At 42.8% G+C, this 63,397-nt stretch overlaps 2 protein-coding genes across 2 annotated transcripts in view; both read right to left on the reverse strand.

The window, feature by feature from the left end:
* LOC125372100 (sodium- and chloride-dependent glycine transporter 1-like) overlaps positions 1 to 12,668 on the reverse strand; it is a 19,977-nt gene extending 7,309 nt beyond the window's left edge. Inside the window, exons 1-6 of the mRNA XM_048381100.1 lie at positions 12,569 to 12,668; positions 3,157 to 3,274; positions 2,195 to 2,326; positions 1,861 to 2,082; positions 999 to 1,167; positions 112 to 250 (exon numbers count right to left, since the gene is read on the reverse strand). Of these exons, the coding sequence (XP_048237057.1) occupies positions 112 to 250; positions 999 to 1,167; positions 1,861 to 2,082; positions 2,195 to 2,326; positions 3,157 to 3,274; positions 12,569 to 12,580 (792 nt within the window). The 5' untranslated portion in view covers positions 12,581 to 12,668. The remainder of the gene's footprint in view (positions 1 to 111; positions 251 to 998; positions 1,168 to 1,860; positions 2,083 to 2,194; positions 2,327 to 3,156; positions 3,275 to 12,568) is intronic.
* A 23,086-nt stretch (positions 12,669 to 35,754) lies between these two features.
* LOC124134386 (sodium- and chloride-dependent glycine transporter 2-like) lies at positions 35,755 to 60,334 on the reverse strand. Its single transcript, XM_048381025.1, has 15 exons — positions 60,178 to 60,334; positions 55,575 to 55,695; positions 51,046 to 51,177; positions 49,462 to 49,683; positions 48,649 to 48,814; positions 45,606 to 45,744; positions 44,651 to 44,785; positions 43,876 to 43,979; positions 42,800 to 42,924; positions 41,605 to 41,717; positions 41,153 to 41,284; positions 40,741 to 40,840; positions 39,328 to 39,428; positions 38,046 to 38,201; positions 35,755 to 37,005 (listed from the first exon to the last, which is right to left on the reverse strand). The coding sequence occupies exons 1-15, from the start codon at positions 60,187 to 60,189 to the stop codon at positions 36,838 to 36,840; spliced, it is 1,926 nt and encodes a 641-aa protein (XP_048236982.1). The 5' UTR covers positions 60,190 to 60,334; the 3' UTR covers positions 35,755 to 36,837.
* Between the last annotated feature and the right edge of the window lie 3,063 nt (positions 60,335 to 63,397).

Consider the following 63,397-nt stretch of genomic DNA (forward strand, 5'->3'; position numbering starts at 1 on the left):
TTTGATTATTTGAGATAATAGAGGACATAAACTTTGTTAATTATAATGAGGTTGCACCAGGCTCCTTAGACTCAAGTCCAACCATCGCATTGTCCGCCAAGGAAGGTTTACCTTGCCGGAAGACTTAATTCCCTTCATGAGACAGAAGAAGATGAGGAGCCAGGCTAAGAAGAGACAGACACCGTTCTTCAAGCTGAAGCCTCCTAGGTCATCAAGCCCAGTAGATTCATGTAGACGAAGTACGTAGCGCCTGCAATGTAAGTTTAACAGTTAATATCCTATACTGTTGGGGTGATGGGTTCCCTGTGGTTAAAACGTTGACAGTCACGGATAAGACTCCCCATATGAGTATATGTTTGAACCCAATTCTTAGTATCCCCCGCGGTGATATTGCTGGAATATTGCAAAAACCAGAGTGAAAACCCAATATCAGAATTGAGAATGTTCACTGTTTTAATGGTGGTGATAAAATAATAAAGGGTAGTGTCTGACTACACCAACCGTTGCTTCCCTTTCTCCAGGGTAAATACGACCATAGAAATGGAGAGAACCATATCAGTAGAACCATTTATAACAATGTCTTACAGTGTTGTAAAATGTTGTTGAATAATTGAGTATGGTTTGTGCACCATCGTTCCTAAGATCTAAGATTGGCCATCACTACAAGGATGATATTCATGCCTATTTGGGGTATCGAATCCGAGGCTATTAAGCTATTAAAGCCCTGGGCCCTGTTCCACAAAGCGTTCTTAGTGCTACGTTGATCGTAAGCCTATGGTAAAGAATGGGAGTTACGACCAACTTAGCACTAAGGTCGCTTTGTGGAACAGGGCCCTGAATCTTAAGGCCACTTCTCAGATGTGTGACAAACAAGCTTTATTGATCATATTCTCTGATGTGTAAAAGAATACACTTTCAAAATGAAGCATGGATGGCTCTGATTGATATGAAATTATCCGCTAAACTGAGCACCGGATCATATACTATGAGATACCTACTCCCAATACTCCTCGCTGGCTGTTGTATAGGTGATCTTGCAGTCCTTGGTAATGTCCTTGTTCTGTATCATGGTTGAGTTAAGTTCGTCGACGGTGGTGAAGCTGTAGTTGTAGGCGTTAGAGATGTTGACGAGGAGGTCGTTCACGCACGGTTTGTTGTACAGCTCCTCTGCAAGACGGAGATTACAGAATAAACCAAACTGGCGTATACTGGATGGGGAATTAAACGTTTTTTTGCAGATAACATATTGAACGTTTTTCAATGCGTGGGTTGGGTAAAACGAGGTTTTAAACAGTATTCATGTTATATTACGTCTTACGTGATGCACGTCTGACGTTTTACCATTGAGGCTAAACCGACAAGAACGGACATGACGCTGACAAACCTAGGAAAATAGGTCAGGGCGAATTTGGAATTCATAATGAACCTTAAACGAATATACATACATGTTCTAAGCATTGGTCTTTTGCCTTTATCCTGTGTTTAACTTAATATTCTGATCTTGTCAATATGGAATTTCACACTTACTGAACAGCGGGCACGGGTGGCCCAGTCGCCTAAGGCCCCGCGATTCTCTATGCAGAGTAGCCTCCCTTAGGCACGCCAGAAACCTATCATTGTGGGTTCGAATACCGATTCGCCCCGATTATGTTTCTAGGTTTGAATCCCGGTTCTCCCCGATTATGTTTCTAGATTTGTCAGCACCATACCCGTGATTGTGGGTTTCACCGAAGTGGTAAACGTCTGAGACCTGCATCACTTCGGGGTTTCCACCAACATTTAGCTGACACGCCGTGATATAACTGGAATATTGTTAATAGCGGCGTTAAACTCAACTCACTCACTCACTCACTCACTTACTGAACAACGTCATGGTTCTGTTTCCCTCCGTCATGCCATCCAGGTAGGGGTAGGGCTCCGTCCTGCAGGAGTTGGTGTTCCAGGGATTACCACAGTTCTCCCAGGGAACTGAGCCATCCAGGTTGACGAAGCTGGCAAACATGTAGTACATGGCGTACATGATGATGACGTTGTAGTAGATGGACACCATGCCGCTGATGGTCACCATGGCAAACCCAATACCTGGAATAGTCGAGCGTTTTGTTGAACGTTTTCATCGCCAGGGCTGTTTAGATTAACTTACACATACGTTTATACATTGACCAATAGTGACTGACAATTGTTCTCCACCTACCATGGAACGCCGGGCTGACCTTCCACACTGTGATCGGCCCCTCGGAGGCGAACTGGCCCACCGCCAGCTCCAGGAAGAATAACGGCAGACCAGCCACCACCAACATGATGACGTACGGGATAAGGAACGTGGCTGTAAACAAGAAGAACTTGGTTAGAATGAACAGTACTGCAAAACCAACAGGGGAAATTGACCCGTTTGCAATAAACGCATGTAGCAATAGATATATACCTCGAGTTGCCCTCAATCTGAACCACTATCATCACACTACGATGTGCAATATAAAGGGCATACGCTTCTGTTGTGAAAGAAGTCTTTGATAAGCATTAAGAAGTTGAATGTGAGGTGAGACGAGGTGAAATGGGGTTGAATGTCGCGTCCGAGATTATTGCACTTATATAGCAACATGCAAGCACGTGTGTGTGTGTGTGTGTGTGTGTGTGTGTGTGTGTGTGTGTGTGTGTGTGTGTGTGTGTGTGTGTTTGACATGACACAGTATACTGACTCCGAACCGACCAGTCCTTTTTTCAGTCCATTAATGCCGAGCGCCTGACAGGGTAACAACAAGTACCATCGTTTAACGTCTTTTGGTATGACGCGGCCGGGGTTCGAACCCCGGACCTTCCTCTCTCAGGGAGGACGCTCTACCACTAGACCACGGAGGCGGTCTTAGAAGTTGAAAGAACATGAAGACATGATACGTATTAACGCTTACTCAATCACCATCTGATGAAGGGGCAAGAAGCCCCGAAAACGTCTTAAACAAACAAAAAGTCGTTATCCATACAAGTTTCATTTTTCAGGTTAGAGAACAATTTAATGGACATTTCTTTGCATTCTTCCCACCTGCTTAAGTCATTACAGCGCTTTACAAACAACTAAAATGAGGTATTTGTGAAGAGGTGAGATTAGCTTACTATTCGTTGAATAACTCAGTGTCAAATTTCAATCTGGATACTTACCTCCTCCATTCCTATAGCACAGGAAGGGGAACCTCCAAACGTTTCCCAGACCCACAGCGTAGCCTATACAGGACAGCAGGAACTCAAACTTGCCTCCCCATGACCCTCGCTCCTCCACCTGTGTAACATAGACAAGTAGGTATACTGATAAAGCTGCAGGTAATGGATGCAACGTGTGTCATTAGTATGTCTCTTTACGTCAGTTCTCAATAACACGTCTATAATTGTTGAAGGCCCTGACCTGGAATAAATGTAAGAGAAACCACTTCTCCCTACAATCTCAAGTAAGGGGTGATTAGTGAGTGAGTGAGTATGGTTTTACGCCGCTTTTAGCAATATTCAGGAAATATCACGGCGGGGGACACCAGAAATGGGCTTCACACAATGTACCCATGTCGGGAATCGAACCCGGGTCTCCAGCGTGACGAGCGAACGCTTTAACCACTAGGCTACCCCACCGCCCCCAGGAGGTGATGAAGAAGCACATGTAGACACAATGGCCATCAACCATGACTCAGCGTTACCAGTAAATAAATGATAACAATTAGTATAAGGTTAAATGGACTGTTTGATCTTCCAACTGACCACAAAGTCACTCTTCAGCAAAAGGAAAGTTACGGATCATTTCCTTCCCTGTCCTATTGTGAAGACGATTGAAAGCATTTATGTTTGTGTGAATTCACATTTGGCAAATTTATTATCCATAAATACGTCATGAACTTTGTCTACGGTCCAACTTATCAACAGTTTGTGTTAACAATGGAGTATTATAGGTGTTCTAAAAATCACAATATAATTGCTGAACACATGCAACTACATCTATTTAGCTGGTATATATACACACGTTGTAATCCTGATGTGAGGATTGTGTGATGTACCAAATGTTGCAGTGATATCTCTGCTTATTAAACTACAGTTTTTTATACATCTGTTCAACCAAGCCTCGTCGACAACAGTACGCCATTTTGGTTTTTCTGTAGTATGGGAACATATGTACCGATGAAACAGGATCAATTAGTTTCACTAGTTCATGTGACTATTCCATCCCATAACGCAATCTGGCTGTAGTCATGACCATAATATAAATGTTGCTCGATATGAAATTGTGCACCTCATCTCTGGGGACAATATGAACAAAGCTGTTAATTTATATGATGGTATATTTTGCTAAGTGATATTATACAATCGGTCCCTGATTCCTCCCAGAGGTAGTATGTAGGTGATGAAATATGTCGAGTGTACACCAATTAGTCCTCCATCAGGTCAGGATAACCTGTGCTGAGTTAGTTGTGATCCCATCTACCCGACGAAGACTGGCGACACCGACAACGAGGTCAACAGGGGCCTGTCACGTCAGGGTATTGTCCTTCACAAGGCCGTGTCCGAGCAATCAGAACACACATCAAGACACCGTCATTCAAATACAATGAGGAACCTGTTGGACTCGGGTTTTCAATGCCCCTGATAACATATTCGATGGGGCGTGAAGATCACAGGGTCAAGCGGTCAGATTCCTCCGTAATTTAATCTTCATATGTTAATTTCTTCCATTTCTTCTCAAACAGGTTCTTGGCAGTGATGACGGCACGAGAACAACTGGAATCCGGGAACGTACTTGTGAATAGTCTCAGTTGGGTGTGATTTCGTTTGATGTTCGATGTAATTGGCAGCGACAGGGCTAGCCTTGGTGTGGTTTAAAATGATGAAGGAGACGCTGTTCAGCGGGGTCGGGTTGAGTTGAACTGATGGAGTGACATTCAAAATCTCGATTTAGTTCATGTTAAACAATCCAAGTAACCATATGCGTGATCCTGATTATTCGCTTATTAATTTTCTGGAGAGGTGGAGGACGTTTTCAAATTTGACGCATCAGTGACAAAAATGCTGTCCAAAGCAATGTCCTGTTTGGACTTGTACCATATGTTTTTCTTGGGAACAATTGACTTGTCATTGCATGTGTTTGTGATAAGTGCCACCGGACATTTCCCGAACATTAGAATCATCACTATTTGATAGTGATTCATAAACACATGCTCGTGACATTGCACAATCGACTCTGCTTTTAGACATTTAGGGGGCGGTCGGGTAGCCTAGTGGTTAAAGCGTTCGCTCGTCACACCGAAGACCCGGGTTCGGTTCCCAACATAGGTACAATGTGTGAAGCCCATTTCTGGTGTCCCCCGCCGTGATATTGCTGGAATATTGCTAAAAGCGGCGTAAAACCATACTCACTCATTCCCTTTTGGACATTTCGTTGAATACGGAAAGGGGGGTGTCGCTTTTATTGTATATCCACAGTAATATGAAGGTGTATTTTCTCATGACATGCTATATCTGTCTCAAAATTGGAAACCTGAAATACAGGTTCGCCATCACGCCAACATCAACTCGGGCGACTGGATGAGATAAACTGGTCATTTGCCAAAGAAAACAGCCAAACATCGTCTATGCGTATAGAATGTTATTGTTGAAATGCCAGCGCGGTGAATTTTATATTCACGGAGTAAACAAGTCCAAAAATGATGAAACCAATACAATGATTCTAATCTCATACTGCTAATTCTCCAAACCGTTGACCCTATCGCCAAAATTGTGTTGTGTTGAGCGTCATTAAATGCACAGACTGTAATGACATATCCCTTCTAATACCTGTTTATGTATTCGTTCTTTTGTAGCAGAACGCATTCACCACTTGCGTCATGTGTGCTGCACAACCTCATTGTAAAATCTTACAACAGCAAGTTTTGTAAAGGCTGGATAGGACTTTTTATAACGTGTAAAATATTCAACGTGTCTGGTGTCTGATTTGCAGTAGTCTACATGGTTTTCCTGTACCGTCACTGGTGTCACCTTTGCAGGGGTGGTTTTAGGGTATTACCATGACAACCCGATGTCAACAGAGCTGGGATGGTGTTTGGGAATGTTCGTTACTTGTATTAAGCATTTGGATTGAGGCCGAAACAGAATTTAAATACCTTTCTTTGCAATGACTATTCAATTTCGTTTGTATTAAAATATATCTGCTTTCAGCAGAATTTTCTTATGAATATGGAACGCTTTTTTGTTCCTTTTATTTATGTTATCGTGGGTGCGGCGGTTTCGTGTGAATAACCATTCACGTGGCATTCAGATAGCATCGAGTTAACCTCGTATTTCCAATCAATGCATGGGCTCAAGCATATATTTCAAAATGAATCATGAATTGAAATGTATACCAAGTATGAATACACCAGTCTGGCAAACTGTGAATACAAACACAGTGAAAGGCAAGATGGGCCTTAGCAAAAACTCGTTATTACAAGTAACGCACTTTAAGTTCAACGTGTTATTTTCAAGGACATTGCCATGCTCCAGCAGTTTCAGAATCTGATGTTGTGATATGCGTCATCCCTTCATACACGGTCCCACGAAGGACCATGTGACTGAAACATTAAACGGTCATCTAGAATAGAATTTAGGAAACTACAAAAGTAACAGAAGCTTGGGTTCTTGGTAGACCCGTTATCTCACGTTGTTAACTGAACTTGGGCGTCATTGGAAGCTACTTAAGACCCTAGTTTCTTTAGGCTTTGTTGAGGGTTTGTCAAGCAAAACCTGTTTGTGACCGGTGCTTGACCTCACCACCCCCTTTGCCCAGCTCGGGAGAGAAACGATCGCTCTAACGTCAAATGTGGTCTTCAGAAAGCAATTGTATTGCAACGATTGTGACGGATTAATGCACCTCAAACAGGTTTAGACGTCCGCGTCGCCACGCCCTCCTACATGGTCATATTGCTCTATGATGTGTGTGTGGGGTGGGGTCGGATGGGGGGGGGGGGGGGGGGGATTGAAGTGATGCCCTCCCACGGACATGTTGTAATAGGATAGGCTGTGGTAGGTGGACTGTGAGAGGGTAAGCCATGGTAGGCGCTGACTATGAGAGGGTAGGCTATGGTAGGTGGACTGTGATAGGGTAGGCTGTGGTAGGTGGACTGTGAGAGAGTAAGCCATGGTAGGTGGACTGTGAGAAGGTAGGCTGTGGTTGGTGGACTGTGAGAAGGTAGGCTGTGGTTGGTGGACTGTGAGAAGGTAGGCTGTGGTTGGTGGACTGTGATAGGGTAGGCTATGGTATATGGACTGTGAGAGGGTAAGCCATGGTAGGTGGACTATGAGAAGGTAAGCTATGGTAGGTGGACTGTAAGAGGGTAAGCCATGGTAGTTGGACTGTGAGAGGGTAAGCCATGGTAGGTGGACTGTGAGAGGGTAAGCCATGGTAGGTGGACTGTGAGATGGTGAACCATGGTAAGTCAACTGTGAGATGGTAAGCTATAGTTTGGTAGAATGTTAAGGTGTAAGTTGTGGTAGGTGGACCGTGAGAGGGTAAACTAGGACATTTGGACTGTGATCGGGTAAGCTATGGTAGTGCAGCTGTGATAGGGTAAGCTGTGCTTGTGCAGCTGTGATAGGGTGTGAGCATCAGAACAAACACCCTATCAACAAACAGCTTGAATAGCTCATCAGCCTCTGGTATCAATTGCATATTATAGGGGTGAATCAGTGGCGCGAATCTCGTCTACTGGGTGTGAGTTGGCATTATCAACAGTCATGACACTTGTGTAATCGCACACGATACAAATCTGGGAACCTGTGTGAGGAAACGGTGATACTTTCAAGGGAGCTGGGGACAATGGGCGCTTGTTTCAGCTACCATGTGATCGTGTAATCGTATCTCCTTTTGGCAGAGACGTCTTATGTATAACGAAAGGATTTTGTTTCTGGTATCTACATTGTTAAATAGAAACTGTACACTATTAGCGTGTGTGCCGCATGACCACGTCATGCACGTCTTGTGAAAAGGGGCCAAGGCTGGGCAAAGAGTCTGTCCCACCAAGTTTGTTTGTTGTTTAACGCCGCTCACAGCAATATTCAGGTACAGATATCGACAATCGCGTCTGTATTAATATGACATAAGATGAGAATATACCAGTGTATTCCAGATCCACCTATCTGTTCCCTGCTTTTTAAAAGCCCAGTGTACCTGTTTGTAATACTACGCTGTCGATATTATCATGATCGTGTGTAAGTGTTTTCGCGAACACGTGTCATCAGTGATTGTCAGTGGTCCATTCATGTAATTTTCACCCCTAATTTGCCTTCAATGCAACGTGTCTGTTTCGGGATCGAGATAGTTTCTCTGTTCTCTGTTTCCATGTACATGATACACTCACGCGTTGGAGGACGAAGGCGTATGGACGTCAAGTTTGCTGACATGCGTTGCTAATGTTAGAACAAATGTCGGAAATAACATTGATTTAATGCAGATAGAGCTTCTCATCTGAAGAAATGAAAATTTGATTATGGGGTAGAAGATATAGACAGGACTCTAAAGGAGACACGCACCAGTAAATATCAGAGATCTGTATATACGGTTACAGTCGCAACGTAAAGTATTTGACGTTAACAGTGATAACGTTAAGTCTGTATTTGATGTTAACAGTGATAACGTTAAGTTTGTATTTGATGTTAACAGTGATAACGTTAAGTTTGTATTTAATGTTAAAAGTGATAACGTTAAGTTTGTATTTGACGTTAACAGTGATAACGTTAAGTCTGTATTTGATGTTAACAGTGATAACGTTAAGTCTGTATTTAATGTTAACAGTGATAACGTTAAGTCTGTATTTGATGTTAACAGTGATATCGTTAGGTCTGTATTTGATGTTAACAGTGATAACGTTAACTCTGTATTTGATGTTAACAGTGATAACGTTCAGTTTGTATTTGATGTTAACAGTGATAACGTTAAGTTTGTATTTGCTGTTAACAGTGATATCGTTAGGTCTGTATTTGATGTTAACAGTGATAACGTTAAGTCTGTATTTGATGTTAACAGTGATAACGTTAAGTTTGTATTTGATGTTAACAGTGATAACGTTAAGTCTGTATTTGATGTTAACAGTGATAACGTTAAGTCTGTATTTGATGTTAACAGTGATAACGTTAAGTTTGTATTTGATGTTAACAGTGATAACGTTAAGTTTGTATTTAATGTTAACAGTGATAACGTTAACTCTGTATTTGATGTTAACAGTGATAACGTTAAGTTTGTATTTGATGTTAACAGTGATAACGTTAAGTCTGTATTTAATGTTACATCATCACCACTATTATCACAATAATCATTATCAGTAGTAGTAGTAGTAGTAGTAGTAGTAGTAGTAGTAGTATAGTTGTGGTCATTATCATTGACATGTCTATGCCCCTAAGACAGTATGTATCGCATAGATAACGAACTCAGTTTCACCGTCGTGACGTCGTAAATGTTTTTAAATGTCGGTGCCCTTTGTGTGTAAAGGTTGCACCGAGACACCCCTCTCTGCACTTGGTGTGTGGTACAAAACCGACACACTGTGGTGACATAACAGGCGTTATGTGGCGTCGTCCCTGGCAACCATGTCGTCACACGTTACCCACAGGCCTGCACAAACAAAGCTTCTGACGAATGGATTGCGTCGCCAATGACCCCGGCGATTTGTCTTCCTTGTATACATCCCCATAATGTTACACAGATGTTCATTCATTGAAAGAATGTTGGTTAACGAGAAATGTTGTGCTGAAATGATCCAACCTCCCCCAGACTTCAACAAAGCCTTGTTGCTATCCACACTTCTTGGTCCGTTAATCCCTACTCCCGTCTCCAAACATGGCGTATGGGACAAACACATACTGTTATACTGATTGGGTGTTGTCATTCTAACTTAAGCTTTTTGTTCATGTTGCAAGTCGACCGGTATATCCCGAATGTCCATATGTCCCATTAAAGTTAGTTGTCCTGCATCTACTTGCCAACGTGTGTGTCACGTGATGGTCAGCATCGTCAGAAACAACGTCAGTAAGTTGATTGTGTCCAGGGCCCACTTGCACAAAGCGATCTTAGCGCTAAGATGATCGTAACTCCCATACTTTAACATAGGCTTACGATAATCGTAGCGCTAAGATAGCTTTGTGCAAGTGGGCCCTGGATGTGCTTCGCTACCACTGTGACGGATCTACACGCCGACATCTATCACTCTGACGGATCTACACGCCGACATCTACCACTGTGACGGATCTACACGTCTACATCTACAACTCTAACGGATCTACACGCCTACATCTACCACTGTGACGGATCTACACGCCGACATCTACCACTCTGACGGATCTACACGTCTACATCTACAACTCTAACGGATCTACACGCCTACATCTACCACTGTGACGGATGCAACGCCTACATCTACCACTCTGACGTATGCAGCGCCCACATCTACCACTCTGACGGATGCAACGCCTACATCTACCTATCACTCTGACGGAAAATATCATTCAACACAACACACCCTGTGTCTTCCCCTGTTCTCGGTGCTCGTAAATGATAACCTGGTACAGAGGGCTCCTGTCAAGCGCCATGTTGATTTATAGAGGACTTGGGGCCATACCAGGCAGCGGGAAGCCGAACTTGGAAATTGTGACCTGCGGCCATTGTGACAACTACTATTGTGACTAGTCCTATTGTGACTACTCGTAGCGCCCGCTGTGACAGCCTCTAATGTCATGTTGACTACTCGTAGCCTTCATTGTGACAACTCGTAGCGCCCGCTGTGACAAGCTCTAATGTCATGTTGACTACTCGTAGCCTTCATTGTGACAACTCGTAGCGCCCGCTGTGACAAGCTCTAATGTCATGTTGACTCCTCGTAGCCTTCATTGTGACAAGTAGCGCCCGCTGTGACAAGCTCTAATGTCATGTTGACTACTCGTAGCCTTCATTGTGACTACTCGTAGCGCCCACTGTGACAAGCTCTAATGTCATGTTGACTACTCGTAGCCTTCATTGTGACAACTCGTAGCGCCCGCTGTGACAAGCTCTAATGTCATGTTGACTACTCGTAGCCTTCATTGTGACAACTCGTAGCGCCCGCTGTGACAAGCTCTAATGTCATGTTGACTACTCGTAGCCTTCATTGTGACAACTCGTAGCGCCCGCTGTGACAAGCTCTAATGTCATGTTGACTACTCGTAGCCTTCATTGTGACAACTCGTAGCGCCCGCTGTGACAAGCTCTAATGTCATGTTGACTTCTCGTAGCCTTCATTGTGACAACTCGTAGCGCCCGCTGTGACAAGCTCTAATGTCATGTTGACTACTCGTAGCCTTCATTGTGACAACTCGTAGCGCCCGCTGTGACAAGCTCTAATGTCATGTTGACTACTCGTAGCCTTCATTGTCACAACTCGTAGCGTCCGTTACACCAACAATGTGACTATTGTTTGTGTGAGTTTGGCAATTCCAAGTGTCCTAATTTATTATTACTGTCCCCTTTGTGTGTACCGTTTATTATGCCGAAAGTATTCTTATTTTCAAATTGGATATTACAACAAAGGCAATGCAAGACAAGTTGTATCCACGATCCCATCAAAAGGCTACAAAAAGTTCATAATTTAAAAAGTAATTGTTGCCATGATTTTGAAGAGTTTACATCATGTAAATTTGGTGCTATGTTACAAGGGGATTACATTAAATCAATCAGAAGTAATAATCAAGTCACAAGTATTCCCATTCTTGATACTTGGAGAATACAAGTGGCCATCGGAGAGCATTACAGGGTGGATACATGTACAATTATCAAAGCCAGTTGTCTGTCCTGTGCTGAATGTCGTCCCGAAATAGATGGGTGTATGATGTAGCACGGACATGCAAAAGACCTCCTGATTTATTACTTTGAAAAATCTTTTCAACAATAATAATAATGATAATAAAAAAAGTAATGATGATGATGATGACGATGAAGAAGACGATAATAATTATGATAATAAGAATAATAACTTCATCCCGGTAAAAGCATGCGGCTGCACCCTTCATGCCCTTCTCCGTCGCCGAGTTGCGAGACGCAGTATCCCCACACCTCCTTCCCTGAACCGGTTTGGAGATCCCTCTCCTCCCAGGTAACTGGCAGGGGGGGGGGGGTGCAGCATGAGTATAGACTGATGCATAAAACTCCTCTAACATAGAACCGCATTATGACAAAATGCACTATTAACCAGGTATAAAATGTCTATCGCATGGACATATATAGCGTGGACAGACCTGTTGTGCGAGGCTACTTTTCGTGGTTCACATTCAGATTGCCGTACTGATTCCACATGCGGAATATTTACAAAGGAATTGTATTATTGTTTTGGCCTGGTATACATTTCTATGGAAGGGCACACTTTGTCAATATCTAATAATATTGACTTTAACAATTACATATTTTTATATACAAATAATATAAAATACGATCAGTTTCCTATATCGAGTGCTATGTAGTAGTTTGTTTAGAGAACACATTCTAAAAATATAGTCTTTCTTCCAATGATAAAAGTTAGTTACGAAAGATATGTCAACTCACCTCGCCTGCCATTGCTCGTTACACTGAGAAAGTTTCCAGTTAAGAATTCCGAAATAACCCGATTCACTTGACGCTCTCCTCCGAAATAAACTAAATTAGGAAAGTCACGGAAATTACAATGACCTCCAACCAATCAAAAGCATCGATATGTGTCACGTGACACACATATACGAATAGGACCTTTCAATAACAAGGTCTGGGTCACGGTACGATGAGCACGGGCAGTCTTGCATCTGATGTCGCTGGACATATTGTGCAAAGGTGGTATCTGCGTCGAGGAGGATTGGTTTTATGAACGACTGAAAGACATGCATAACATTTTGATGCACATGTGAGAACAACAAAAGACAAAGGTAGAAGCCAACAGATAATTGGAGCTGATAGGTGGTTGGCAATAGAAAATGGAAGCCAACTCGTAACAGTAACTAGTGCTGATTTACAAATGTCTCGTTTACCTGAACGCCACACAACGTTGCCCGTGTATATATTTGTGCATAAACTACGTTGTTGTTGTGCTAAATGATAACACGAATCCAGTAAACATACAAATCTATTCAATGACAGTATTAATAGTAAAAGATCAACACCTATTGATAGTATTCATGTGTGAAGCTGTGAAAAGAGGAAGTTTTGTGAAATGGTTCCGCATAAAAATATACCTAATATATCTCAATTTGTATGTATATAATCTGATTCACAATAGCATTCCACGCGTGATAAGCGCGCTCATCGATCATTGTTAAAAGCTGGCGACAGTGTAGGTATATCTCGGAGACGCTCTCGGTGAGGTGACACTCGCTATGCATTTAAGGTGGGTATGGAGTTTAGTATGTACATACGGAGCTGTGATGTTTATTTCTTGTGTGTATCACTCGACCTGGAACCAGCAGAATTTCTGCATTTGTGCACTGAGGACGAAATAGCAAGAATACTGCTGTGCTGGAATTAGGCAACAAACGAACACTAACTTTTGCATACAAATTGTGTGTATGGTCGGTGATATCGGTAGAGCAGGCCACGCATACTCTTGGCGAAAACCTAGGGTCATCATTGATTCTTATTGATCCATTCATATAATTTTCATAACTATTTTGTTTTTTTACGCCCAATAGAATCTGTTTCGGCTGGTACTCGAGATAGATATTCCCTTGCGTTCATATCATCTTCAAGAAAATACAACCGACGGTATCAAAGACGTGTCTCCATAAACATCGAACACCAATGCAATGTGTTGTGATGGTAGACACAGGCAGGGTGGATTTGTCCTGCGGGCAGGCTGTTTTCTTGTAGGATTATAGCTAATGGGTCGGGTATCGTCCTCGTAGGCATGTACAAGTGTCATCGTGTCTACAGACACACAGAGAGTGTGTGTATATCGTGGCATACATGTAGCTGAACTTGATAATCCGACTGTGCTCACATGTCGCGCATTTCTAACCATTAAGGTTTAGGTATGCGTACAGTTTATGGGAACACCACGAATAACTGCGTTGAGGTACTGCAGTGTTGAGTCGACAACCGACACTCCACACGCAAGACACAACGATCAGTGAAGTGGGAAGACATTTTATAGCTAAGTTTAACAACATGGCGTGCAGTGACATTTTAAGCCTCCCATTCGTCATCGTAAAGACTGAAATGTAAGCTACACTGCCAACCACAAAAACTACATGTGCATGCTGTCCTCACACCCCCAGAAGGGCAGGGGCGCAACTAGGCTAATTTTAAGAGTAAGCAAAAGTTTACGAGTGCCCGCAGGGAGGGTTAAAAAAAAAGATGCTCTTAAACGCTATTCCCTGCATTTCTGGACCGTTTATGTTAGATTTTATGTGTAACAAATATTATTATAACTTTATAAGGAATATATATATATATATATATATATATATATATACGTGTTTCACCAACGCTTTTTCGACGTATATTCAAGGAACATCTCTAATGAAAAATGGAATTTGAACATTAAACCAAATCGATAATATTACTTTGATGTTTTTTTACGTGTTGATTCGTAGTATGTGATGGTTATTTATATTTTCATACTTATAACGCGAGCCTGCCTTTCATTATAATGAAAAGAAATGTGTCAGTGTGGTTTCCGGTGTGTGTGTGTGTGTGTGTGTGTGTGTGTGTGTGTGTGTGTGTGTGTGTGTGTGTGTGTGTGTGTGTGTGTGTGTGTGTGTCTAAAATTAAATAAGACTTATATTGTACATATTTTTCAATTGGATCAAATGCTGACCAAATATCATGTGTGAATGTGTTGTCGTGTGTGTGTGTCAGCATGGGGCATGATCTAACGCTTTCAGCCTGTCTCCATTGTATTGCAGGTACATCTACAATGCGTATACTTCTGTGGCTGTCGCCAGCTACACGTCCCTTCATAATCAGAGCGGTAACTGCCAACATTCGGGTTTAGCCACCTCTGAGCCGCTCCATCCGGAGGAATAAGAGATAACACAGACCACTTTATAAATACGTCTGCAGTCAAAATAGAAGCATTCGTAAAGTTTAATAAGACCCAAGTTATCGTTGATATGAACCTGATTACGTTTATCATCTAATATCTATTTGATAGTATTTAACTGGCACCTATCGAACTATAGTTGCGCTGGGAATGGGATAAGTTGAGATATGCATGCAGACATCGGACTTTCCGTCGTATGACGACCACACCCTGTTCTAATAGAATTCGGATATAAATTGGGAAATAAAATTGTTCCTCGCTTTCTTCTTTAATTAGAGTTCATATCAGGTTACTGTTCAAGAGTTTATCGCTCATCATTGCCATACGGGGTTCAGGGGTAGCAAAGACCGCCTCCGTGGTCTAGTGGTAGAGCGTCCGCCCGGAGAGCGGAAGGTCCAGGGTTCGATCCCCGGCCGTGTCATACCAAAAGACGTTAAAAGATGGTACTTGTTGTTACCCTGTCTGGCGCTCGGCATTATGGGGCTAAAACAAGGACTGGTCGGCTCGGAGTCAGTATACTGTGTCTGAGTGGGGTATTCATGTTAACTGCGGCATGGTATCTCAGTGTGCTAGCACTATAAATCGGCATCAATACAAGCAGCCACACACACACATACACGTACATGCACGTCGCTATATAAGTGCAATAATCTTGGACGCGACGTTAAACCCCATTTCACCTCACCTCAGGGTTAGCAAGCTGGTACGCGTTGGTATGATGGACCATCTACCACCTGATAAATGTGTTATGGTGGACAATATTCTAGTGTCCCTATGATGGACCACCTACCAGCTGATAAATGTGTTATGGTAAACAATATTCTAGTGTGGCTATGATGGACACCTGCCAGCTGATAAATGTGTTATGGTAAACAATATTCTAGTATGGCTATGATGGACACCTACCAGCTGATAAATGTGTTATGGTGGACAATATTCTAGTGTGGCTATGATGGACACCTGCCAGCTGATAAATGTGTTATGGTAAACAATATTCTAGTGTCCCTATGATGGACCATCTACCACCTGATAAATGTGTTATAGTGGACAATATTCTAGTGTGGCTATGATGGACACCTGCCAGCTGATAAATGTGTTATGGTAAACAATATTCTAGTGTCGCTATGATGGACCATCTACCACCTGATAAATGTGTTATGGTGGACAATATTCTAGTGTCGCTATGATGGACCATCTACCACCTGATAAATGTGTTATAGTGGACAATATTCTAGTGTGGCTATGGTGGACACCTACCAGCTGATAAATGTGTTATGGTGGACAATATTCTAGTGTCGCTATGATGGACACTTACCAGCTGATAAATGTGTTATGGTGGACAATATTCTAGTGTGGCTATGATGGACACCTACCAGCTGATAAATGTGTTATAGTGGACAATATTCTAGTGTGGCTATGATGGACACCTACCAGCTGATAAATGTGTTATAGTGGACAATATTCTAGTGTGGCTATGATTGACCATCTACCACCTGATAAATGTGTTATAGTGGACAATATTCTAGTGTGGCTATGATGGACACCTACCAGCTGATAAATGTGTTATAGTGGACAATATTCTAGTGTGGCTATGATGGACACCTACCAGCTGATAAATGTGTTATAGTGGACAATATTCTAGTGTGGCTATGATTGACCATCTACCACCTGATAAATGTGTTATAGTGGACAATATTCTAGTGTGGCTATGATGGACACCTACCAGCTGATAAATGTGTTATAGTGGACAATATTCTAGTGTGGCTATGATGGACACCTACCAGCTGATAAATGTGTTATAGTGGACAATATTCTAGTATGGCTATGATGGACACCTACCAGCTGATAAATGTGTTATGGTGGACAATATTCTAGTGTGGCTATGATGGACACCTACCAGCTGATAAATGTGTTATGGTGGACACCCTTCTAGTATCGCTATGATGGACACCTACCAGCTGATAAATGTGTTATGGTGGACACCCTTCTAGTATGGCTATGATGGACACCTACCAGCTGATAAATGTGTTATGGTGGACAATATTCTAGTGTGGCTATGATGGACCATCTACCAGCTGATAAATGTGTTATGGTGGACAATATTCTAGTGTCGCTATGATGGACCATCTACCACCTGATAAATGTGTTATGGTGGACAATATTCTAGTTTCGTTATGATGGACCATCTACCAGCTGATAAATGTGTTATGGTGGACAATATTCTAGTGTCGCTATGATGGACACCTACCAGCTGATAAATGTGTTATGGTTGACACCCTTCTAGTATCGCTATGATGGACACCTACCAGCTGATAAATGTGTCATGGTGGACACCCTTCTAGTGTCGCTATGATGGACACCTACCAGCTGATAAATGTGTTATGGTGGACACCCTTCTAGTATCGCTATGATGGACACCTTCCAGCTGATAAATGTTTCATGGGAAATCTTCCAGGAGATAATAAAACTCTGGTGGCGGTGGGGTAGCCTGGTGGTTAAAGCGTTCGCTCTTCACGCCGAAGAACCGGGTTTGATTCCCCACATGGGCACAATGTGTACCCATTTCCAATGTCCCCCGTCGTGATATTGTTGGAATATTGCTAAAAGAGGCGTAAGACCCAACTCACTCACTCACTGTCATACAAAAAATATATCAGCTTCTCACCAGTTGACATATCAATGTTGCATGGTTCAAGTGAACAACGTTGTATATATTTTGATTGTATCTCGTAACCATGAAGTGCTTCTCATATTTCACATTCTTTGAAGAAAGAAGAGATTTAAAAGCAGGTACAGGATAAACTTTCTTCTTAGGTCACAATAATAAGGACAGACAACAGTAAAATGAATTTCATTTTCAAAAGCTGAATGACATAACGGGCACAGCCTCTTCGACTTTTCAGTGGACATTTTTCTTCCTTCATTTATCATGAGATCTAACAATCCGAGCCTAAATTGAATAAATGGACGTCGAAGAGCTCTTGATGTTAATGTAGATAAGTATTTGTCTGGTTGAATAAGACTCTTAAACCTTCTGTACAAGTCATACCTTGAACTGTTTTCTAGAGTGGAATGTCATTCCTGATAAAACATATTTATAGTTTAGGTGCCTCACTCTGGCAAGTATGGGTTCGAATCCCGGACGGGACTGAACCCAAAATTAGTACGAGAATCTGTACTTTACTAAGAAAGTGTTATCCCAAATATAACATTTGTTATATTTATATTTACAAAAGGTTTCTAATATGTGATGCCCATGTCGTCTAAATGTACAAGCATATTATGAGCAAGTTTGGGGATTCGGCGTTCATGCATTCCAAGAATATTAAACCAGTATTTCAAGTAAGTCAGAATGTATGTGAATCATACGAGTTACTCTAGAGTCTCGATGCCTAATTCTCTAATTCTCTAATTCGAAACAACTAACCTCTTCCAGTACTTCTCAATAACGTAATCCCTTACAAGCGAAATTCTATACATGACCTCGTAAGCATCTTTATGAGCGTTCTTAACATACTGATTGCGAACTAGCATTTCAATACACGTGGATCACGAAGCCTTTGTCTGCCACCGCGTTTGTATTGTCTGTGAAAGAGTTTCACTGGGTGTTCATACGAAGGAAACCCGACCGAAGGACTGCTATTGTCTAAACTTGTATTGTTGTAGGTAATAAACGTGTTAATTGTGACATCAGCGTTGGACAATTAACAATAGCCGGGTGTTACAACCGCTCTGCAGGAACGCGGCTCCTGCCAGGGGAAGTCTCAAAACAGGTGTCAGACTTCAGCTAATTTACGTATTGATGCGATGGCTTAGCAAGCAACTATAACAAGTATCGTTAATCCCACCTGTACAGGCGTATTCCTAATCAAAACAGACCTAATTAAGCGCATCTAAAAACTAATTAATCTACCAATCCAAAATCCAATAAACATACAAACACCCACCTCACCCGGTTCCCTTAGTTCCCTCCTCCACCCACCTCGGCATTTATTCCAAATTTAAAAATTCCAAAAATTCAATATAATTAAGCAACCCCTAAAAGCCCCCTATTGGGTTGCACACACCACTTTCACCCTTTTCGGAATACACTAAATGGTCTGGCCAGGCCCGTGTGCGAAATACGCTCCAGTCCGAAAGCGCACGTTAAATCTTCTATATCAGTCAGTCAGTCCACCTGTACAAATATTGCACGACTATGTAATTTTGTAAATCCTAATAAAGAACTGTAGTAAATATACAATATTTGCAATATAATACAGGGTTGGTATAACTATTGCTGCAATCAACCAGCAAAGGTCGTGGTACAACTGGATTTTCACTTGGATTAACACACCTGTAACCCAATGATGACCTGAAACGCGCCGAGTGTATGTTAGAGATGCGTTTGCCATGTATTGCCCTTTCAGCGTGTCAGAACATGTGTCATATTTTTCATGGGTTCTCAAAATACAAGTATACTCTATCTGAATAACAAAGGCCCCAGTGGCAGTAAACTGTAATTGATGACATGACATAAATATGCTAATCGACCAGGTTTTATACCTTAAAAATAGTTCTTTCAAGTTTAGACCAATCGTCCCTAGGCATGGGAGTTAACTGATTTAAAAAGTCTACTTTTCCATCCTTGCGAACAAGGCTGCAATTATTGAGTTATATTTTGCTGGACTGACGAGTCTATGCAAAGTCCAATCAATATTCCGTAACGTCTTTTCATGGTTTTAATGAAGGTGCTCAAGTGATTTCATGAACTTCGGGAGGTGAAACCCGTTTTATTACCATAAAGATCTTTATTATCGATGAGATCGTCTTAACAGGACGCATCCATTTTGTTTGAAACAATACAAGTTATATGAGGGTTGGAATCTGATCAGAAGAGATGACATAGAGGGGACATAACTCGTACTAGCCACTGGTGGCGCTACAATCGAGCCCAGACATGCCAGCCTTTAAAGTTAGTTAACTCCCTTGACTCGGGAAGATGGTATAGAGCAAAAGTGACCACAGCTCACAGAAACCGCACATGGTTGGACCTGTGAAGGTCTAGCGATGTGTCAAGAGTGAGTGAGTGAATATTTCGCCGCTTTTTGCAGCCATTTAACCACAGGAACAGGATATTGGCTTAACACATGTACTCTACCATATGGGTAATCGAACCCTGGTTCTGGACTGGACGAACCAATGCTTTACTCGCTTTGGTTGCCAGGTGATATGTCCACCTGACTTACACGCGTATGTGAAATGAAGTATACGTTGTAACAGTTTCTTCACACATCATATCTCACTGCCAAACGGGTGGCTAAGTCGTCTACGGAGCAATAATTCGCAATACATAGTTGTTTCCCTTAGTGGCGAAAGGATTCGCTGATCGCGGTTTCAAATCCCAGATTCGAAACCCCACAACGCCCAACCGACCACACCATGCATACATGTTTACCCACCCCACCCCACCACACCTCCAGTGATCCCACCCCACACAACCCGTTTGTTTCGCCCTCGTGAGATGTCACGCTTCACCGAAGCAGGTATTCCAAAGGCCCTGTGTGTGTACCTCGACGTGTGTACCTTGTGATGCACACACGCATATTTATATCATATATGTTAAACCTCATCCATACTTAATATTCGCTTCAACCTATATCTCGGGACGATCAAATGAGACTGGAAATGTCTTTTCAGATATATCCATGTAACCTATATGCAAATGAATAACACGAGTAGCAGCCAAGGAGAACCATATACACGTATATCAATGTCAAGCATTACCTTCTCGTATGTAATCGCCAACAAGGCATAACTATATTTCGCTTGTCACAACAAAAGATCCACCGTGTTCCAAAGCCGACATTGAAATTGTATTCAAGTGAACATGAGACGTCACACCTGGTAGTTTTCCATCAGAAGGTACGCACGTTGTGTTGAAATGCCATCGTGTGTCATCAGTTGCAACGTATGAGACCTCGGGAACCTTAGTTAGTGATAAACATGATTTATAGTGTAGTCTGCGCACCAGTGAGATCGTTATCAGGACAGTCAAATCATAATACATATATCAGCTAGTAGGTGTTCAGTCATTGGGGTAGTATCTGCAAGAAGGCAGTCCATCATAATACATATATCAGCTGGTAGGTGTTCAGTCATTGGGATACTGTCTGCTAAAAGGCAGTCCATCATAATACATATATCAGCTGGTAGGTGTTCAGTCATTGGGATACTGTCTGCTAAAAGGCAGTCCATCATAATACATATAACAGCTAGTAGGTGTTCAGTCATTGGGATACTCTCTGCTAGAAGGCAGTCCATCATAATACATATATCAGCTGGTACGTGGTCAGTCATTGGGATACTCTCTGCTAGAAGGCAGTCCATCATAATACATATATCAGCTGGTAGGTGTTCAGTCACTGGGATACTCTCTGCTAAAAGGCAGTCCATCATAATACATATATCAGCTGGTAGGTGTTCAGTCATTGGGATACTGTCTGCAAGATGGCTGTCCATCATAATACATATAACAGCTAGTAGGTGTTCAGTCATTGGGATACTCTCTGCTAAAAGGCAGTCCATCATAATACATATATCAGCTAGCAGGTGTTCAGTCATTGGGATACTGTCTGCTAAAAGGCAGTCCATCATAATACATATATCAGCTGGTACGTGGTCAGTCATTGGGATACTGTCTGCAAGATGGCTGTCCATCATAATACATATAACAGCTAGCAGGTGTTCAGTCACTGGGATACTCACTGCTAAAAGGCAGTCCATCATAATACATATATCAGATAGTAGGTGTTCAGTCATTGGGATACTCTCTGCTAAAAGGCAGTCCATCATAATACATATATCAGCTGGTAGGTGTTCAGTCATTGGGATACTCACTGCTAAAAGGCAGTCCATCATAATACATATATCAGCTAGCAGGTGTTCAGTCACTGGGATACTGTCTGCAAGATGGCTGTCCATCATAATACATATATCAGCTGGTAGGTGTTCAGTCATTGGGATACTCTCTGCTAAAAGGCAGTCCATCATAATACATATATCAGCTGGTGCGTGTTCAGTCATTGGGATACTCACTGCTAAAAGGCAGTCCATCATAATACATATATCAGCTGGTGCGTGTTCAGTCATTGGGATACTCACTGCTAAAAGGCAGTCCATCATAATACATATATCAGCTGGTGCGTGTTCAGTCATTGGGATACTCACTGCTAAAAGGCAGTCCATCATAATACATATATCAGCTGGTGGGTGTTCAGTCATTGGGATACTGTCTGCTAAAAGGCAGTCCATCATAATACATATATCAGCTGGTAGGTGTTCAGTCATTGGGATACTCTCTGCTAAAAGGCAGTCCATCATAAAACATATAACAGCTGGTAGGCGTTCAGTCATTGGGATACTCTCTGCTAAATGGCAGTGCATCATAATACATATAACAGCTAGTAGGTGTTCAGTCATTGGGATACTGTCTGCTAAATGGCAGTGCATCATAAAACATATATCAGCTGGTAGGTGTTCAGTCATTGGGATACTGTCAGTTTCAAGGTTGCCCATCACAATGCACATATCACATGTTGAATAATTGCATATTATTGCATGGAAAGAAGTATGGCAAAATGATATCAAGTATCTCCCACACCAGTGGGGTATTCAAAAACATAATCAAACCACGGTTTCCGGGTCCCCGCAGAAAGTTGTCCGAGGCGGGCGTTTGTGCCCTATTAATTACGTCTGTCTCTGGCCACAGGAATGACCAATCCTCGAAAACGTTCCCAACTACCTGTACGCATGTTGCCCAGTGTATGGCATTTAGCAACATAGTGCCGACAAACAAAAATTATTGCTCTCCTTCCGCCATGTTCGTTCACGGCGACGCCATTTCACGTCCGAAGCCGTCGATTCACGTCGGTGACGGTATCATATTGTGCAACTCGCTCTGAAATCTTTCCATGTCATGGCTTTCCGATGCTGCTGACGTTAGTGGCCTTTGCGACAGAAAACATTCCATTGTACATTAACTACCGAATGGTTGTTTTAAATTCGAACTGACGTTTGCTCTACCTTATGTGTAGTGGATGAAAGTATTGTTTTGCTGTTTATAGGTATTATATATGCAGGAAAACATTTTAAGCTGGTGGTCCATCTCAAGTATATCAAGTCGATAGCTGAGACGTATTTGTAACGCGTATTATGGGACAATGGAAATAAGAGGGAGGTGGAGTGGGGTTAGGGGGTTTGGGTTAGGGTCGGGGGGTTTAGGGGGGGCGTGGTTGGGTAGGTAGGTTTGAGTTCGGAGTACCCCCAGCTGTGTACGACCGTGTGAAGGGGCAGAAGAGGTTTGCGGGTGATCACAGCGTGACGTCATCCTAACAATGCCCTCGGGTCTTTAAAAACGCAGTTGAAAGGGAGGATTAGACGATGACAAGCATAAGTGGGGAGTTTATGTGTTCAGTAAGCCTGTAAATGAACGATCAAAGCGATGAATACAATACTCATGACTCATTTGTTACATACGAGACATTAGGAAAGGCCGTCATATCACATTACTTTGCAATGTCCCAACCATCTTCTCGTACAGCGTCCTGTTATTACCCAGTGCTTGACAAAGGCATGGGTGAGATAACGTTAGAGAGCTGGCCTCCAGGTAAACATTACGTGCACATAAACCATTGACCCTTACATGTTTGCATCAAAAAGGTGGTACAAATTTAATTCGAATATAATTTGAATTGAGTGACGTTGAGTGTGTCGACACTAGGTCACTATAACCTAATTATTCTCCAGGTGTTCTAGGGAGCGTCCATGTTCACACGCGATGGCTGCTGTTCAATTTAGACCTTCTGTAAGAAACAAAGCGCGTTAGATGAGTGGCCCTCACTGTGATTGGACAACTAAGACATAGATGGGAAGGTATGTATTCTCCTGAGTAAATGCGACTATCCCATCCAGTCAGATGTTCTCGACACTCGACAATTTGGATGCAGTGACATTTACAAGTTGAAACGCATGACCTTCGAAAAACTGACAGTGTAAGTAAATCTTGTCTACAGCGTCATCATGTCAGTCCTCGGTTAAGTTCACGTACGTATCTGTGAGTAATGGGTTTTCCCAACCACAAGGTATGTTGAAATTTTCTCTAAATTTCCTTCCTTGATACGCCACTCAACACTGATTTGCAGACACATGTGTGTATATTTCCACAGGATAAGACCAGCAACAGGGATCTGTAAATAACTTGTCTTAAACATGTCGTGTTCAACGCCGCACTCAACAATATTCATATATATGATCGCGGTCTATAAATAATCAAGTCTGGACCAGACGAACCAGTGATTGATACTGTGAGTAACGTTCCTCTCCATCGGGGCACTATGGCACACATCGAGCCTCATCTCGCGACCCACTAAACCGCATCTTATGACGAGTTTAGTTTGTGGGTATCAATTCTAACCCGGAATATCCACGGGCGTTGCTGAAATCTTCAAATAACTATAACGCACGACATTTGAGAAATTGATATTTTTTCATTGATTAATAATGCGATAATGTAACAACTTGTATGTATGGACAACAGTGTGTATGTCTGGAGACAACAACACGCGGCTCTATATCCTCCATAGAATACTTCAGGTCAATCTTCTGTACACACGGGGAAATCCTGTACCTGGTACAAGATAATTTAGCACTGAACATGATCTCGCGTGTCAGTTGCATGTCTGATGTCCGCTTACCGAGGAGGCCATGGACATTGTGTTATGTTGTATACAATTAAAAGGAGTAGCGATCGTCCTTGTTATACGAATGTTCATTAAGATTAATGAGTGAGTGGGTATGGTTTTACGCCGCTTTTAGCAAAATATTCCAGCAATATCACGGCGGGGGACACCAGAAATGAGCTTCACACATTGTACCCATGTCGGGAATCGAACCCGGTTCTTCGGCGTGACGAGCGAACGCTTTAACCACTAGGCTACCCTACCGCCCCTCATTAAGATTAAACAGAGTTGAACCTTCTCTAGCCAGTTTCGCGACTCCCGAGGCTCTTCATTTACTGTTATCAATATCATTTACTGTTATCATTCTATATATACTGCCGGAAAAAAAGAAAGTATACACTAAAAATGGACTTGACCAAAAGAATGGAAACTCAGCAAACTTCAGGGCCAAAACACAATTATGATTCCCTCATTAAAATACATCATCATTGAATAACCATTTCTTGTTTTTTTTTATCTTTTTACCCACCATCAAAACATGGCGGTATACTTTCGAACGTTCACTAATATGGCGTTCCGAAACGAGTGAGTGAGTATGGTTTTACGCCGCTCTTACGCCAGAACCATCTCAGCGGGGGACACCAGAAATGGACTTCACACAGTGCACCCATGTGGGGAATCGAACCCGGGTCTTTGGCGTGACGAGCGAACGCTTTAATCATTAGGCCACCCCACTCTCCGATACGGTAATTCAAACTCTAAACTGATAAATTTGTTCCATAATATTTTGATTAGATCTTTCTCACAAGCGACCTAGGAAGGTTACACGTGCGGGCATATCCCCTTCGTGGCTTTAGGCGCTGGTGAAAGTACATAGAGCTATTTGTAAACCTTGTTTACGTCTACAGTTAATCAGGTCAGGCGATACACAGGTGCTAGTCTGTCTGACACAAAGATTATATATATTAGTTTTAAAAAACGCTGCTGTCAAAAGGAATGGGTGTGATTCCTATATTCAACTAATATTGTGCATAGGAAACGAAATATTTATCTGATGATTATGGTGTGAGAGGGAACTGTGGTACGCGCACTCAGGCGTTGAAGGCAAGCTATCCTGGGCAATCTGACAGGGACAGCTTGCGGCGTATTCAAGCGTTACGTATGCACATTCCTCAAATAGAGCAAGCGTTGACAGACGACAAGAGAAAGCAAATCTTTGTTCAGTCATGTTTACTTGACATTGCCTCGGGTAGCAACCTCGGTGTGAAGAAACGCCCTTGGCCTACCTGTGTGCAGTTTGCAGAGTACATCATAGCCAAAGCAAACTGTGTAGAATAGTGTTTACGTGTATACGTTGGCGTTTGATTAATGCCCAGATTGGTGTTGGATATATTCATGTTATGGCGTCTGGCACATGTATACATAGCTTTAGGTTTATTCATTATTTCAGCAGAGGCATATATACATGACCTGCTCTACACCAGGGGATTGTCTGCGTATCTATAAGTGGCCATATCTACACCATGGGATTGTCTGTGTTTCCATAAGTGGCCACATCAACACCAGGGGCTTGTCTGTGTATCTATAAGTGACCACATCAACACCAGGGGCTTGTCTGTGTATCTATAAGTGGCCACATCTACACCAGGGGATTGTCTGTGTATCTATAAGTGGCCACATCTACACCAGGGGATTGTCTGTGTATCTATAAGTGGCCACATCTACACCAGGGGATTGTCTGTGTATCTATAAGTGGCCACATCTACACCAGGGGATTGTCTGTGTATCTATAAGTGGCCACATCTACACCAGGGGCTTCTCTGTGTATCTATAAGTTGCCACATCTACATCAGGGGCTTGTCTGTGTATCTATAAGTGGCCACATCAACACCAGGGGCTTGTCTGTGTATCTATAAGTGGCCACATCTACACCAGGGGCTCGTCTGTGTATCTATGAGTGGCCACATCAACACCAGGGACTTGTGTGTGTATCTATAAGTGACCACATCTACACCAGGGGCTTGTGTGTATATCTGTAAGTGGCCACATCTACACCAAGGGCTTGTCTGTGTATCTATAAGTGGCCACATCAACACCAGGGGCTTGTCTGTGTATCTATAAGTGGCCACATCAACACCAGGGGCTTGTCTGTGTATCTATAAGTGGCCACATCAACACCAGGGGCTTGTCTGTGTATCTATAAGTGGCCACATCTACACCAGGGGCGTGTCTGTGTATCTACAAGTGGCCACATCTACACCAGGGGCTTGTCTGTGTATCTATAAGTGGCCACATCTACACCAGCGGCTTGTCTGTGTATCTATAAGTGGCCACATCTACATCAAGGGCTTGTCTGTGTATCTATAAGTTGCCACATCTACACCAGGGTCGTGTTTGTGTATCTATAAGTGGCCACATCTACACCAGGGGCTTGTCTATGTATCTATAAGTGGCCACATCAACACCAGGGTCGTGTCTCTGTATCTATAAGTGGCCACATCTACAGCAGGGGCTTGTCTGTGTATCTATAAGTGGCCACATCTACATCAGGGGCTTGTCTGTGTATCTATAAGTGGCCACATCTACACCAGGGGCTTGTGTTTGTATCTACAAGTGGCCACATCTACACCAGGGGCTTGTCTATGTATCTATAAGTGGCCACATCTACACCAGGGGCTTGTCTGTGTATCTATAAGTGGCCACATCTACACCAGGGGCTTGTCTGTGTATCTATAAGTGGCCACATCTACACCAGGGGCGTGTCTGTGTATCTATAAGTGGCCACATCTACACCAGGGGCTTGTCTATGTATCTATAAGTGGCCACATCAACACCAGGGTCGTGTCTGTGTATCTATAAGTGACCACATCTACACCAGGGGCTTGTCTGTGTATCTATAAGTGGCCACATCTACACCAGGGGCTTGTCTGTGTATCTATAAGTGGCCACATCAACACCAGGGGCTTGTGTGTGTATCTATAAGTGGCCACATCTACATCAGGGGCTTGTCTGTGTATCTATAAATGACCACATCTACACCAGGGGCTTGTCTGTGTATCTATAAGTGGCCACATCTACATCAGGGGCTTGTCTGTGTATCTATAAGTTGCCACATCTACACCAGGGGCTTGTCTGTGTATCTATAAATGGCCACATCAACACCAGGGGCTTGTGTGTGTATCTATTCGTGGCCTGCGTTACACCAGGGGATTGTCTGTGTATCTATAAGTTGCCACATCTACACCAGGGGCTTGCCTGTGTATCTATAAGTGGCCACATCAACACCAGGGGCGTGTCTGTGTATCTATAAGTGGCCACATCAACACCAGGGGATTGTCTGTGTATCTATAAGTTGCCACATCTAAACCAGGGGCTTGCCTGTGTATCTATAAGTGGCCACATCTACACCAGGGGCGTGTCTGTGTATCTACAAGTGGCCACATCAACACCAGGGGCTTGTCTATCTATCTAGAAGTGGCCACATCAACACCAGGGTCGTGTCTGTGTATCTATAAGTGACCACATCTACACCAGGGGCTTGTCTGTGTATCTATAAGTGGCCACATCAACACCAGGGGCTTGTGTGTGTATCTATAAGTGGCCACATCTACATCAGGGGCTTGTCTGTTTATCTATAATTTGCCACATCTACACCAGGGGCTTGTGTTTGTATCTATAAGTGACCACATCTACATCAGGGGCTTGTCTGTGTATCTATACCTGGCCACATCTACACCAGGGGCTTGTCTGTGTATCTATAAGTGGCCACATCAACACCAGGGGCTTGTGTGTGTATCTATTCGTGGCCTGCGTTACACCAGGGGATTGTCTGTGTATCTATAAGTTGCCACATCTACACCAGGGGCTTGCCTGTGTATCTATAAGTGGCCACATCAACACCAGGGGCGTGTCTGTGTATCTATAAGTTGCCACATCAACACCAGGGGATTGTCTGTGTATCTATAAGTTGCCACATCTACACCAGGGGCTTACCTGTGTATCTATAAGTGGCCACATCAACTCCAGTTGATTGTCTGTGTATCTATAAGTTGCCACATCTACACCAGGGGCTTGCCTGTGTATCTATAAGTTGCCACATCAACACCATGGGCTTGTGTTTGTATCTATAAGTGGCCACATCTACACCAGGGGCTTGTCTGTGTATCTATAAGTGGCCTGCGTTACACCAGGGGATTGTCTGTGTATCTATAAGTTGCCACATCTACACCAGGGGCTTGTCTATGTATCTATAAGTGGCCACATCAACACCAGGGTCGTGTCTGTGTATCTATAAGTGACCACATCTACACCAGGGGATTGTCTGTGTATCTATAAGTGGCCACATCTACACCAGGGGCTTGTCTGTGTATCTATAAGTGGCCACATCAACACCAGGGGCTTGTGTGTGTATCTATAAGTGGCCACATCTACATCAGGGGCTTGTCTGTGTATCTATAAATGACCACATCTACACCAGGGGCTTGTCTGTGTATCTATAAGTGGCCACATCTACATCAGGGGCTTGTCTGTGTATCTATAAGTTGCCACATCTACACCAGGGGCTTGTCTGTGTATCTATAAGTGGCCACATCAACACCAGGGGCTTGTGTGTGTATCTATTCGTGGCCTGCGTTACACCAGGGGATTGTCTGTGTATCTATAAGTTGCCACATCTACACCAGGGGCTTGCCTGTGTATCTATAAGTGGCCACATCAACACCAGGGGCGTGTCTGTGTATCTATAAGTTGCCACATCAACACCAGGGGATTGTCTGTGTATCTATAAGTTGCCACATCTACACCAGGGGCTTACCTGTGTATCTATAAGTGGCCACATCAACTCCAGTTGATTGTCTGTGTATCTATAAGTTGCCACATCTACACCAGGGGCTTGCCTGTGTATCTATAAGTTGCCACATCAACACCATGGGCTTGTGTTTGTATCTATAAGTGGCCACATCTACACCAGGGGCTTGTCTGTGTATCTATAAGTGGCCTGCGTTACACCAGGGGATTGTCTGTGTATCTATAAGTTGCCACATCTACACCAGGGGCTTGTCTGTGTATCTATAAGTTGCCACATCTACACCAGGGGCTTGTCTGTGTATCTATAAGTTGCCACATCTATACCAGGGGATTGTCTGTGTATCTATAAGTTGCCACATCTACACCAGGGGTTTGCCTGTGTATCTATTCGTGGCCTGCGTTACACCAGGGGATTGTCTGTGTATCTATAAGTTGCCACATCTATACCAGGGGCTTGTCTGTGTATCTATAAGTTGCCACATCTACACCAGGGGCTTGCCTGTGTATCTATTCGTGGCCTGCGTTACACCAGGGGCTTGTCTGTGTATCTATAAGTTGCCACATCTACACCAGGGGCTTGCCTGTGTATCTATTCGTGGCCTGCGTTACACCAGGGGCTTGTTTGTGTATCTATAAGTTGCCACATCTACACCAGGGGCTTGTCTGTGTATCTATAAGTTGCCACATCTACACCAGGGGCTTGTTTGTGTATCTATAAGTTGCCACATCTACACCAGGGGCTTGTTTGTGTATCTATAAGTTGCCACATCTACACCAGGGGCTTGTTTGTGTATCTATAAGTTGCCACATCTACACCAGGGGCTTGTTTGTGTATCTATAAGTTGCCACATCTACACCAGGGGCTTGTTTGTGTATCTATAAGTTGCCACATCTACACCAGGGGCTTGTCTGTGTATCTATTCGTGGCCTGCGTTACACCAGGGGATTGTCTGTGTATCTATAAGTTGCCACATCTACACCAGGGGCTTGTCTGTGTATCTATTCGTGGCCTGCGTTACACCAGGGGATTGTCTGTGTATCTATAAGTTGCCACATCTACACCAGGGGCTTGCCTGTGTATCAATAAGTTGCCACATCTACACCAGGGGCTTGCCTGTGTATCTATTCGTGGCCTGCGTTACACCAGGGGCTTGTCTGTGTATCTATAAGTTGCCACATCTACACCAGGGGCTTGTCTGTGTATCTATAAGTTGCCACATCTACACCAGGGGATTGCCTGTGTATCTATTCGTGGCCTGCGTTACACTAGGGGATTGTCTGTGTATCTATAAGTTGCCACATCTACACCAGGGGCTTGCCTGTGTATCTATTCGTGGCCTGCGTTACACCAGGGGCTTGTCTGTGTATCTATAAGTTGCCACATCTATACCAGGGGATTGTCTATGTATCTATAAGTTGCCACATCTACACCAGGGGCTTGCCTGTGTATCTATTCGTGGCCTGCGTTACACCAGGGGCTTGTCTGTGTATCTATAAGTTGCCACATCTATACCAGGGGATTGTCTATGTATCTATAAGTTGCCACATCTACACCAGGGGCTTGCCTGTGTATCTATTCGTGGCCTGCGTTACACCAGGGGCTTGTCTGTGTATCTATAAGTTGCCACATCTATACCAGGGGATTGTCTATGTATCTATAAGTTGCCACATCTACACCAGGGGCTTGCCTGTGTATCTATTCGTGGCCTGCGTTACACCAGGGGCTTGTCTGTGTATCTATAAGTTGCCACATCTATACCAGGGGATTGTCTGTGTATCTATAAGTTGCCACATCTACACCAGGGGCTTGCCTGTGTATCTATTCGTGGCCTGCGTTACACCAGGGGCTTGTCTGTGTATCTATAAGTTGCCACATCTACACCAGGGGCTTGCCTGTGTATCTATTCGTGGCCTGCGTTACACCAGGGGCTTGTCTGTGTATATATAAGTTGCCACATCTACACCAGGGGCTTGTCTGTGTATCTATAAGTTGCCACATCTACACCAGGGGCTTGTTTGTGTATCTAAACGTGACCACTGTTACACCAGGGGCTTGTCTGTGTATCTATAAGTTGCCACATCTATACCAGGGGCTTGTCTGTGTATCTATAAGTTGCCACATCTACACCAGGGGCTTGCCTGTGTATCTATTCGTGGCCTGCGTTACACCAGGGGATTGTCTGTGTATCTATAAGTTGCCACATCTATACCAGGGGCTTGTCTGTGTATCTATAAGTTGCCACATCTACACCAGGGGCTTGTCTGTGTATCTATAAGTGGCCTGCGTTACACCAGGGGATTGTCTGTGTATCTATAAGTTGCCACATCTACACCAGGGGCTTGTCTGTGTATCTATAAGTTGCCACATCTACACCAGGGGCTTGTCTGTGTATCTATAAGTTGCCACATCTATACCAGGGGATTGTCTGTGTATCTATAAGTTGCCACATCTACACCAGGGGTTTGCCTGTGTATCTATTCGTGGCCTGCGTTACACCAGGGGATTGTCTGTGTATCTATAAGTTGCCACATCTATACCAGGGGCTTGTCTGTGTATCTATAAGTTGCCACATCTACACCAGGGGCTTGCCTGTGTATCTATTCGTGGCCTGCGTTACACCAGGGGCTTGTCTGTGTATCTATAAGTTGCCACATCTACACCAGGGGCTTGTCTGTGTATCTATTCGTGGCCTGCGTTACACCAGGGGCTTGTTTGTGTATCTATAAGTTGCCACATCTACACCAGGGGCTTGTCTGTGTATCTATAAGTTGCCACATCTACACCAGGGGCTTGTTTGTGTATCTATAAGTTGCCACATCTACACCAGGGGCTTGTTTGTGTATCTATAAGTTGCCACATCTACACCAGGGGCTTGTTTGTGTATCTATAAGTTGCCACATCTACACCAGGGGCTTGTTTGTGTATCTATAAGTTGCCACATCTACACCAGGGGCTTGTTTGTGTATCTATAAGTTGCCACATCTACACCAGGGGCTTGTCTGTGTATCTATTCGTGGCCTGCGTTACACCAGGGGATTGTCTGTGTATCTATAAGTTGCCACATCTACACCAGGGGCTTGTCTGTGTATCTATTCGTGGCCTGCGTTACACCAGGGGATTGTCTGTGTATCTATAAGTTGCCACATCTACACCAGGGGCTTGCCTGTGTATCAATAAGTTGCCACATCTACACCAGGGGCTTGCCTGTGTATCTATTCGTGGCCTGCGTTACACCAGGGGCTTGTCTGTGTATCTATAAGTTGCCACATCTACACCAGGGGCTTGTCTGTGTATCTATAAGTTGCCACATCTACACCAGGGGATTGCCTGTGTATCTATTCGTGGCCTGCGTTACACCAGGGGATTGTCTGTGTATCTATAAGTTGCCACATCTACACCAGGGGCTTGCCTGTGTATCTATACGTGGCCTGCGTTACACCAGGGGCTTGTCTGTGTATCTATAAGTTGCCACATCTATACCAGGGGATTGTCTATGTATCTATAAGTTGCCACATCTACACCAGGGGCTTGCCTGTGTATCTATTCGTGGCCTGCGTTACACCAGGGGCTTGTCTGTGTATCTATAAGTTGCCACATCTATACCAGGGGATTGTCTATGTATCTATAAGTTGCCACATCTACACCAGGGGCTTGCCTGTGTATCTATTCGTGGCCTGCGTTACACCAGGGGCTTGTCTGTGTATCTATAAGTTGCCACATCTATACCAGGGGATTGTCTATGTATCTATAAGTTGCCACATCTACACCAGGGGCTTGCCTGTGTATCTATTCGTGGCCTGCGTTACACCAGGGGCTTGTCTGTGTATCTATAAGTTGCCACATCTATACCAGGGGATTGTCTGTGTATCTATAAGTTGCCACATCTACACCAGGGGCTTGCCTGTGTATCTATTCGTGGCCTGCGTTACACCAGGGGCTTGTCTGTGTATCTATAAGTTGCCACATCTACACCAGGGGCTTGCCTGTGTATCTATTCGTGGCCTGCGTTACACCAGGGGCTTGTCTGTGTATATATAAGTTGCCACATCTACACCAGGGGCTTGTCTGTGTATCTATAAGTTGCCACATCTACACCAGGGGCTTGTTTGTGTATCTAAACGTGACCACTGTTACACCAGGGGCTTGTCTGTGTATCTATAAGTTGCCACATCTATACCAGGGGCTTGTCTGTGTATCTATAAGTTGCCACATCTACACCAGGGGCTTGCCTGTGTATCTATTCGTGGCCTGCGTTACACCAGGGGCTTGTCTGTGTATCTATAAGTTGCCACATCTACACCAGGGGCTTGCCTGTGTATCTATTCGTGGCCTGCGTTACACCAGGGGCTTGTCTGTGTATCTATAAGTTGCCACATCTACACCAGGGGCTTGTCTGTGTATCTATTCGTGGCCTGCGTTACACCAGGGGATTGTCTGTGTATCTATAAGTTGCCACATCTACACCAGGGGATTGCCTGTGTATCAATAAGTTGCCACATCTATACCAGGGGCTTGTCTGTGTATCTATAAGTTGCCACATCTACACCAGGGGCTTGCCTGTGTATCTATTCGTGGCCTGCGTTACACCAGGGGCTTGTCTATGTATCTATAAGTTGCCACATCTACACCAGGGGCTTGTCTGTGTATCTATAAGTTGCCACATCTACACCAGGGGATTGCCTGTGTATCTATTCGTGGCCTGCGTTACACCAGGGGATTGTCTGTGTATCTATAAGTTGCCACATCTACACCAGGGGCTTGCCTGTGTATCTATTCGTGGCCTGCGTTACACCAGGGGCTTGTCTGTGTATCTATAAGTTGCCACATCTATACCAGGGGATTGTCTGTGTATCTATAAGTTGCCACATCTACACCAGGGGCTTGCCTGTGTATCTATTCGTGGCCTGCGTTACACCAGGGGCTTGTCTGTGTATCTATAAGTTGCCACATCTATACCAGGGGATTGTCTATGTATCTATAAGTTGCCACATCTACACCAGGGGCTTGCCTGTGTATCTATTCGTGGCCTGCGTTACACCAGGGGCTTGTCTGTGTATCTATAAGTTGCCACATCTATACCAGGGGATTGTCTATGTATCTATAAGTTGCCACATCTACACCAGGGGCTTGCCTGTGTATCTATTCGTGGCCTGCGTTACACCAGGGGCTTGTCTGTGTATCTATAAGTTGCCACATCTACATCAGGGGCTTGTCTGTGTATCTATAAGTTGCCACATCTACACCAGGGGCTTGTGTGTGTATCTAAACGTGACCACTGTTACACCAGGGGCTTGTCTGTGTATCTATATACTCTTTATAACGCTCTGGAAGGTACTTGGTTATGTCGTGAAAGATCGTGTTGTGATCTGGCCACTGGAATTTGGCCAAGTTGGAAAGACTTTTCACTTGACGCACAATATATAATTACGTTTGGCATTACTTCGACATAATCCTATCTAAACACGATTTTTACTAACTGGTCAAAAATATTATTGCATCTGCACGAACAACTAACACTTGATATTGTTGGTGTTATTGTTTCTTAGTTTGAAAACTATTGTTTAATATCACTGTCAGCATCTGGTGTATTTGACTCAGTCGTTCTGGACATACTTAATCGTATGATATTCCCCGCAGGCAATCACGCCAATTTTATCTCAGATAAATCGTATCCTGGTATAGGGTGGAGGTTGTTTTGACTAACTTTGATTCGGACAAAGATAACATTATTATTCACTGCTTTTGAGTTCAAGTTGTTCTGACCCGAAGGGTCTGTTTTTCATTAACACTGTATCATGGTAGTGATCGTACCAGTTGGCTGTATTTATGAAAGACAAAAAACAAAGGTGGACGATATCAGTAGCGGAGATGTTTTGCTGCTCATTGTCGGAAGAAATGTGCTGTAGCCGTCACACGGTGTCCTTGGCCTTTAGCTACAACAAGCTCGTTGGTTAGAATCGGCCGGAAGTAATGGTGGAGTTGTCTCCCTTGTCAACGAATGTGTGAAGTTTCCTTTATATCTGTGTCCTATCATTACCCCAAGTGAAATCCAACAGTGATATCACTTGTTTCTGTTGACTGGCATGATATTGAGCTGAGCGTTGCCATCGGCGATGAGTTGGTTTGAGTTTTGTAGTCTTTTGTCGACTTGTGGTACGTAGTCAGGTCAGAAGTAAGATAACAACAAACAATAGTATGTGCTGACAATGGCTTTTTTTACAAAATAAATTTTAGAACAATTAGACAAACAAACACAAATTACAATGTGCTTATCACGGACTTTTACAGAACATAGAAATAATCATCCACGATGAATATAAATAGTGTCACATGGTAAATTTGAAAGATGAAACATTAGATTCAGTTAGTTTTCCATTTGGATGGATGTTGCCAGGGAAGGTGGCACAGAATATTCAGGATACTGAAATATGCAAATAGACAAATGTAACCTCAAGTTAAACTAATTATATTAAAGTTGAATACATATATTTATATGTTGTATATACATAAGTGTTATTGCTTTCCTATATTTAACTCATAAAGATCACGACAGAGATGTATGTACATACATGTGCGCACTTTGACATATAGTGTGATATTACTCAACATATGATAGGGATATGTCATCCTGACTTCACACCAGAAGAACATGATATATGCATATAGCATGGGAATAAAAAGTTGAATTCAAGTTCATAAAGCGTGATGTAGATATGATAGGATATGCCCAGCCGTGAAACCTGATGTCAGCATTGTCATTTTACAATGATTCAACAGTGGCCATAAACATATGGCCTTTATATTCATGTTCCATTAGTAAGTCTGTCATGTTCCATCTTGCTCAACAAAGTCAAGGACAGTGATTTACCAAAATGTAATAGATATAAGTGTATCCCTATCATATGTTTAGAAAGTCTATATATTGAAATATGAACAAACATGAAACACGAAGCATCTGATAAAAAAATATGTTTCTAACAACCCAAACCAAACAGTCAATGAAATCCATATCCATATTTTCTCTTGTGTTGGACTATTTTCCCGTCATCGAAATCAGTTCAAGTGACATTTTACCTGTACATGGTTATTGAGAGACAATTGAGTATTTCAAAGTAAAATAAGCAAAATAGAAAATGAGCGAAAACTGAGTACATTGTGGCGAACGAGATTTTCTCAGCCCCAGTTTGTAACGTTTCCATAAATCCTCTGGTTTGGATGTTGAGTATTTCCTGAGTCCAGTATAGTCGTTTCCTACTGGTCGTCCACTGGAAGTCTTACATTACAGCTTTTCGCTGTAGAAGACTGGATTTTCCGTGCCTCCATTTGTGTAAGGCAATGGTGGCTTTTCGACAATGACGTCGTCGAAGGTTGAGGTGGTGGCGTATCTGCCGGTCCTGTCTTCAGGGTTAGCGGGTCCCCAACCTGGTGTCGCTCGGAAAGCCTTGGCCTAGATAGGGACACGGAATTGTTTCATTATACATCAAGTGAGATGAAAGACACATTGGAGAGAGCGGGTACCGTTTCATGGTATTCACTGCTTCCATACCTGTCTTTGCATGTTGACGGGTACCGGCGATAGGGTAGGCTCACCTTTTCGCCAATACCTAGTAATCTTTCTGTTTGACTGTGATTCATAAACACTAGCTCATAATACAGTCGGAATCGTACAATCGATTTCGTATAATTAAAGAAAGGGTTTTGTCGCTTTGATTAACACGCAGCTGGAATTCAGTACAAGTATGGAGGGACGGTGAAGGAGAAAGCTGCACTTTGTCAATGAATAGATGCCTTCATTAAATTGTTCTCTAAGCAAGACATCTTTTAAATACTTGGGAGAAAATTTCTTATTTTACCATTTATATAATAATAAATAGAGTCATTTCTACCATGTAATTTTTATCAACTTATCCGAAGTTAAAAGATATCAAATAATATCTATATCTGCTGTAGAAATGGACAATTTCTGAAAATTAAGACATATTGAAGGCCATTTTGAATTTAAGGCCATTTTGGATTGTTGTCACTACCAGGGGGCGCTGCATACCAGATTTGAATTGTATATGGATATATGGATACCTTGACAAGATAGTTAATCAATGATATATTGAGTATAAATTGGCATCATAAGAGATTTAAACCATGTTGGTCGCCATCTTGAATTTTCTATCACCAAGGACCGCTGCAAATTATACTTGAATTATATACAGCATTGTTGCAATTAATTCATAATACTATGGATATAAGTGTACCTTGACGAGATAATTATGATATATTGAGCATAGATTGGCATCATTTTGGCGGCCATCTTGGATTTTCTACCACCAGGAGGCGCTGCTGAGGTGGATCCATATCCAGAAGTGTTCCGAATGGTTCAATTTATAAGTGTGCAAGGTCTGGTGCTTTCAACCCAATGTGCACAATTTTCTCCTTAACCGCCCCACTAATGTACTATGTAAATCTTCCTAGAACTCCCTTGTCTGTACTCACCGGTCCGTATCGGATGACCTGAATGATCATGATGATGATGATCCAGAGGATTGGAGACACGACCATGCACCATCCTAGGCCCTGAGCCCAGTCAGGGAACACGTAGTCGCCGTAGTAGGCAGGCGTGTACTGGGTGGCCGACATCACCACGATGAACTAAAACAGAGATAAGGAACGCTTAACATCGGATACCAAACGAGATGAAGTAGGGAAACGAGAAGGGAAATTTAACATGAGATGCTAGCAGAGGAGGAGAGCTAGAACAGTGGGGACAGTTTAGCATAGGATACCAGAGGAAAAGAACTAGAGCCGTGATGACAGTTTAGCATAGGATACCAGAGGGGGGGAACTAGAGCAGTGATGACAGTTTAGCACAGGATACCAGAGGGGGGGAACAAGAGCCGTGATGACAGTTTAGCACAGGATACCAGAGGGGGAAAACTAGAGCCGTGATGACAGTTTAACAGAGGATACCAGAGGAAGAGAACTAGAGCTATGGGGACAGTTTAACAGAGGATACCAGAGGAAGAGAACTAGAGCTATGGGGACAGTTTAACTTAGGATACCGGAGGAAGAGAACTGGAGCTCTGGGGACAGTTTAACAGAGGATATCGGAGGAAGAGAACTGGAGCTGTGGGGATAGTTTAACAGAGGATACCGGAGGAAGAGAACTAGAGCTATGGGGACAGTTTAACAGAGGATACCGGAGGAAGAGAACTGGAGCTCTGGGGACAGTTTAACAGAGGATACCGGAGGAAGAGAACTGGAGCTCTGGGGACAGTTTAACAGAGGATATCGGAGGAAGAGAACTGGAGCTGTGGGGATAGTTTAACAGAGGATACCGGAGGAAGAGAACTAGAGCTATGGGGACAGTTTAACAGAGGATACCGGAGGAAGAGAACTGGAGCTCTGGGGACAGTTTAACAGAGGATATCGGAGGAAGAGAACTGGAGCTGTGGGGATAGTTTAACAGAGGATACCGGAGGAAGAGAACTAGAGCTATGGGGACAGTTTAACAGAGGATATCGGATGAAGAGAACTGGAGCTGTGGGGACAGTTTAACAGAGGATACCAGAAGAGACCATCCAGAGCAGTGAGGACAGTTTAACATAGGAAAGCAGAATCGAGGATTTAGAACAGGCTTCTAATATTATGACACGAGTAAATCGACAAAATGCCATGAAAAAAATAAGTGTTGAGACATCGGGTGATGTGCGTCAGCTGGCATTATAAACCGAGTTAGGTTTCAGTAATTATACTGCAATGTATTTTGATTACTTACAATAATAACAACGGGCGTGAGGAAGAGCCAGTTGGCGAGCCAGTAGATATTGGGCTTACTGCCGACCATCATCTCGATGTCACACATGAAGTTCCTGAAGCCTGGGAAAAGTGAACATTAGGATTAAAACGATAAATAACATCAACTGTCAATCAATCTTTAGTCATGGTACTGATGAGGCTAAAGGCCAACAGTACATTGTCTGGGGCGTGTTACACATTCATACATTTTCTTAGTTTCATTGCATGATAAATGAACATTGATAAATGTCTCATAGTTTCTGTACAATCACATGTCATTAATTTACGAGTGAGTGAGTGAGTGAGTATGGTTTTACGCCGCTTTTAGCAATATTCCAGCAATATCACGGCGGGGGGACACCAGAAATGGGCTTCACACATTGTACCCATGTCGAGAATCGAACCTGGGTCTTCAGCGTGACGAGCGAACGCTTTAACCACTAGGCTACCCGACCGCCCCATTAATTTACGAAATGTGTTACCATTTGGGTTGTGGTAGAAACAGTTATTTAGATATTTTGCTTTAAATCATTATAAGCTGGACATGCACATACAAAGTGATACTCATCTCCAATATAATCAGTTTAACAAATCCTACAAAGTCTATGTTCTCTTGCAATACCTTCATATCTGCCTGTTCCACTACATTGATTATGTGAGACACAACGAAATCAAGAAAGAGCGGTTCTATACTTATGTAAATTGGCACCTAATAGATAAGGTTCTATTATAATAGTAGTCTTAAAAGTAGTGTAGTAATTTGCTTTTCTAGAACTGGACAAGGAACCATGCCATTTATGGATGTACATATCTTTTGAGGTATGTGTCAAACGGGTGAAGAAATGCTGTGGCATATCTACATGTTGCTGTAACCAAATATAATAACATTCGTAGAACATGTTTTATACTTTTGATTTCCAATATTTTGTCAACTGTCAATATTGGAGGATCACGTTCTGTTCAATGTCTCTTTGAATAGTATGTCATTGTAATGTGAGAGTGCAAAGCAACACTGCACAGCATGCACATGGACAGACAAAGGATCCTATTGTCATCGATTCGGGAGTTCAAATCCACCTCAAACAGATCCTGACATCCACGAGAGTTACATCTGTGCCACTTTTTCCACAACGGTGCTGTATATTCAAAACAAGAAAACTACTAAATTCTGAAACTCACCGACGTCATTCATGAGTTACATTTGCCTGATAATGTACAGTTGCCCTCAAAATGTCGAGAGTGTCATGTCTGATGCATTGAACTACAGACGCATTCAGTGGAACAGTCTAGTTATTAAACAGGTATTTCCCAGGGTGAAACTGAGTACTTCATAAACGCGTCTAGGGGAGTCCGATGCCTAACAATGTTCATACGATTACTTGACGTCACTCACCATAGACGTACATGATGCATATAATCTCGGCCAGAGCCACCAGCATCAGGTTGTAGCTGCCAGAGTACCAGTCCATCAGTTGTAGCATGTAAATACCACCCTACAGGAAAAGAGAATATATATAGTGCATGAAATGGACTTGTCCGACATTGCCGGGGTCAGATTCTCACTATTCTTAATATTAAAATAAGAGTAAATATTTTTATTTTACCATCATCCTTAAAGAGGCAGTGCAAAGTCATATCTCATGTGAGAAATAAAACACTTGTGGCCGTCCTTTATCGTACAGTAAAACACTGCAGGGATGAATAAAACACTCGGGGCCTCCCTGCAGTATTTTATTGTACAATAAACAACTCCCACTCATCGTTTTTCAAAAATATAAACATAGAATCAGTGAGTTTGGCCGTACCTTTGTGACTTGAGGCAGCCCCAGGAGGAAACCGATGAGGCAGCAGAAGAGGGTGAAGAGTGCCTTGTGTTTCCGGAGGTATTTCGGGAAGACGTCGGAGATACCACTGATGACAGTCTCCATCATGACGAACTGTATATAAAGAGGGTTGGTGAGCAATATTCCTGCTGTACCATGACAGAGAATACAAGGAAAAGGTTTCACAGAGTGTACTAATGTTAGGAATGGAACCTGGGAGTTGTGTGTGTCCAGCGACCACTTTATGTACTTGGCTACCCTACTGCACAACGGTATCTGAGGTACATGACGAACATGCAAGTAACGTTGCACTCTCAGCACCTACAAGACATGTACTTTTCAACATAGAAAGGGCAGTTGTAAATAGTATGAAATATATCAATATGCCAATATATCGGAGTACATTTTAAGCAAGTGATGGCGACGTGTCCTACCTGGCTGTCAAGGCCCAGCGTCAGCAACATGAAGAAGAACATGAAGGCCCAAATAGAAGACACCGGAAGTTGTGCAATGCCTTCTGGGTAGGCAATAAACGCTAAGCCGGGACCTATTTCAAAGGAAATAAAAGTTTCAATATAAACACTCCACACCGAATAGAAAAATAGGACCTTTCGCTAAGTGAGTGAGTTAGTCAATGCAGCTTTTAATAGTGTTTCCGTTATGACAGATATGTTTAAGACGTTCACCACTTTGAAGACACACACGATTCACGATTAGTGCTGTGAAACCAAGAATCATGATCAGGGAACCCACGATCAGAGGATCCTGGTACACATTAGGGACGCAACTCTGCACATCAAATTGCGGTGCCTAAGACGGCTGGGCCATCATCCATCTGCCCCCTCTTCACGTGAAGGAGAGGATGAGCGTGTGTTTGTTAACTGCTTTGTTGTGTGTTGACTATCGTGCTGTGTGTTGACTTGAATAGTATGTGTTCATTGATGTTGTGGAATGTATCTGTCGCCCTTGCGTATTTAGAATTACACTAAGCATTTTCTGCAATGTGTCATGTATATTGTTATCCTGTAAATTCGGACGGGGTCATATCTATGCAAATCGTCCAGATAAATCGAATCCCATAAAAGTCGAAATCTCCCAGTACTTTTACATTGTCCAGCAGGACAGTGTTCGTCCGGCATGGCAGCGTTCCTGACTAACGGGGCACGGAATAACGAGGTTCCAATGTAGAAGTAATGGTGAGTAGAATACTTTAGGTCTGTGCCATAATAAACCTCTCCTGTACATGTTGGTGAGGTGAGGTGAAACGTCGCGTCCAAGATTATTGCACTTTTATAGCGACGTGCATGGACGTGTATGTGTGTGTGGCTGCTTGTACTAGTCCGAACTGATGCCAATACCATGCCTCAGTTGAACATGAATACCCCACTCAGACACAGTATACTGACCCTGAGCCAACCAGTCCTTGTTTTTGCCCCTTAATGCCGAGCGTCAGACAGGGTAACAACAAGTACCATCTTTTAACGTCTTTTGGTATGACGCGGCCGGGGATCGAACCCCGGACCTTCCGCTCTCCGGACGGACGCTATACCACTAGACCACGGAGGCGGCCAGTATATGATGTACACGAACACAATGTGAATACTTCTATGGCAAAGGTGCACAAATTACCTGAGTCAACAACACTCTCCACAGGTCTGTTAGTGATGTGAGCCATGAACCCAAGCAGGGAGAAGATGGCGAACCCGGCAAAGATGCTTGTTCCACAGTTGATCAGCGCTACGATAACAGCATCCCTGTAAAGTCATCCCGGGATCATGTCAATACTAAACATTACTATGGGTAGAAGGTTCATGTCAATACTAAACATAACCATGGGTAGGAGGGTCATGTCAATACTAAACATTACCATGGGTAGAAGATTCATGTCAATACTAAACATTACCATGGGTAGAAGGTTCATGTCAATACTAAACATTACCATGGGTAGAAGGTTCATGTCAATACTAAACATTACCATGGGTAGAAGGTTCATGTCAATACTAAACATTACCATGGGGAGAAGGTTCATGTCAATACTAAACATTACCATGGGTAGAAGGTTCATGTCAATACTAAACATTACTATGGGTAGAAGGTTCATGTCAATACTAAACATTACCATGGGTAGAAGGTTCATGTCAATACTAAACATTACCATGGGTAGAAGGTTCATGTCAATACTAAACATAACCATGGGTAGTAGGTTCATGTCAATACTAAACATTACCATTGGTAGAAGGTTCATATCAATACTAAACATTACCATGGGTAGAAGGTTCATGCCAATACTAAACATTACCATGGGGAGGAGGTTCATGTCAATACTAAACATTACCATGGGGAGGAGGGTCATGTCAATACTAAACATTACCATGGGTAGAAGGTTTTATGTCAATACTAAACATTACCATGGGTAGAAGGTTCATGTCAATACTAAACATAACCATGGGTAGAAGGTTCATGTCAATACTAAACATTACCATGGGTAGAAGGTTCATGTCAATACTAAACATTACCATGGGTAGAAGGTTCATGTCAATACTAAACATAACCATGGGTAAAGGGTCATGTCAATACTAAACATTACCATGGGTAGAAGGTTCATGTCAATACTAAACATTACCATGGGTAGAAGGGTCATGTCAATACTAAACATTACCATGGGTAGAAGGGTCAGTGTGGGAGGGACTCGAACCAGCACTCACCGTTGGCAATTGTTCTTGAACTTGTTGTAGCTGGACATGGTGAGCAGACCGCCCCATGCTGGCCCAAGAGAGTAGAAGATCTGGCTGGCAGCGTCTCCCCATACCTACACGCAAAGACAAACAAACAAACAGAGTTCAAACAATCCAGTGATTGATATTGTGAACACCGATCGTCAGTGCTCGATGACACGCCCCCAGCAAAGTAACAGAGCCATTAAGTAGTCTCTTGCAACCAGCATGGTTGACCAATTCTAGCCCCGAGTCCCAAAACCATAGGTATTATTGTTCTGTACAGCCCATCTCCCAACTCATTCAGTCATGTCAATTATTGATTGCGGTGGAATGCTTAAACTGCTCATTGAAGACATGAGGGAAGAAATCCGTGCCAATTCTCATACAAGTACAGGTCGTTTCAGTCCTGTGTTATGTAAGACAAGTTTAAACAGTAACTATGAACTGGTGATTGCTCCATATACGATCTATACGTAATAATGCAGCAAAAGTATGACCTCATGAACAGCTGCAAGCTTCCTATATTCTGCTGATGTGAAGAATCAACCGTGGTGTCAGATGTTTACCTTCAGACTTATTATGGATTAAATCTTGGAGTTATCTAAAGACTATGGATTACGACGTGGAGTGACATACAGACGGATTAAGAGGTGGGGTTACATATAGACGACAGATAGAAACGGGGCGAACCTACAGGTTACTGATCAATACGTAGGCACATCACGCAGAGTTGTACACAATCCTGAATGGACGAAATACTCACCTTAGCGTTCTTCAGCTTCTCGGGGACAGGGATCATGTAGAACGCGATTCCCTTTTCATAGCCAGGCAGGGTGAGACCTCGGATCAGAAGGACGATGAGGATGACGTAGGGGAAGGTGGCGGTGAAGTACACGACCTGGAACACATGCATGGGTGGGTGAATGCTGATTTACGCCGCACTAATGCTTTGATTGGCATTTAGAGTTTTGTTGAATTTGAAACACGAAGGTTGTTTTAGGGCTAGCAACTTCTATTTTGTCACGATCTATTTTTGCTACTTCTTGTCCCTTCATCGATTGGCCCTGTCGTCAAAGGCGCCGCAATACTCTGTGCAGAGTTGCCTCCCTTGGGCACGCCAGAAACCTATGATCGTGGGTACTAATCCCGGTTCGCCGCGATCACGTTTGTAGGTATGTTTGCACCACACCCAAGCTCGTGGGTTTCACCAACGTAACACAAGTCCTGCATCACTTCGGGCTTTCCTCCCACATTAAGCTGACACGCCTTGATATAACTGGAATGCTGTTAGAAGCGGCGTTAAACTCAACTCACTCACTCACCCTTTTCCTTCATGAGTATAAAGAGGTCAGTGAATGAGCTCGTGAATAATGAAAGAGAACCTGTGAAAATAAGATGACTGTGATATCAATGTGAGTTAGTGAGCGTTACGCTTTGAACTGTATTTGGTGTATCACGGCGGGTCTGCTTAATGTGGGAGGAAATCCCATAGTGACGAAGATCGCGATCGATGTGTATAGCAAAAACCTACGAGCACAGATGTGGTGCTCATAAACCAAGGATCATAATCAGGGTGAATTTGGGATTCGAACAAAAGATCTGGATTTTAACGCTGCTGAACGACTTGCTGTGGGTGCAGTGATTGGAGGGGAAATTGAGAGAAAGTGTGACGGTTAGCGGACATGTAGTGACGTCACAACAGTCAGGCAACACTCTACCTTGCCCGATGACTTGACTCCCTTCATCAGACAGAAGAAGATGAGGAGCCAGGCGAAGAACAGCGTAACGGCGTTCTTCAAACTGAAGCCGCCCATATCTTCAAAGCCATCAGCTTCGTGGACACGGAGAACATAACGCCTGCAAGAGGAATGTAAAGTATGACCCACTGTATTATAACAGGCCGTTTATAACGTGCATATTTCCACCACACAGGGGCATGCTGAAACTCTATTATTACCCCGGTCACTGGATCAGTGTGCACTCAAGAATCATTCTCAGCTCCCTGGGGATCACACAACCCAAGCTGCCTGTTAGGCGTAAAAAGGTTAACAACCACATCCTACCGGGTACCCATTCTATGCTGAGTGAACAGAGGCACATTTAGAAAAATATCACTTGCCCAAGGATACATGGGTTACATGTGCTTCAGTGTGGGGCAGGACCGAAGCCCAAGACACACTCAAGAGCCAGGCTGCTGAAACGCGGTCACCCATCCAAGGACTCACCGCGACCGACGTTGTGTAACTTCACCTGATTTATCACTTGTGCGCTACGCACAGAACCACGTGCCTCCCCTACGCTTATAAGAACATCAGGTCAGTTTAGATAAATTGCCACCACAGACAAAAAACAAACTGCAAATCCGGACAAACTAGCTCTGAAGAGTTATCCCCCTTTAGCTACTGAAATGCGATCAACGTGCACAGTATATATAAACAGAGACAACAAATGTTTGCCTCGTTGAAAACTCATCATTTCCCCATGATTCATCTACGAATAAGTCATTAATGTAACCTGCGCCTGAGGTTGCAACTGTGTCTATCTCTGTTCCTACAACCCCTATTCAACCTGGGAACTGGGACTGTAAGCACTCTAGTTGTTACAGCGTTCGTCACATCGAAGGCCCGGGTTCGATTCCCCACATGGGTATAATTTCTGGTGTCCCCCACCGTAACATAGCTGGATTGTTGCTAAAAGCGGCGTAAAACTATCAGCACTCATTCATTCACTCACTCGACAGATGATTTCCGTGGTTACCACCCCTCAATAATTACTATCTACAATCTGTGTTCATGTTACTAATATGACTGACTCACTGCGCAAGGAAAGAAGTATCGATTCTCTAAATTAAATAGAGTGAAATGTACATAACTCGGATTCCGTCAACCCTCTTCATCGTCCCAAAAGAATCCTTTGCGGGTTCGTTAATTTTCGTCTGCTCGACTATTAACTTCGCGTATCACGTCATTGACACGATAACATCCGGTGAGTTCGAACGTCATAAGCTACCTCCCGTATCTAAACATCTGTTTCCCGTGAGAAAGGTATTAGTGATACATCATTTCGTTCACAATGTTTACTCAAATTTAGCAGTAACAGAAACACCTAGTATAAGGGTAGGAAATTTGAAGCGCGCGTAAAATCTCTACCACGACCACGAATGACAGTTATTTAAGTCGCATCAGCTGAGATCACCTGCAATTTGAGGTGGTGGTGGAATGGGGTTTCACGTCGCGTCCAAGATTATTGCACTTATATAGCGACGTGCTAGGACTGATGCCGATTTCTAGTGCTAGCACACTGAGATACCATGCCGCAGTTTAACATGAATATCCCGCTCAGACACAGTATACTGACTCCGAGCCGACCAGTCCTTGTTTTAGCCCCTTAATGCCGAGCGCCAGACAGGGTAACAACAAGTACCATCTTTTAACGTCTTTTGGTATGACGCGGCTTTGGATCGAACCCCGAACCTTCCGCTCTCCGGGCGGACGCTCTACCGTTAGACCACGGAGGCGGTCACCTGTAATGTGAAGATTTGAAGGACGCAAGTGTTCGAAAACAGTTGGGAAGGAGGTCGTGTTCCTGTGTCATATATGTGCCAGTTCACAGATAATATATTACCATGCCTGAATACATGAGTGTAGATATTTTAGATTCACAAGAATCCGTATCCACAACAAAGGAATAACGCCAACATTACCGACAAAATGGAGACTTTCCAGTCACTAAAAGTACATAATACATTCTTATTCCAGCACGTTTTGATGGTAATTCAGACAGTCATCACACTAAGAACAAAGTCATAAGTAGATATTTCCAAAAGATACATACACTTCGAGATGAAAATAAAGAAAAGGTATGCTTAACGGTTTTTTAGGTGTGTGTATCATATGAAATCTTTGTGTAGCAAGCCGATGTATACACATTCGAAATAAAACTGCTAACAAAAAGTAATTAAGCTTCGCAGCTTAAGTATTTAGCCTGGCGAAAAGACCCGTTTCTTCACATTTTCCGAGTAGACGTTATGTACAATGTGGTCACGAGAGAAATAACCTGACTACGAACAAGAGACCCGTGAAGATCCGGGTTAGAATAGGTCTTCAGCAACCCATGCTTGCCGTAAAAGGCGACTGTGCTTGTCGTAAAAGGCGACTAACAGGATCGGGTGGTCAGGCTCGCTGACTTGGTTGATGCATGTCATCGATCCCAACTGCGTGGATCTATGCTCGTGTCAACCACTGGATTGTCTGGTCCAGACTTGATTATTTACAGACCGCCGACATATAGCTGGAATATTGCTGAGTGCGGCGTTAAACAACAAACCAACCCGCGAACCAACAAACAAGAATTAAACATCACAGATGCTTTCCTTTTTATCGATGTTGTGCCGCGTGAGGTGATGCCACAGAAAGAAAGCCTCATCATATGCTACTGATCCGGAAACTCACAAAATCTTGGTCAGAAACAAGTTTTGACCATTTTGGATCGCGAAAGACCTCACATTTATATCAGATATCCTCATTTATATCACAGCAGTGATGAGATAATGAAATTGTCTGTAGTCAGATTATAAAAGGGACATCAAGTTTAGTTGATGAAGATTTCCATGTATGTCCAGAATTACACAGTTGCAGAATCCTATACCCAGCGAATCAAAGCATTGCTTTTTGTATATCTGTATCAGAGATAAAGTGTATGTAGAATTCGGATGGACATATAGGCATGAACTTATAACACAATAACACAAGTAATTCTTACTCCCAGTATTCTGCACTAGCCGTGGTGTACTTGATCATGCAGTTCTTGGTGACGTCGTTCTGTATCATGGTGGAGTTGAGCTGAGTAATGTTGGTCAAGCTGGTGTTGTAGACGGCGGAGATGTTTTGGAGGAGGTTTTCTACACATGGCTTCTTGTAGATCTCATCTGTAGTAAGAAAACATCTAAGCAATGTGTTCATGGGAACCTATGCTTTAGCTTCCGTAAACTGGCAAGGTGAAGAATTCCGGTTTCAACACACACCGCCATCATTATTCAATATTCGTGAGTGAGTGAGTGAGTATGGTTTTACGCCGCTTTTAGCAATATTCCAGCAGTATCACGGCGGGGGACACCAGAAATGGGATTTACACATTGAACCCATGTCGGGAATCGAACCTGGGTCTTCGGCGTGTCGAGCGAACACTTTAACCACTAGGCTACCCGACCGCCCCCCCCCCCCCCCCCCCCCCGGATAATTGGACCACATCATGATTTCTAAGTACTTCATTAAATATGCTTCGTTGGCTTTATCATATTTCAAACTGCATTACCTGAATTACTGGATCGAATCATTTCATAGATATATAGAAACAAATGTTTGCCTCGTTGAAAACTCATCATTTCCCCATGATTCATCTACGAATAAGTCATTAATGTAACCTGCGCCTGATGTTGCAACTGTGTCTATCTCTGTTCCTACAACCCCTATTTAACCTGTTTGGGGACTTGGACTGTAGGCACCCCGGTGGTTACATCGTTCGTCACATCGAAGGCCCGGGTTCGATTCCCCAGAATATCATTTAGTCCTTTACCAAACAACGTCATGGTCTTGTTGCCCTCGTCCATGGTGTCCAGAGCAGGGTAGGGCTCCTTCCTGCACGCCATGGTGTTCCACGTGTTGTTACACGTCTCCCAGGGAACAGTGTCGTCGAGGTTGACGAAGCTGACAAACATGTAGTAGATGGAGTACATGATGATGACGTTGTAGTAGATGCATACCATGCCGCTGATGGTGAGCATGCCGAACCCAATACCTGTGAGGGAAATCAGTGGGCAGGTGAGTAAAGAGACTGGCAACATGTTTAAACTGTATTAATTGGATGATGGTTTCCAAATTGAAGCGCAAAAGTTAACCTAGAAAGCTCTTAATGCTAAATTCTGGAGTAAGTAAATTACCATGCAGGATCCATAAACAATCAATAAATATTTGAACGCATAGTTTTAAGCACACACTCGAGACGGGTAATACAATGGGTCAGATAGGTAACTGCAGCAATAGGTCACAACCCCGATAATAGGCCAGTGCACTGAGGAATTTCCAGAATGTAATCACTGTCGAATGTCTTGTGACTGGCCTGTCTCCTTGGCCTGTTAAATAGTGTTGGAAGCTGGCAGAAATTCGGTGTTTTCAGATCGGTATCCAATCCGCACTTGGCAAGTAGGGGAGACACAAGTCAGGTGGTAAATGTGCTCAGTTCGCCTGTGTCGCACTCATATAGGTACATCCAGCTTCCTTGAAACTTTCACATCCTCATCCGATCAAGCTTGGCACGTTTCTCTGATCACAATTCCTGTTCAAATATGGTCACTTTTCAAATCCGCACTCGACCTTTTACTAGCGCTTCAATCATTTGTTGCCACTGACACTCTTGACAAAACAATAATCTCGTCTGCCATATAACAACGGCAACATGTACATACAAAAGTTATAACTCGCAAAAGAAAAAAGACTGTTCCAAGTCTAGCAATACAACAAAGCGGCACAGTTGTACAGAACATTAAAAACAAGCATTTAAAAATATGTAGTGACAGTATTAGTATTAGTATTAATAGTAGTGGTAGTAGCAGTAGTAGTAGTAGTAGTAGTAGTAGAAGTAGTAGTAGTAGTAGTAGTAGTAGTAGTTGTTGTTGTAGTAGTAGCAGCAGTAGTAGTAGTAGTAGTAGTAGTAGTAGTAGTAGTAGTAGTAGTAGAAGTAGTAGTAGTAGTAGTAGTAGAAGTAGTAGTAGTAGTAGTAGTAGTAGTAGTAGTAGTAGTAGTAGCAGCAGTAGTAGTAGTAGTAGCAGTAGTAAAAGTGGCAGTAGTAGTAGTGGCAGTAGTAGTAGTGGTAGTAGTAGTAGTAGTAGCAGTAGTAGTAGTAGTTGTTGTAGTAGTAGTAGTAGTAGTTGTTGTAGTAGTAGTAGTAGCAGCAGCAGTAGTAGTAGTAGTAGTAGTAGTAGTAGCAGTAGTAATAGTGGTAGTAGTAGTAGTAGTAGTAGTAGTAGCAGCAGCAGCAGCAGCAGCAGCAGCAGCAGCAGCAGCAGCAGCAGCAGCAGCAGTAGTAGTAGTAGTAGTAGTAGTAGTAGTAGTTGTTGTTGTTGTTGTTGTAGTAGTAGTAGTAGTAGTACATTTAACTCACCTGTAAAGGCAGGGCTGATCTTCCATACCGTGATAGGGCCTTCAGAGGCGAACTGCCCCAGGGCGAGCTCCAGGTAGAACAGTGGGAGTCCAGCCAGGACCAACATGATGAGGTAGGGGATGAGGAAGGTGGCTGGAACAGATGACTACAGTCACACCGGGTACACTTGACTACACCCGACTACAGGTGACTACATCCGACTCCACCAACTACACCCGACTACACCTTGCTACACCCGACAACACCCAACTTCAACCGACTACACCTGACTACACCCGACTACACCCAACTACACCTTGCTACACCCGACTCCACCAACTACACCCGACAACACCCAACTACAACCGACTACACCCGACTACACCCGACTACACCCGACTACACCCAACTACATCCGGCTACACCTGACTACACCCGACTACACTACATGGCTACACCCAACTACACCAAGCTAAACCCAACATACATGGCTACACCCAACTACACCAAGCTAAACCCGACATACATGGCTACACCCAACAACACCTAGCTACACCCGACTACACCCGACTACACCCGACTACACCCGACTACACCCGACTACACCCGACTACACCTTGCTACACCCAACTACACCCGACTAGACCTGACACACCTGGCTACATCCAACCAAACCCGGCTACACCCGACTACACCCGACTACACCCGACTACACCTTGCTACACCCAACTACACCCGACTAGACCTGACACACCTGGCTACATCCAAACCCGGCTACACCCAACTAAACCCGACTACACCCAACTAGGCCCGACAACACCAAGCTACACCCAGCTACACCCAGCTACACCCAGCTACACCCGACGTACATGGCTACACCCAACAACATCCAGCTACACCCGACATACATGGCTGCACCCAACTACACCCAGCTAAACCCTACTCGGATATCTCCAAGTGCTGTTTATGGTGACATTAATTGTTGGTTTCAATTTCATGTCAAGTGTCAAGTGTCCTGCGAACTCACTTGACTCCTAAAAGTCCTTTGTGTGAGACAAAATACCCCCACAATAATCTCGGTGGCATATATACGTCAGGGTTCGTGGAAATAATAAAGACTGGACGTAGTCTCAATCTCAGTGAGTATTTCCTACATGGGGATGCCATCTCAGTGTATATAACCAACATTGCGGATACCATCTCAGTGTATATATCCTACATTGGATGCCATCTCAGTGTATATATCCTACATTGGATGCCATCTCAGTGTATATATCCTACATTGGATACCATCTCAGTGTATATATCCTACATTGGATGTCATCTCAGTGTATATATCCTACATTGGATGCCATCTCAGTGTATATATCCTACATTGGATGCCATCTCAGTGTATATATCCTACATTGGATGTCATCTCAGTGTATATATCTTACATTGGATGCCATCTCAGTGTATATATCCTACATTGGATGCCATCTCAGTGTATATATCCTACATAGGTTACCATCTTAGTGTATATATCCTACATTGGATGTCATCTCAGTGTATTTATCCTACATTGGATACCATCTCAGTGTATATATCCTACATTGGATACCATCTCAGTGTATATATATCCTACATTGGATGCCATCTCAGTGTAATGTTATCTCAGTATATATATCCTACATGGGGATGCTATCTCAGTGTATATATCCACTCCATATATATGGAGTGTTCGTCCTTAGACGTGGTGATTTAAGACTTGTTTTATACCGCTAGTTTCCCTTCATCGCACGTTGGATTGAGCTGGACTGGAGTTTTATAGTTTTAGTTTTAGTTTTATTTCAACCTCAAATGAATTCACAGGTGTCACACATGGCGACACACATTTAGATCTTTCGAGGGGAGAGATTTACAGATAATGGACCCATTTGCCACGTGCAAATGTCCATAAACATCTGACGTTTTGTACCTCGGCACGACGTACCCGTCACGCAACACCCACTGCAACACCATCACGAAGTACTCGAGGAGATGTTGATGAGAATCTCGTTCATGTTTGACCCAACTCTCTATTAGGTGTCCGTCACTATACTTGAGTGTATCCATGTTTGACCCAACTCTATCAGGTGCCCGTCACTATACTCGAGTGTATCCATGTTTGACCCAACTCTATCAGGTGTCCGTCACTATACTCGAGTGTATCCATGTTTGACCCAACTCTATCAGGTGTCCGTCACTATACTCGAGTGTATCCATGTTTGACCCAACTCTACCAGGTGTCCGTCACTATACTCGAAGGTATCCATGTTTGACCCAACTCACTATCAGGTGTCCGTCACTATACTCCACTGTATCCATGTTTGACCCAACTCTATCAGGTGTCCATCACTATACTCGGGTGTACCCATGTTTGACCCAACTCTCTGTCAGGTGTCCGTCACTATACTCGAGTGTATCCATGTTTGACCCAACTCTCTGTCAGGTGTCCGTCACTATACTCGGGTGTATCCATGTTTTGTCCCAACTCTATCAGGTGTCCGTCACTATACTCGAGTGTATCCATGTTTGACCCAACTCTCTGTCAGGTGTCCGTCACTATACTCGGGTGTATCCATGTTTGACCCAACTCTCTGTCAGGTGTCCGTCACTATACTCGAGTGTATCCATGTTTGACCCAACTCACTATCAGGTGCCCGTCACTATACTCCACTGTATCCATGTTTGACCCAACTCACTATCAGGTGTCCGTCACTATACTCGAGTGTATTCATGTTTGACCCAACTCACTATCAGGTGCCCGTCACTATACTCGAGTGTATCCATGTTTGACCCAACTCACTATCAGGTGTCCGTCACTATACTCGAGTGTATCCATGTTTGACCCAACTCACTATCAGGTGCCCGTCACTATACTCGAGTGTATCCATGTTTGACCCAACTCTGTCAGGTGTCCGTCACTATACTCGGGTGTATCCATGTTTGACCCAACTCTATCAGGTGTCCGTCACTATACTCGAGTGTATCCATGTTTGACCCAACTCTGTCAGGTGTCCGTCACTATACTCGGGTGTATCCATGTTTGACCCAACTCTATCAGGTGTCCGTCACTATACTTGAGTGTATCCATGTTTGACCCAACTCTATCAGGTGTCCGTCACTTTTCTCGAGTGTATCCATGTTTGACCCAACTCTGTCAGGTGTCCGTCACTATACTCGGGTGTATCCATGTTTGACCCAACTCTATCAGGTGTCCGTCACTATACTTGAGTGTATCCATGTTTGACCCAACTCTATCAGGTGCCCGTCACTATACTCGAGTGTATCCATGTTTGACCCAACTCTATCAGGTGTCCGTCACTATACTTGAGTGTATCCATGTTTGACCCAACTCACTATCAGGTGTCCGTCACTATACTCGAGTGTATCCATGTTTGACCCAACTCTACCAGGTGTCCGTCACTATACTCGAGTGTATCCATGTTTGACCCAACTCTGTCAGGTGTCCGTCACTATACTCGAGTGTATCCGTGTGTTTGACAAAAGGGTCGGGTAGCAAGCAGAATATCCACAATGAATCTGTTAGCTTTCATCATCTTCATCTTCATCTTCAAATATGTCGGAATGTAGGTCGGTGATGGGACTGTGGGGATACCACGAATCTGTACTTTAAAAACCAGTAGTATTTTGTAAGCAGTAAAACTGACTGAGAGAGAATTTTGATGTTTTAAACCCCTCCCTTTTAAAAATGTTAGATCCGTCCTTGCCAGCCATCACGAGACCAAACCCTCGTTACATAGAACTTGTTAGTTTTCAGGGTGGAACCTACAAGTGTAGCAGAAAAACAGCTGCTTACACCTGAAAGCACATTTTTACACCTAAAAAATAAGTAGACCTCAATTTACCATCTATGCAGTAAATTGTGAATGCAATCTCTACACGGTCGAACATGCTATTTATTATCTAACTAGAAAATCGGAATCTTTACTAATTTTAGTGGTAGATGGTTTATCAAAGGCGTGAGTGTGATGTCTCTTTGTTGACACGATACATGCTGTTTATATAGACGGTGAACGAAGATTGAAAGGCTATGTTAGATCATCAGGACATACCAATGCGGATTTGTGACAAAATAATAGCCTATTACTGCAGGGTATGAAACTCCCAAAAATTTCAGCCAGACCACAGGACTGGCTAGCTGAAATACTTGCCAGCCCTGACCAAAACCTGCCTGCCCACTATAATCATATGTTTCTCAGGATAAGCTAACGGGGTTTCTTTTTGGTTACATTTTATCATTCATCTTTACATGTGAATTAATGCTTATCATCGGGAAATATTTAGAATATTTTCACATATGAAATATAACCCGACCGTCGGGCAGGGGGATTTGAAAATCTGGCAGCCCGAGTTGAAATCAACCCGTCTCGGACGGTCGGGCAGGCAGGTATTTCGAACACTGGTAATACTATTAGTAGTCTTCAAGTGACATTTGTCTGTTTCAGATGAGTCCGAAGTGACAGTTTGGACAGCCATTGGGTACAACTAGCTGGCTCCACACCTACCTCCTCCATTCCTGTAGCACAGATAAGGGAACCTCCACACATTGCCGAGACCGACAGCGAACCCTATACAGGACAGCATGAAGTCCATCTTCCGGCTCCAGTTGCCGCGCTCTTCCGTCTCCTGGCAACAACAGAGGATGGGTGAAAGAGTGGGGAAATAGGATCTGTATCAGTGAGTGAATGAGAGAGTAAATGAGTATGTGATGATGTGTTGAGGGGGACGGGGGAGGGGGTGTAATTACGACGTGGTATCCTGGTAACACTGGTGATGAAGTGATGAAGACATGATTGGCATGTACATGATCTTAATTCTTTCAAAAGAATCAAAGTATACAAATACGAATAAAGGACTTAAAATCTAAAGCAACCCTTCCTTCATACAACTTGCTACTACAACCTCTAAAATGTCACCTAAAGATACTGTAAGTGAGTATATTGACCAGGCATATATAATCCACATAATTAATAATAAACATGTCATTCCAAAATGAGTCAGTGAGTTGTGTTTAACGCCGCCTATAACATTATTTCAATTATATCACGGCGTTTCAGCTTAATGTGGGAGGAAAGCCCGAACTGACACAGGTCTCTGACGTTTACCACTTCGGTGAAACCCACGAGCACGGGTATGGTACTGACAAACCTAGAAACACAACCGGGGCGAATCTGAATTCGAACCCCACAAGCATAGGTTTCTGGCGTGCCAAAGGGACGCAACTCTGCTCCCTCCCTGTAGGAGAGCCTAATGGTTGAACCTTCCTCTTTCCCCGAGTCCAGGATTTGATTTCGAATATTGATATATGTTTGTGTGTGAAGCCACTTCTTGTCAGAGAGTCATCCAGTCGACCTAGCATTGGGACCAAGTAATGGGCACTGAGCATCGGCTCTTCCCGTGAATCTAGTTTAGACCAATTTGTGTATGGCCAAAGTAACTGGGCCAGACGAATTAAAAAGCTACAACTATTTGTAGTAATCAGTAGTTCAGTTGTTTGATCGTGAATTAGGTTAATTACTAAATGTTATCAGTCAGTGAATGTAAAACAGAAACTCATATATTAGTAACTTCACGAACGACTCAGATGTTAAGTGACTTCACGAACTGACTAGCCGTATTAGTAGCTTCACGAAATGACTGACAGGTTTTGTAATTTCATGAAATGAATGATTTCAGTCTGGCTTAGGCCACCTTATGATGCGCCGTATTATAGCGCAACGGAAACTGTTTACCTGTAGATGTAAGGGTTAACAGCATTTTTATATGTTTAGGTATGTCTGACTTTCGAAAAAAAAGTCATATTAATAAGCCCGGCACATTTGAGAAGGACGGAGCTGCTATTGTGACGTAGAATTATAGAGTGTTGTCAACTGTGACAGGACGGGAAACTGAGGTTTAGAAATTGTTGATAATGGTACAGCTACGTGGATTATGTAAGCAAGTTGTTAAACGAGTTGTCGTGACGAGATCGCTTAAAAACACAACCTTGTTTTGGTGGGTCGTACAATAATACATTTACTCTGATGAACGGGTTGTCCTCGAGGTGTTCTCATACTGGTATCATGATCGTAAATAAAAGAAATATAAAAGAAATGTCTTCTCTCATGCGAGCATATTTGATATTGAAAAACATTATTTATTGTGACAACGCTCATTTGATTGTGAGCAAACCTGCGTCAGTATGCGGAGCATTGAATGTATCATGTATAGGATTCAATGGGAAGGCCGTAAACCACAACAAAGTCAATTGAAAAGGCAAAGGCCATTCCACAGTGACCAATTTAGCGTGAGACCAGATCCTATGTTTCGCCTGCCAGTAAAAGAACACACGAAACCACTGACAGCTATGTACCCCTGTTGTTGCCTGGATGATTGTTATACGTAGATCGACTTACATTTTAACGCTGAGCGCATTGTGTTCACTTGGCTATGCATGGCTTTTCAAGATGGGTCATAAGATGGGTAAACAACTTTCCAAATCCTTAAAGGTAGCCATCGAGCGGACATTTCAAGCGCTGCTTATCTCACACCGAGGCTTATATGATTGTGCTATTTTAGCGTCACGGAATTTGTTGGTAAGGCCAAACTGGTAAATTTAACACTTAGTTTTCTGCACGTAAGGTCTAAGGGGTAATTTCGTGCAGAAAGAGAATTCTGAGATGTTTATAGATCACGTGTTACTTCAGATCTTCACGTCACTAGTTATAGTTGGATGGCTTCCTTTATCCTTTAAGTGCGCACCTGACCAGGCTGTTCTAGACACAAGGCGGTTAATGTACGAGAAGTTTGCATGTTAAAACATATAACGTTGTATATTTGCATGGAGTCAAATTGTCTTTTATGTTCATCATGCTGCATGTGTCTTGTCCCTTTCCTGGGTTATTTGCACAAGAAAAAAGCTATCACTAATTAACGTTGTCATTGTCATTTCAAAGGGAATGTAGGTATTCACCAGATTAACTCGCCCGCTTCCCTTTATGCATGGTACAAGTGGACACCCATAGCAATCAGCCATTATATATATTTCTTGAACTGGGAAGATGTTGAGAGGCAAACTCCGGTACTTTGAGGCATTTTTTTACATCAGGTTTTAACAGAGAAATGGACTGGTGACTTGGTTGAGTTTGGTCAGTGGCCCGAATGATATAATCGCAGACACCACAACTCGCCATTCTGTGACCCGTCACTTAAGTAACAGCAGAGCAACCCCACCCCCGCACCACACACCTCATATAGACTTCCTGACCTTATTAGCAGTAATTAAATGGCATCCGTTTATTTGTTTTGGTTTGTTTTTTTTTGTTTTGTTTTGTTTGGTTTTGTTTGGTTTGGTTTGGTTTGGTTTGGTTTGGTTTGGTTTGTTTTGGTTTGTTTTGTTTTGTTTTGTTTTGTTTTGTTTTTTGGGGGGTTGCTTGTGTCAAAAAATGAACGAACGCACATTTCATGGTTTCTGGCTCATTGTAGTAAAACATGTGCCAAATAATCAGCGCATACACTGACAGGTATTCTCCTAAAATGCATCTGCAAATATTGCATACAGCTAAGGTATTGTCACGTCACTGTATACTGAGTCCGTCGCCACGACGGTAAATACTTTATGACCTTGCTGTTCCCTGCCATCTCCACATCTGGAGAAAGTTTATTTGTGTGTCACGCGTCACATAAGCTGTGTATATATATGATAAATGGATATATAATTTGAATGTAACGCCCAGCCATAAGGCTAATGAGACACAATACAATAATAGATACATAAGAAGCCTGTTGTCAGGACTGTACGGAACAGTCTTATACATGGTATTATACATAACATAAGGGTCACCATGCCTCTTACTCTATATTTAATCTGTTACGGCGACAGTCAAGGATGACTGTCTCTCGCGTTGACATTTCCACACCGTATGGCTGCAACCCTTTTAAAATCGGGTTGTCTACAAACTCATTATAATCAGGTCTCCGTGCTCGCTACCGTTGCATAATGAAAAGTTCTGCGGATATCCCAGTACATGCCAGAACGATTTTTCATCGACAGTCAGGGCGTCAGTACCACATAGCGAAAGTGAAACTCCGAATGTGTTTTCTAATCATGTAAGCTCGGAAAGGTCATGGGGCAGGCAATCCGAACGACAACACGGACTGTACGGACTGTATGTGTATCTCTCGGTTCTATCACGGACTTGTATAGGTCCGTGGTTCTATGAGATACACATTTGAAACTGAAGACTTCCATAGCCCGTGAGAAATACTGCCATACAATCTCGGCCATCTATCAGACATTCCAGAATTTTCTTTTGTTCAGTTTTCAAATTTTAAATCGAGAACTTTGTCAAAACAGTTTCCAAAGCGTCATCTGGAAATGGAAATCGCCATTTGAAACTAGAGTCGTAAATCTCGATAAAGCTGCTTCCCGACTGGCTAATGTCGACATAATGTCAGTGATTTCATTGGTCGGCCAAAGTTGAAGAATGATCACTCTGACGTGACACGAAATGGAATGTCCTGAGATTTATGGTGTAGCCTAGCGAGATCTAAGATCTGATTTTAAATGAGATTGGGTGTGTCTATCAACAGGTTTACTGTTCTCTGTCATCGTGTCGTGAGAAGGGAAGCGGGCTTGTATATATAAGTTCTTCTTCTATCTTCCAAATTAGAATATTTTATCAGAAGAAATCCATTTTGACCATAAGATGATCGCAGTGACTATGTTGTCCTCAAACCGACATCGCCCTGCTGGCGTTGTGTTTTGTCTAGATTGATGAGTTCATTTTTTTGTAAATTGAGAAATTATTTATTATGATTATTACTTGAATTTATCTCTCAGATAGTTTTTATTTTAACAAAATCTTTATTCGGTCAAAGCGAGATTTCTGATTTGGATTAAAAATTCAACTTTTAATTGTACTGAAACTCACTGTACTGTACACAGCAAAAAGAGGATTATAGATTATCTACACAACTTTTTCGTTCTCTTTGTGTCATTATTTCTTTTAAAACAGAACATGATCAATCTCATGTAACACCAAAAGAATAAAAAAAATCATTGTATTTTCCAAATATTCCTATTATGAGGTATTTCATCAAATATGTATTACTAAATGATAGACCTACCTGCCCAGCCATGGTGAGATTCGGTAACAATCCTCTGTTCGCTGTGATGTCCGTCCTGCCCCCTCCGCTACGGGATCCAGTGTGATGAGAGAGTTCCGCCGATGTAAGCGTGTATACACTCCAATGCACACACCTCGCCTGGGTCCCCGGGTCGTGGAACTGAGACCGGGTTGGTGATCACTCAGAAACGTGCATATTCATTATTGGAGGCGGCTACAGCCTGCTGTTAGCACGAGTTCAATGGCCGATATGACAGGCTATAGTGTGCTGAGTTTCTGTAAATCAAAGTGGCATACCCCTTTTTATAATCCCCAGAAGTATCTGCCTATAGCATGTTCAGTTTACGACCAGATCATAAAGTCATAAAGAGGTCTGCAAGTGCATGAACATTGATAGTTGTTTTTGGGAGTATCGTTATCAGTTGTTGAGGCGACTATGCTTCTCGTAAGAGGCAACTAACGGGATCGGGATAGCTGTAATATTGCTGAGTGCGGCGTTAAACAACAAACCAACCAACCAACTTATCAGTTGTTGACATGATCGATATAACTTTTTGTTGAATTGGATGTACGTAAAAAGGCATTTCAAAATATTTATTTCTTAGATGGATGGTCGTGTTGTGGGCAGACTCACAGAAAATGAAACTCATCTTCAATCACATTTAAACCACATTGCTCACATATTCTCAATTCGCTGGCTCTGTTTCTATGTCTGCGAATTCCATGTTTTTCATACAATAACATCATATAATAACATTTTCTTGGTAATCTATCAATAGGCATTGAATAGAATCTTGAACCAATACTTGAGAATTATAACATGTTGATATATGTAAAGTGGTACACGTCTGTAACGGCCCGTTTTGACTAGGCCCATTTTGACTCCGGCTAGTCAAATTGGTCCTCTACACACGTCGACATTCACTATACACAATAACACTCGATGTACAGTTTTTTTTACGCCAAGGAATCGTTATCAACCATATAGATGGACCAGTTCAATAGTTCTGTATTCAGCATGACCACGGACCTCTGTTCCATACAAAAGAATTGGAGTAAATTTTGTATCAAATGATTTTAAGAAGGTTTTATAGATTAGTGTACAGAGTGAAAGATCAGTGGAAGTTTTTAAACTATGTACGACTCCCATTAGTATCTGTTTGCATTGGTGCATTACTGGTGTGGTAATTCCACGATAATCGGCCTGTGAAATCTGACTTTCTACATTGATACTACAGTAATCGAGACTTGCAAAAATTTAGACTTGCATGGGCTGTATTGGATATAATTGCTTCAGTGCCTGTATGACAGACTGGTGAAAACTACACGAATGGATCACTAAAATTCAGGGTGATACCAGGTGTTCCCGAAAAGGGTAAATATGTGCTGCCTTGCCGATAGCACCCGCCATTCCCCATAAGGCTCAACCTCTACACGAACTGTAATAAAAAGATGTTGTTGATGTTGCATTAAGTGTTTAAGAGGTCGCCTTCTTCCTAAGCATTTTCGGCTGACCTGTCCCTCTTTGGGACTCCTGTGTGTGAGTAGGGTACACATATCTATTGTGAGTTTGGTATTCACATAATTTCTGTTTTTGTATTGGTATGATTTCTATTTTCTTATATTGAAATGATTTCATTTTTTATCCTTGGCTGCTCTGCTTATATACGTTCGAGTATATATAAAATTAGTGTTAATTGTAATTATAGCACACTGGGCAATGTAATCATGCAGGGGGTGATTAAAATCCCATCCCCCGTCACTCGATAGGAGTAATGTGATATTTCAATCGACACATGAACTAAAATCACATTTATTTGACAGATTTCTGATTGATAATCCCATCTGTCAATGTGGCCTAAATAGAGAAGATGCTTTCCACTTTTTTCTATCTTGTCCACGCTATGCCAAGTTTAGAATTGATAAATACTTTTTTGTTAACCAGCTCAGCTTACATACTATACTCCACGGCAATGAAGATTCATCTTCCTCAGACAATGAATACATTATAAAATCAGTTCACAATTACATCATTGAAACAAACCGCTTTACGTAAGTTTTGTGTCAACTTAAGAATATAAAATGCATTTGGTATCTTGCTTTCCATTTTATTTCATTTTGTGTTACTCATTAATGTCTGCTCTATAGACTTCATTACAATCTACATGTATATTGTACAATATTAGGAGAAGCATTAATATAGGCCTTTTTGGCCTGTTTGCCAATCCTTTTTCCATTTTGTAATGCTATTTAATGTACAATCTGAACATTAATGGAAATAAAATACTGTTTAAATCACATGAACTATTCTCTATCTACTACAAGTAGCTGACTTGAAGAAAACACAATTATGCGCTTCAATGGCAGGACCCACTGTCATTGGGACGGTAACCTCCCAAAACCCCTACATCCCATTTCCCCTACAGCTTAAGACAACAAAGTTCACGGTCCATGGCACTGCTAATCCCTAGTCTGTTACCTATTTCATATAATGGAACAACCCAAGAAACTCGAATAGATTGAGATAAATATTTAATTACGATTACGATATTATTCAAAATTCATAATACATTATAATAAAATGTTCATTTTTCAAAATTCATAATACATTATAATAAAATGTTCATTTTTCAAAATTCATAATACATTATATTAAAATGTTCATTTTTCAAAATTCATAATACATTATAATAAAATGTTCATTTTCATCTCAACTGTAAATCGTCTCATCTCAGTTTCTCAGTGTAATAATTGTTTCTTCCTATTGTTATTTTTGTAATTTCTAAAAATTGTCATCTTTCATTACACTTACATTAATTTTATTTTTTTTAACTTTCCTTTCAGTCCCCTAATCCCCTAAAGCTCTACCCCTTTCATTTCTACTACCTCTACTCCAGACCTTAATCTCTCCTTTAGGTGAGTTCATAATGCCAGACAGGTAAATGCCGCGTGTTGTTTTAACTAATTGTAGGGGAAATGGGATGTAGGGGTTTTGGGAGATAACCATTGGGACCGATTTGGGACAGCCTTTGTCTGCGTGAACAAAGACTAATAATAACAAATGTTACGAGAATCGGTACTTTACAAAGAAAGTGTTATCCCAAATACATTTGTTACATTTGACCACTTAAAAATGGCAGTGTGTGTTCAAAGGCTAATTACCCTGTAACCATGACATGTATATGCATTGAATAACTTAATTGGCGTTATTCATAAGATGC

The sequence above is a fragment of the Haliotis rufescens genome, unplaced genomic scaffold (genome assembly GCF_023055435.1).
Source record: "Haliotis rufescens isolate VD_foot unplaced genomic scaffold, xgHalRufe1.0.p SCAF_35, whole genome shotgun sequence".
Lineage (NCBI taxonomy): Eukaryota > Metazoa > Mollusca > Gastropoda > Lepetellida > Haliotidae > Haliotis > Haliotis rufescens.

Excerpts from the sequence above, each read along its gene's own strand:
- LOC124134386 (XM_048381025.1), bottom strand. Across the intron at positions 49,684-51,045 it reads GATCAGCCCTGCCTTTACAG|GTATTGGGTTCGGCATGCTC; the intron begins GTGAGTTAAATG and ends TTTCCCTCACAG. Across the intron at positions 41,718-42,799 it reads GGAGAGTGTTGTTGACTCAG|GTCCCGGCTTAGCGTTTATT; the intron begins GTAATTTGTGCA and ends CCTTTGAAATAG.